General features: G+C 35.1%; 3 protein-coding genes across 3 annotated transcripts; 1 reads left to right on the forward strand and 2 right to left on the reverse strand.

Annotated features, from left to right (window-relative positions):
* Positions 1-5,094: 5,094 nt before the first annotated feature.
* Positions 5,095-6,027, reverse strand: LOC149232713 (uncharacterized). Its single transcript, XM_089381983.1, has one exon. The coding sequence runs from the start codon at positions 6,025-6,027 to the stop codon at positions 5,095-5,097; it is 933 nt and encodes a 310-aa protein (XP_089238109.1).
* Positions 6,028-21,772: 15,745 nt separating this feature from the next.
* LOC149232714 (uncharacterized) lies at positions 21,773-22,925 on the reverse strand. The gene is made up of 2 exons (XM_089381984.1): positions 22,443-22,925; positions 21,773-22,336 (listed from the first exon to the last, which is right to left on the reverse strand). Exons 1-2 carry the CDS (start codon positions 22,923-22,925, stop codon positions 21,773-21,775), a joined length of 1,047 nt encoding a protein of 348 aa, XP_089238110.1.
* A 3,235-nt stretch (positions 22,926-26,160) lies between these two features.
* Positions 26,161-31,717, forward strand: LOC149232715 (uncharacterized). Its single transcript, XM_089381985.1, has 3 exons — positions 26,161-27,454; positions 27,645-27,763; positions 27,986-31,717. The coding sequence occupies exons 1-3, from the start codon at positions 26,161-26,163 to the stop codon at positions 31,715-31,717; spliced, it is 5,145 nt and encodes a 1,714-aa protein (XP_089238111.1).
* The last annotated feature ends 40,372 nt before the right edge of the window (positions 31,718-72,089 follow it).

A 72,089-nucleotide genomic window follows, 5' to 3' on the forward strand; every position in this document is an offset into this window, starting at 1 on the left:
CTCACATGAACTTCCAATGAACCTCGAGAAATAGTTTAAGCATTCAAAAGGAAATATTTTGAACACATAATCACACCAAAGTTGATATTTATATTATATCTAGAAATAAGGTTCCAAATCATAATACAGACACATAAAATTAACTCTTCCTAGGAGTCCCACCACTTTTGGTTCACACATGCACTCTCATGCACATGCATAGACTTGACAAACTCTTTATCTACTCTGACTTTGAGTCTATTTAAGTTTCATACATATCTCTCGAGGTGCAGTTGCAAGGAAAAAAAAAACTCAGGACTGACTCCGACTCCAAATGAGGAGAATGAACCTCTCCTCTTTTATTTATAGATCTATGAGTGGGTAGGAGGAATCTCCTCAGATCACGAGATACTGACATAGTACAAATGGAATCATCCTACAAGTAGGTGGTTTCAACAGAATATATTGAATTTTTGGATTAGCTTTTTGTAGATTCCTTAAGATGTGGGCTAATCCTCACCTTCAGTCAGAAAAGTCCTCTCAGTCCTAGAGGAATTGTGTGGAAAGTAAACATGGAGAGATTCGAAATGATACTTTTTGGAGAGGTCAGACCCTTCTCCCTAGTCAAAATGCATGTTATAATATGAAAATATTTGATCATATTACAATGTATCCCAAGCTTTCGAATAGAATTTTTGGATTATGATTGGTCTTCCTTGTATATTTTGTATAGACAATTTCATCTTGACAAGCCATTGATGACGATTATAAAGAAAAGTGTTAATTGCATGTCTTTCATCCATGGCTTCCCGTTCATGCAAATGTTTAATTTCTGAGATTGGGACTTCAATAGATTCATATTCAACTTCAATTATATAAGGGTCCACTGTGCTCTGATTAAGGCCAAATGTCTTCCACCAACCTAACAACCATTGAGGACACTGTCGAGAAAGTAAAGTGTTTACTAACCCAAATTTTACCAATGTAGTATAACATTTTCTTGGATTATCTTTGTATAACAGATCCCAGCATAAAATTTTGTTCTAGTTATAATCATAATTAGTTCTTGGAAATTTGAGATTAGGATTCCGTCTTGGCCACTCATTATGAGTCTTGGGCCTTTCGAGGCTAAAATATTGATGTACTAGGCCACTTCTATTATTCATTTGCTGCCAAGCAAGAATAATATCCCCAATAAAGTTTGTGAATGATTTCATGCTTGGACTAATTCTTGGATAGATCTTTCATAGATCAAGTCTAATATTTTTGTTGTGGATGTGGGCCTTCTGTGAATTTCAGGTACTAGATGGACCAGTGCATTACTAGGTTGAATATTTAGATCTGAGAATTGTGTATTGCAGAGTTGCTATGTAGGTTTCCACTCCATCTTGTATCTTTTCTAAGCCTTGTTGTTAGGAATTTGTATGACTTGTTCCTGGCCATTAGTCCATTATGTAACGATTACCATACACTAGTCATGCTCGCTTGATTCTGAACTTCTTCGACCACACTCACTTTTTCTTGCCCACTCTCTTGATTTTAAATTTTCCCGCTCACTTGATTTTAATTTTTCTCGCTCGCTTACATTTTTCCAATGCTTTCGCAAATGTTCTTGGCTTAGGAAATCAAGAATTGAACTTTTTGCTCCTTTAATGTGCTCAATATAAAAACAAAAATTTGGAAATAATGTTTACCATCTTGCAAATTTTTCTTCACTATCTTTCTTCACCTATTTTGTTAAAACATTCTTCATTGATATGGCATCAGTTCCGAATAGGAATCTCTTATTGATTATAATCTCTTATTGATTATAAATATTTCAAACTTGTCTAATGCATTCAATGCATCTTTAATTTCTTTATCAATGGATGCATAATTTATTTCTGATTCCATCCAAGTCCTAGATGCAAATTGGATGATTTCTTCAATTTTTTATTGGTGTTTGTGGTTCTTATTTTCTTAAGAACAACTCCCCATCCAATATTTCTTGTATATGTTTCTACAATTTTTGGTAAATCGTCATCTATGACATGAAGTATAGGCAATTTTTTTACCTTAGCTTTGGTTTTCCTCAAACCTTTAGTATGCCTTTATGTCCATAGCGTTGAATCGTTTTTTAGTCTCTCATTTAGAATCTTTTTGTCTACAACACACTTTTTATAGAAGTGACTTACATAGTTAATGCTGCCCAAGAATCTCTTCAACTGAGTCCTATCATTGATCTTCTCTAGAAATTTGGCTAGAAAGTCAATTGCATGTTTGCTGCAGCACAATCTGGCCATTTGAAACAATATGACCAAGAAATTTGATAGATGTTTGGAATAATTTCATCTTTTTCTTGGAGATTACTAGGCCAACATCCTTGATTACCTGTAAAAAAAAATTAGATACTTTATGTGTTCTTTAATAGAATTAGAAAGAAATAAACTATCATCTATATATACAATCAACCAATGAAAATATTGCTTCAAAACTTTATCTATCACCCTTAAATCCAAATGACATGAAATTCCACTCATAGTGGCCAAAGATAACACTAAATGTTGTCTTAAATTTATCTTCTTGGTCTACAACAACCTACTAAAATCCATATTTCAAGTCAAACTTTGAAAATATCTTTGCTCCATCAATTATTTTTACAAGCTTGGATTTATGTGGTAACAAATTTGGTAGAAAAGTTTTCTTTTAAGGTTCATTGATACATATATCAGAAATTGTATGACTGAAAACCATCACATGGCTAGCCCATCACATCTATGCTTTATGTAGTGACATTTAAATGTAGATTTATATTTAGAGAATATTTTGGAATTTTATGGGGTATTCAATTAAATTTATTTTGAATATAGATTTAAAAGATATTTTGAAAATGAATAAATAATGGATAAAAATGAAGTCAATATGCTTTAATTTCTGCGAGTTGAATTTAATTGGATTATAAATTTTAATGAATAATGGGTAAAAATGAATCAATTATTGACTTTTTTAAAATTCAAAATATTGTTTTACTATCTTTAAATATAATAAAGCATATGTGCAATAAAATTTTATATTTCCTTTAGTTGTTGTTTTCTTTTATATGATTCAGATTTAATCAAAAAATTTAAAATATTAGTAGAATTTTAAATTTAAATTATAAAATTTGTATAATCTAAATACAATAAATTTTCATCACATCAAACTTATTTATACATTTTTTTTACAAACTAAGTTTTCATCACATTAAATTTATTATACAATGTTTAACAAGAGAAATAAAGAACTAGGTTAGTTTTATAGAAGTGACACATAGTGAACGAGATCAGTTTTGTACAAGTGACACTTTGGGGCTTACTACAATATACTTTTGGGCTTATTACTTGTATTCTATCTTCTGCGATCACCAATTGAGCTGGATCACCAATTGATCTCCAGAGACAAATTTATTATACATTTAGAAACAAATTAAAAAATAAAAAAAAAAATTGCGCCTTTTCTTTCTCTCATGTGTTTAACATGATCTCTGCCTCTGTTAACCCATTCAACTGGATCACCAATTGAGCTCCAGAGACAAATTTATTATACATTTAGAAACAAATTAAAAAATAAAAATAAAAATTGCACCTTTTCTTTCTCTCGTGTGTTTAACATGATCTCTGCCTCTGTTAACCCATTCAACTGGATCACCAATTGAGCTCCAGAGATAAATTTATTATACATTTAGAAACAAATTAAAAAATAAAAATAAAAATTGCGCCTTTTCTTTCTCTCATGTGTTTAACATGATCTCTGACTCTGTTAACCCATTCAAATGTTATTGTTGACGGTTAGTTGTTTTTTTCCTATTTCTTTACCTTACCTCCAAGCTCTTACCCAAAAAAAACAATTATATGTATAGATATGAAATTGTCATCTTTATTCAATTGAAATAAATAATAGAGTTTACATAAAATATAGTCATCATGTTTTCTGAGCCTAGAAGTAATCTCAAGGCTAGAGCATCAAAATAGTATTCATTAAGTGACTTTGTGCAAAAACAGAAACAACAAAACTCTTCCTTAACGCACAACATTATAGTAGTAGGGTGATATCGATTAAAAAAAAAGTAGTGTGTATGCATCATAATAACTCAAAAACAATTAATGACTTCAGATAATCAATATCCTAACCAAAAAAAAATTGTTCCTTAAAAAGTTGATTATGTCCATCCAACCCTTAAGAGAAAAAGTCCTAATCATTCAACGAGTCTATAACAATCTACGAATTTTCATAAAATTATAAGAGAAAAAACACTAAAAATGACAGCATTCCGTTCAAGAACCTAACACAAAATGAGTTTCTCTTTAATATTTAATCCCTTAATCCCTTGCCCTGTTGAGTCAAAAGTTAAAGATATATTATCCAATAAAACCAAATATGCACCTCCTTCACAAACATTTTCCCCTGACGAGCTCTATCAAAAAAATCCCACATTTTCAGCTAGTGGAGCGTGAAGAAGAGGAGGGCATAGAGATTTAATATTTATTTATTTTTTATATATGGATGAATCTATAGACTTATTCAGTGCTCTTGAGGACGTTTACCCAGAAAGTCGGTTACCACAAAATGATGCAAAAGGCCAGATGAATAGCAAATATGGACGTATTCGTTTGTAATGTCCATGATGGAGATAGCCATATTTTTCCTCGTTCGCGAATCCCGATTACCATTTCAGAAGATGTAATAAATCCTTAATACTTAATAATATAAATTGATTGTAGTTTTGAAATTTAATGAGTAATAGATAAAAGCGAAGTTAATTATTTGATTTTATTAAATTTTAAAATATTATTATATCATGTTTACCTATATTATTTCTAAATTACTTATTAAAATTTAAAATATTATTTTATTATATTTAACTAATAAATTATATTGGTTTTAATAGAGGTTATGAATATAGTAAATTTTCATTTTTTTTCAAATTAATATTTGAATAATCAAATTTTTTTACTAAAATTATAAAATTTAGATACATAAACACTGAATTTTTCAATCAAATTAAAATTGATTATATATTTAGAAACACATACCGCATTTTCTATCTAATGCGTTTTAACATCTAATGTGATCTGCCTCTGTTAACGCGTGCAACTGCTACTGCTGACGGTTTGTTCTTATTTTTTTTTCCAGCAAGGTGGGAAGTAAATACCACCCTATGGAAGTACATAAAACGGCTAAAAGCCTGTTTGACAACACTACCAAGCATGCCATAATTATAATTAAGATACATAAATTTATAGCCATACTATATCCTACACCCTCTTTCCTGGCGTCACGTGTAACAGTTCCCTTTCTTTCTGCCCCGCTATTAATCTTCTTAGGCTGGAAATTTCCTGTAGTTCTATTCACGCCTGGGCGCAGAAGCTGTGAGAGGGTAGTGGATTTGATCCCCTGACGTTTGGTAGCATGAGAACTCACTTTCCTGGGAAAATTAACAAATTTCGACAGTTTACTTCTCTTAGAATCCACTGTAACGGAGGTGCCACTGGACTTAGATAAGTGCTCTATTGGTACCGGAATCGAGTCTGCTACTTCCTTTTTCTGCAGGATCCGATCTTGTGCTTTCGTCTGCTCGATTACTGGCATTTTGGTATCTTTTGTATGACTTCTTTGGAGAGGGTCTTGTGAAACCTTGGGTCCATTGCTTGACTTCACTGAAATATTGGGATCCCGTGACTTGGCCTCAATCTCTGCTACATCGAATCTCAATTGAGTCTTCTGCTTGGTGGGCTGCCTCTCATTGGACATTGCTTTCCCGACTGGTGACAGAATTACAGGAACGAATTCTCCGTCTCGAGAAATCGACACAATATTCACCAAAGCATTCGATTTCCCGCTGATAAGGCAAACAGGAGAAATCTGGACAGCGTAATTTGAAAAAGCGACTGGCTTGGAAGACTGGTTTTCGTTTTTCTGTTTTAAACGCCCTTTGAACCTCGACCACACAGATTCCGACTTACATCCCATTTCGCTCGTCTCGGCTTCCATGGCAGACCCGAAGCAACTAGAACTGCACTTAGCACCCATGGTACAGAAGAATTCGAAGCCTTTTGGGATATGGCTGCCTAACTCGTTGATTCGATTTGTTTGTGAATCTGTGTTCAATGAATGTCAATGCAGAATTTGCAAAGATGGGAATCCCGACTATTTGTTTGTGTGTGGACAGTGCAAAGGTGAGGGAAGTGAATTTAAGATTTATAGCGGTAGCACAGGCCACTAACTTGCGCCGTTGATCACGCGAGGGAATACGGGAAAACAAACCGCGTGGATTTGAGATAATATGTGCAAGCAAATAAATCAAATTGATGTCCCAACTCTTTATCGTATCATTAGAAGCACGTTTTGTTTAAAAAACATGTGCCTACTCTCTAAAAATTCAACACGTATTAAAAAGCGTTGGCTCACTAGCTTGATCCAGAGATGAGTTTTTGTGAATACATGTATGTCTGTCTTAAAACCTAACCTCAGTTATGGTCGGTCAAATGATTGATTATGAGTTTTTGTTAATACGTAACCTGAATTATTTGTGTCACAGGATTTGAGATTGTGAGCTAATTTATTTTTAAAAAGTCAAAATAAATATATCATTCAAAAAATATTATAATTTCTATACATTTGATAGAATTGATCTTAAATTCCCATAAAGTGTCTAACACGGAAGTTAGACTTTTATAAATTAATTTTGTTTTAAAATAAAATTTTAACATTTCGTAAAACAATTTTTTGGTTTACATGTCATAGTTTTAAATTCTAGTTAAATTTACGTAAGACTTAAATGAGATTGGTATAAAAACAGAGAGCCTAGTTAAATTAATGGGAGATGGACAAGAATGTTGCATTGCAAAACATTAATAACATTAAAAATATTGTTACTTCTAAGTTCAAAGAAAAATGTGGTGTGAAAAATATTTAGGAGTTAAAAGAAAATTAAGATATTATAAGGAGGTCATCAACGCCACTCTAGAAGATCAAAAGTATCTCTCTGTTTTAACTAGCTCAAAGAAGAAAATTAATATAGCCAAAATTAGAACGAACTCTCATGAGCTCCATAGTGAAAAACCTAGTTGGGCAGTTCCTAAAATACCATGAATGGAAAGGATCTACCATCTGTGTGAGAATATGAACATCGAGGATGAAAATCACTTCCTCTTAGAGTGCCCCGCATACAACCACATTAGATCCCAATTTTGCAACACTGACCTTCCTAGCCTTTTACGATGTCAAAATTATAGTGAGCTCGGGAGGCTTCTCTCCAAGCTTTTTGAGCATAGGAATAAAATCATAAATCAAACTAAATAATTCGTTTCTTTAGGTCCATAAACCAAAGTTTGGGGTCAGTGGACGTTAACCATCATAAAAAAATGTGGTTCATTGATATTAAAATTAGCTATTTTTATCACCATCATAAAAAAATGTGGTTCATTGATATTAAAATTAGCTATTTTTATGGAAAATCATGTATAAATGAGTTGGTTAATTTTCATGTAAAAATTATTTTAAAAAATAAATATGTCAATTTTTCATGAAGAAATTACTCTAAAAAACAAACATTTCAATCTAGATTAAAATTGTAAAGAATAAAAACTAATATATATATATATATATATATATATATATATATATATATATATATATTTCCAAAAAACAAAAATGTCAATCTTTCATATAAAAATTATTTCAAAAAAAAAAAATCAATCTCAGTGAAATTGTAAGAAGAATAAAAACAACTCTATATATAAATAATATCACTCAACTTTTGAAATTATTCCTAAGAAACAAACATTTCACTCTCAGTAAAATTGTAGGGAAAATAAAAACAAATATATATAATATGATATTGTTTATTTTTTTGATGGTATATATAATACGAGTTGTTTTTAGTGTGATTTTTTGAAAGACTTTTTCTGTTTAATTTCTGTAAAATCTGACAAGAATTTCATTAAATTCACAAGTTTCATGGGTAACACCTACAAAATAGATTTTTCGTCTAGCCTCTAGGAGGTGGGTGGTGGTTTGAGCTCGGATCTGCAATGGCACCTCTCACTAGGGTTTTCAACGCAGCTGCATACGCAGGGGCTGGATCACCCCAGAATTCGCTGGAAGCTGAGGCTCCAAGTTTCCAAAACAAGCATGTGCAAACTTTCTATGGAATTTATCAGCAATGCGGCACACAGAAGGTTTTCTTCGCTGCGAAATCCGCTTTTGCTCCTGCGACTGACCTCTTGGACAGGGCAGCGACACTCTGTATGCCGATCCCCCTGAGCAAGATCCATGGCAAGAATGAAAACCCCTGCCACTGTTCGGCAGGTTGGATGCAAAGTGCCCAGAGTAGGGATCTCGCAGTAGGTCCAAAATATGACCGCATGGGCATACGGGAAGATGAGAACTACCAAGCGGATGTCCAGATCTGAGGCCTCCCCACGGATACCAGACATACCATTTTGGCCGTCTGCGAGTACCGAAAGATAGTTGAGGAAAACTGTCAAGACCCGATTCTTCATATCTTCAGGGCGGTTGGTCAACAAAAGGGGCAACGGTGTGTTACTGGGTCTGGATCAAACAGATCGCATGACATCACTGTTGAATGCTTTGGATCTGCCGGACTACACATCAGATCTTCCAAGGCAGCACCTGGAAAATTGCTGGTTGGAGGCGGACATTTCTCTTCCACAATGGGAAGATATATAAACCCTAGATCTGCCATCTTTTCGCCAGATCTGGCTTATAAACCAATGAATTGGGGCCTACTCCGCATGGGCGCAGATCTGATCCAAATTTTCATCAAATCGATTAGGGGCAAACACTCTTGCATGCGGCTCGGTAAGGGGATCATCATCCATGCGTTAAAAAAGAAGATCCAGGGTCACCTTGGAACCCCAGCTCAATATCAAAACCTTATATATTCTGGATACAGTATGCAGGAAGACCAAACACTCCAGCACTACGGCATTGCCAACGATTCAACCATTATTCTTAATCTCTGATTGTGTGGAGGAAGCACTGATACTAGCTCTAAAAATACAGGTTCCTTTCGAGATGCAGTGAAAGGAAAGGAAAAATTGAAAAATAAAGCAACACCATCACCAGAGCTACCGGGACCCTACATTGTTGAACAAAAGCCATAATCACCAACGCTATTAGTATCTGAGCCAGAGGTAACTAGTCTACACACAGATCTATCCAAAAATGCAGTTATTTATAGATTTAATGGTTTCTGGCGAAAATCAGATGCCCTGCACCAATGGATATTTTCAACATGGACAACTAACTATGAAATTTACCCATGCCCTAAAGGATTTTTCATAGTTAGATTTAACACAGAACAAGAATGTGACAGCATTATCAATCAGGGGCCTTGGTTCTGGGGTAGTGTTGGCCTCTTCATTATCCCCTGGTATTCTGATTTCGACGCCAATACTATGAAAGTCTCAACTATGCCGGTATGGGTAAGGCTACATGGTCTCCCTCTACATTTTTGGCATCACAAAGTACTAATTGCCATTGGGAACTCTCTGGGGAAATTCCTAAAAATGGACGAAGACAGAGCTATCAGGGGAATATTTACATTTGCCAGAATATGTGTAGAAGTGGATCTGAGTCAGGGGCTACCTGATCATATCACTCTAAACTTCAATAATTCTCAATGGATACAGCCGCTCGACTATGAGAACACAGTGTTCTGGTGCAGGGGCTGCATGCAAACAGGGCACCTACAATATGACTGCCCATTTACTCGAAGGGACCCCAGGAGAACCAAGAAACAACAAAAAAATCCTAGAGGGTGGCAGCATACAGACCCTTTGGAAGAAGAAGACATAAACGTGAATCCTACAGAGAATCAAACAGAACCTGATATTCAAATGAGACAGAAATACAAACAGGAAGAGAACGCCCCAATTACTCACTTGGGGCCACACATTTCAGATCTGCAACAAGAGACACAAATAGAAGTAAGTGGCATCAAACGAACTCATGGATCAGAGGGCTCAGAATCCGACAAAGAACTTCCATTGATCCCAATGGAAAATCAGCTAGCAATTATTACACGCACCCCTGACACTGGCGGTTGGTGACGGGTGGAGAAGAAGAAGGGCAGAAAAGTTTAGGCTTGTTGGAACTTATTTTTTTCTATATTGTTATTTTTGTTGCTTTCCTGTCATTACAAGAACAACCATCTGCTATTTTGTGTTTTTCTCTCTGTTTGCTGCCTGTCATTATAGGAACAACCATCTGCATATGCTTCAAGCATCTACAAAATGTAATTTGATCAATATGAATAAAATTACGACTTTTTTCTACGGGAAAACACCTACAAGTGACTTAAGGGTTTTTCAGGGTGTTGAATCTATATATACAATAAAAAAAACCTATTTTAAATAAAACAAATCAAAATTTCATCACAAAATTTTCCCCTTAATTCCAACACCAGAAATTAAATTGCATTAAAAACAACTCCTATAACTCCCTATAATATAGGTACAAACTCAATTCTAACAACCCACACCAAAAAATTCAAAAATAAAAAGCAAATGCAGCTTTAATATCCCAAAATGGTGGTAAGTCAATAAAAGCGAAGGTACTTCGAAATTGTAAGATCCCCATTTTACAAACCTTATTTTGCGCATGGGCTATGACGTGCTATGACGTGCTATGGACCGAATACGTCATTAGGATCTTTTAAAAACAAGTTCATGGTAGTGCAAATGTGGTGCATAATTAGTTCCGTTACAAGATACACATCTCCGGACCGATAAAATAATTCTATATTTCTAGAATAAATATAATTTTATTAATTTTCAAAGTTATTAAAAAATATATTCATTATAAATTTAATTTATCATAGTTAAAAATTGAATGATAACAATATTTTTCTAACTTTCTAAAATATATATATTTAACAACATAATTTTATATTAAAAAAATATTAAATTTAACGATTACTTTAATATATTTAACAACATAATTTTATATTAAAAAATATTAAATTTAACGATTACTTTTGAACTTTGGTTCGAGTGTGCTGTAAATATTACATCTCATTACACTTTTTCTTCTTTCAATTTTGACTATTCAGGCCACAAAAATGATGCTGCATCTTAGTTGACTATTCAGGCCACAAAAATGATGCCGCATGTTAGAGTTGGACACGTGATTCATGGGTATGTGAAAGTAAGATTAATGATTTTAATAATAATGGAAAAATTGTTGTGTGTATTTATATTGTTAAATTTAAATTAGAATTGTTTCTTGTTATTGTTTGCTGTATTTGCTTTTATTTTTGAATATTCTAGTTTGCATAATTGTAGATATCAAATCAAGTTATAATGGGTGTATTGTTTGCGAAGATGATTCTAGTAAAATGGATTTTTGGGAAAATAGTTAAAGAGAATGTACTTGCATTATAGGAGAAAGATGAAAGCCGAGGAAAATTGATTTTTTTTTTTTTTTTTTGAATATGTTTAAAGGAAAAAGTCTAGAAATTTGATGGAAAAGGATTTCCATAATTTGGATAACACAAAGAATGAAGGATAGTTAGATAAACATAAGAATTGTGAGAAGAAAAATACAGGCATAAACAACTCATGTTAGAGAAAATATTGATGGGTAGAAGTTGTGAGAGATTGTAATAGTGTGGTGTTGAGAAGCATGTAAAAAGGAGATTGCAAAGATTGTATTATTGGTTCAAGGAGAAACTCACAGATTGGAAAACATTGCACTAATAATGACAATGTGAGAAGAGAAATGTATAAGATGTTTACACAAATGGCATCCTTAGATAAATCTCAACACAATAGGAATCCAAAGAGAATGGCTAGAGATAATGAAAAGAGTGGGAAATGGTGCTTACTCAAGATATATAAATTTTTATTAGAACTTGGGAAGAAATTATTAAGTGGAACTCAAAAGAGAAGAGAAGCAACAAAAATTAAAGCAATGAAGAACCCAAAAGAGTTGAATTAATAGGGTGATGAGAGACATCAATGACAAATGAATCAAATAGAGGATGAGGAATATCTACATATTCAAGTAGACATATGAAGAATGTACAACATGTGGTGGAATGCAAGCCTAAAGAGGAGAGAAAACTTGGACCTTTAGCAAGATGTGTGCAAGCGAGATTGGAAATCCAAGCATACTGATGTGAGAACCACTATTGTCGAAGGTCCCTTTTGTGATATATGAATTTAAAAATTTGAATTTGAATTGTGTTGTAGTTATGGATCATGTATTGATGATTGTACAATGAAACAAGAGGAGAATGTAAAAGAAGCTGTTGAAATTAATAATGACAACAAAAATAAAGAACAAGGTGCAATAGTTGGTTTGAATATTGGCAACAAAATTGTAGAAGAAAATTTAGCAATGAGCTATATAATACACTAGAAGATGAGGATATAAAAGATGAACACAAAGTTGATGTGTTCATAAAAATGAGTAGTTATTGAAGGTGTGACCTAAACTAATGCAAATGTTGGACTAGTTAGGAAAGGAGCAAAGAAGACGGAAATGTCTAAACTAATTCAATCATGGACTAGTTAGGAAAATTTGAAGAAGATTGCAAAGTGAATATTTTGGAAAAGAAGGTTGAGGTGGAGATGGTTCAGAAGTAGATCTAAGAAGAAATAAGTAGTATACCAAAGGATATGAATGAAAAAAATATATAAAAATTAGTTTTGGAAAACATTTTGCAATTGTAGAAGAGGGGAGAATACAACCATGAAGGAAGATGAAGAAAAAATGGAGTAGTAAGCACCAATAATAGTGCAGAGATAAGTGATGTACTATGAGTTGGAATTGTAGCAGGTTGCAAGAGTAATTTTTTAGATAAGTACAAAGAAAACATGACAACATTTCAGATGGTCTTTGCTTGGATTTGTGTTTGGCTAGATAGTTGGCACCAAGCTCATGTTTATTTTTCCTTTGCATATCTGATAAGCTCTACAAAACCACTGAATTCACTTGTGCTTGCTTTTCTTGTGATCAGACAATATTTTAAATGTCCTCCTTACAAATTCTTAGTTCAACTAGGCTCAATCTCTTAAGAGTATCTATCCAACCAGGAGAATTTTCCTTTGACCTCTTCCCAAATGATTGCTCTTCCTGATTATGATGAGATCTATTTGTACTATATTGTACAATTCTATCGCTCATTCCTCTATTTCTTGTTGGAATTTGTGTCTTCTTATCTCTCTCTCTTTGTTGTCACACACACACAATTGTTAGTTAAAATTGACATGAATATAGTAGTTTATTACCTTGGCCTATCAACACTAAGCATGTTGATCTAAAGTTGTTCACATAATGAAAACCCAATTCAATTATGACATATCAACATTCTATCAAGGTGAGCAACCACATCAACTATAAATCCAAAGAAAATTATCATATGCAATAATTAAATTATTGTATTAAATTTTGTACATGATCCTCTTCATTTCTAGTGTTAAACCTAAGCTCTCATACCACTCTCTAACATACCTTCCCACCTCATTGTCTTATCTTGGGTTGTGGGAGGTGTTACCTATTTTCTTTGACATAATCTCCAAGGTCTACTATGAAGATGAAGTCACACAACCTCTTTTTCTCAAAGACCTTAATCTCAAAAAACACACCACCATTACCTTCATCTCGTTAAGAGATTTCCGGTAATATAAATTTCACCTCAATCTAACTCCTAGATTGAAATGTATACCCATAAGAAGTTTACCCATTTAAATTAGGCCGCATCATCATTATTCTTCCATGTGGAATCACATGGTCCCTATCAACCCCCTATGGCATTACCACATCAACACAACATGAGGTCCACTAATGCTTCACTACTCTGCAAGTGTATTCGGCCTTAACCAGACCTAGGCTTGCACTTTTATGGAATCATCTATCATATCAGGATCCCCAATGGTCCTAAAGTGAATGTGAGGTTAATCTAAGGTAGGGCCCAATGTTAAAAAATGTAGCAAGAAAGGCTCAATTTGACCTTAGCCTTAATCAAATTGAGTAAATCGAATTTCCACATCGGCAAGAGAACTTGGAGGAAGTTAACTAGTGTGAGATGGCTCTTGTCACTCAGTTAGCTCTGTAAATTCGAGTTAGTGGGTTTGCAGCTTTCATGCATGTGTGATTGTTAAATTTTAGCAATATAGTTCAATTATTTTCAATTGTATTTAGTTAACTAACCTCTAACTATTTATAGAGTCAGTTGAAGGCCAGTTGTGCTGTCAGTTAACTGATCAATTAGTTCAAAAGAGCTCATACATGCATAGAATTCGAATTGCTCAGCTAAAGTGAAGGAGACAAAGGCTAGTGTAACATGGGTTGTATACTAGTTGAGTGTGCAGTTGTTGCATGCAGTTAGGAGATCAATCCCTTGGGAATTGAACAAGGAAATAGGGACTTCCATATTGTTTAGAGCTCAAATTTGCTCAGATTTACGCAAGGAAATAGGAGGCCTCGTGAGAAAATAATTGGCTAAGTGTTGGCCAAAGTTTCTCATTGAACAAAGAGAACAATTATTCTTTTGCAGGTTGAGCTCAGACCTGGAGCTAGTAATTGTAATAGTTTCTCTATTCAAATTATTAATGAAAAGAGGCTTGAGGACTTTTTTTCCTATTTGGGTCCTCTAGAAATCACTATGTATTTGTGGTTTTGCTTATTCCATGTTTATGCATTTTGTTCTAAATTGTGATTTCCATTTCGGAGATTAGTAGAGTAGAATTAGGTCTCTTGTTTTTTAGTTTGAAATCTTGGGTAGTTGCAATATCTGTCAAATTTCTACACTCACCATTTGACATATGAACTAGGGCATATCCGGGTTTGGACCTAGGTGTACACCCTTTCCATACCTAGATCCTTCGAGATGTAGGTTATTACAAATAATTTGAAGGTAGCACATGACATGAAGAAGATTTATGCAGATAAACATAGAGAATTCAAGGAGTTTCTGGTTGGGGAGCATGTGTACTTGTGAATCAAGCCCAAGAACATCTCCTTGAGGATTGGGTCATGTGCAAAGTTGGCACCTCGATATTGCGGGCCTTTTGAGATCCTTGAGATGATTGGACCAGTGGCCTATATAATTTATTTTCCGCAATTGGTCAAAGTCCATGATGTTTTCCATGTTTCATTACTTAAGAGATATGTACAAGATGTTGATCATGTGATTGATTGGTATTTATTGCAGGTGGAACCAGAGGAAGAGTTCCAACCATAGCCACAATGCATATTGAAACATAAACAAATCATTCTCCCGAACATAGAAATAGAGCAAGTTAAAATGCAATGGAAGCACTTTGGGCACAATGAAGCTACATGGAAGATGGTCGATCAAATGTGAGCATTATATCCTTCTTTACTTGTTGGTTGAAGAAAATGATTTTTTGGTACATGTGTGTGTGTGATTGTAATTACTACGTTTAGCTTTGTTTATAAATCTCCAATAAGTAGTATGTTTTGTTTTCAACGTTTTGGATGGTCATAAGTGTCATAGAACACTAAGGACGATGTTCCCCCCAAGGGGCAGGGGTTTGTAATAGCCTTGGGTTAAGTTTATATGTAAATAAAATAAGACCAAGGTCATGGGAAACGTATTCGAAGCTGAATGGAGCGGGGAAGCATTACATTGGGAATCACTTATGGTTTATTATTAACTATGGAAATTGGCATTGAGTTTGGAAAAGGACAAAGGAAAGAACTCAAACAGTGATGTACGTTTATCCGTGGTAAAGAAGAAGTGGAATAATCTTAGGGGGAGCTTCTCATGCTTCCATAAGTACCTTTTTGACATGTTGGTCTTACATTGGTTTATTGCAGACTGTTGATGTTGTATATCTAATGTTTATATGTGTTGATTCATGATCTTATATTATTGTTGTTGTTGATCTAGTTCTTTGATGCATGTTTTGCTAACATCTTCAATGGTGAAGAGGATATATATGTGTGTGTGTGCACGCGTACGTGCTATGGTGATAAAAATATGGCACATGTTCAAGGGGAGCATCTTCTATACTTATAATGGCTCATTGTTGGTATTATGGGCACTCCCTATTGCATGATGTTGACTATGATGACTTCATATTATTGTTGCTGATATATATTCTTGCATTAGTCACTGTTGATCAACATTTTTACTGATTAGAAGGATATCCATATGATTTTGTCAATATGCCTTGGTTTATATATGTTGAAGCTATTGATGATGCCACATTATTGTTGTTATTGATGAAGGGAATAAATGATATGAAATTATTGTTGTTGATGATCATAGACACTCTTATGATTACTAACCAATTCTATGCATTTTCATATGTTACTGCTTAGTCTTTATTAGTGTTGTAAATAGTCTTCATATATATATCCATTGTTGTTATAGAGAGTATCTATGGATACCATGGTTTAATCTCATGTATGTATTTTGATATACGGGTCATGAAAAGCCCCATATTGCAAGCATTGTAAAATTCAGTCATAGATGGGTTATTGGGATCAAGTCATATCATGTATGTAACACCATTTTGGGTGATTGATGTAAACATGGGGTCATAGAGTCATTGGTTATAAAATAGGTCATATGTGCAAATATGTCCTTAATGCAAACCTGGTTATAATATGATGATTATGAAACTACTGCAAATGACATGAGTATTGGTACATGTATTGCAAAGATGAGGAACTGTATTGACAATCTTGCCACATGTTTACTTTGAGAAAACATGAAAGTGTGAAGTTTGAAAAGTATACATGACCAGCATAAACAAGAGTCAAGTACATATGCAGTTTTAATGAAAGAAAGTCACATACATAATCCTAACCATGGAAAATAGAAAACCAGGAGTTATTCCCATGGTAATCACCCATAGTATTGTGTCGGAAACGTTTATTTGATCCTCTCAATAATTATAGACAACATTACCAAGGGATTTTCCTGTTGTATTGGAAAGGAAAATAACTATATAAGGAGAAGGAGATCAAGGAGTAAAGTGTGAAATGAAATGGAACATTCATGTGTGATTTGATCTAAAACATGTGTGCACCAAGGAGCAAGAAGAAGGCTTAGATCTGAGAGATCCGAAGACGTGTTGAATTATATGCTTGATTAATCTACTTGTTTCAGAATGTTTGAATTGCTAAAAATGCAAGATTTGTGGTTATAATAGAACTCTGATGTGGATGTATGTGCAAAGATATATGATTTTGACAGAGTCTAAATGCAAGACAAAAATAATGCTTATGAAGAGGGTTTGATGTGTGTTAAGATATGTACATTGTTTGTTTTGTGGAATGTTGCATACATATGTGGATATGCTTTAGAATAACCATGCATACTCTCTAAGTAAATGTGGTTTGATTAATGATGCTGTTTGTTGATAAGTATGGTCCTATTTGTTATTGGTAATGATTAACAAAGCTTGACAAAGTTTCAGTGATATATGGTTTGTTGTCAAAGACTAGTGAAATATATGTTTTGAGATATGTACATAGGTTTTATGCATAAGAAGTGTGTATATGTGTGAATCTATTTAATGATAGTCATGTATATGTTCTAGGTTCGAAATGTTGCTTGGTGATAAAAAATAATTAGTTATGTATTACTCACTGCTAATTGTCAAGGATGTCTTGATCAGAATGATTGTTGTCTGATAATGTAGATTGATGATTGGTTATTGAATTTGAGTTTATTCAGTGGATTGATTTAGTTATGGCTTGGTATATTGGTATGGTATAGTTGTAGTGATTCAATATTGGTATTCAGTAGTTTAGTATTCAATATTTGGTTTCAGAATGGTTAATTGGTATTGAGCATAATGTTGGGTGTGGGTCTAGTTTGAAAATTTGATGAAAATGGCCTACATGGTTTGATGGTTGATTGAGATGGGTGGATCCAGTATCAAATATTATGAAATGTGGTCCATGAGGTGTTGAGGATCGTAACCTTCAGTGAGGGAGTTGGAGCTTCCTTCCAGTAGGAGCTGATAAACTTGATTAGGGGTTGTAGCTCCCTTCCAATAGGAGCTAGAGAACAAGTGGAGGTTGTATCCTCCTACAAGTAGGAGCTTGCATGCTAGCAAGATTCTGTGCGAGTACAGAATTGTAAAATTACTCTCTTTATAATAAAAGAAGAATACTAAGATGACAACAACAATTGTTTTCTCCCACATTGGGTTTCCAACTAAAATCCCAATGTCCTTATATGTTGATGTGTTGCTTATATGTTATGGTTTTTTTACTCTTTACTACTCATGGTATTGCATCATGAATGAATAAAGAAATAATTATGCAATGGTTAGGTTAAATCACTAATGAAATTTATGAAAAATTAGAAATTTGCACATACACATTTTTAATTCACTGATGGTGTGTACACATGAATACAATAGCCTACACTTCTTTGAATTTGAAATTGAAGTCTAAGTGAAATAAAAATACTCATTCAGCCACCTCCTCCCTCGCTCTCAGTATTTTTCCCAATACTCGAGAGTGATGGTAGGAGGGAAGGCATGTGAGTTTCCCAACTTGGGTTTTAAGAATTCCCCTAAGTCAATTTAAAGGAGAGTTTGTTAGGTAAACTTGAACTAGTCATATAGTCAAAGTTGTTTGGTCTACAATACATGGTTTTTGGGTAGATGGTATTAGTGACCCATTGTATTGATCCATGATATTTCATGCAATGAAGCCTATAAATAGGCTTACAATACTCCATTGCAAGCTCCCAAGACGAGAGAATTTATTGGGATCACTCAGCTAGTAATGTGGCTATATTTGGCCAAGATGTAATTTAAGCTTCATGGTTGGATTTTCTCTAGTTTAGATTTTCCTAGATAAATCCTATATGTGATTTATATGTTTCTAGTTTATGCTTATTAATTTTTATCTCTAGCATATCATTTATCTCTCACATTTTAGTGGTATCATAACTAGGGTTAATCTAAACTCTTTTAGGGGAGTGGTCTAATGTTGGCATTCAAGCATATGGAGTGCCGACACAAATACCAGAGGATAAATTTTAAGTGTGAGAGGGAGATTCTCTCGTAGGAAATTTCGTGTACACAAATAACAACTAACAGAGCTACAAATGGAGATCGAGGTTGAGCTAGAGTTGTCTATGACTAAAGATTTTGGTGGCATGCAGAGAGCACCTAGTGTGAGAAGCTGATAATGTGAGAATGGAAGCATAAGTGCAGACGTAATAACAAATACACATGCACATGCACCTGCGAACACACACACACACAGACTTTGAAGATCGAACATTTTTAACTTCGTATAAATGAGCATATGATTGTAAAACCAAGTTAGATATGCTTACCCATGGTAATGTCTAGAGTGATGGGGGGCCATGCACGTTTTTCAAATTCAATTCAAAGAATTTCCCAATTCAAGCTTTTCAAGCTTAAAATGGGGATAAAGTCAAATGAGTATAGTCTACAATCTTGATTTTTGGACACATGGCATTGGTGACCATGGTATTTTTTCCATAGTATTGCATGTAATTGACCCTATTAATACGTTTTGGATAATCCATTTTAAGGTTCCTTTTGTCCAAGAGTAATAGATCTAATACTTTTTGGTTTTTTGATTTAAGGTTTCCAATATGAGTATGTGTCATGATTTATGCGGCTTCCATATATGTTCTATTATTACTAATTTATTATTTACCTCTTGTATTTTATTCTTATGTATTGACATGTTTCTTTTTATATAAATAAAATGTGCTCTTAGCGGATAACACATAGTATTAGGTTTTAATATATGGTGCTTAAAAAAAAATTAATATTGTAGAGTGTCATGATTGACATTACAACAATAAAATTAGATGATTTCAAGTAATATTTTAATATATCAAAATGATTATGTTCTTTTAAATAATCTTTACCTTTAACCCAAATATTATCTTGATTACAATTTAATCTCCTATCTTAAAATTCAACTAAATTAAAATAAATCTTTACCATTAATAATAGTAGATATATAATATAAATGCTTTTGGATAATCAAATTTATAAGAAATTTTCATTATTTAAATAAAAATAATAATGTTATTATATTTATTGTTTTATAATATAACATAAATTTTATTAAAATATATTTAAATTTAAATTTTATTAATTAATAATAAAATTGTAAAGAGATTTTTAGGTTTAATAAAATTAAATATATAATTTTAGAAAGGTATAATTTGAATGAATGTTATAACTAACATAATTATATAAATTAAATGGTTTGTATATTTTGATAGGCATCAATTCATAATAAGCATTGAAACATGCATTTCATGATACATATTATTTTCTCAAAAATTTAAAAAATCATAAAACCATTTAAATTATAATTTTCTTTTAAATTATTATTAATTAAAAAAATTAATATATAAGTTAAACATGTCTATAAACATGGACCAAGATTCTTAATCATGGAGATTCTTAATTCTTAAATAAGCTTTTTAATGATATAATGGACCAATACATTGACTTATCAATACCACTTGTCCAAAAAACCATAACTCAATTCCAAAAAAACATAGCTCAATTCAAATGACATTTTTTTTTAATTAATCATTTTAATTAAAGGGGAAAAAAAACATAACTACTTTGAATATAACTTTCAACCTTTTCTCACAATGTTTATTAAGCCACTCCTTATTTTGACAACTTAAATGCTAGCAAACAAAAAAAAAACTTTCAACCTTTGATTTATGTGTATTATTGATTATTAAATTAAAATTCTAGATTCCATACTCCAAAATACACATATATATTGGTGAAATTAAAAATATTTGTTTACTATTAAACAATTATATATTTAAATAAGATAAGAGATACAAAAAAAAATATTAATTAAAAAAGTAGTCTAACTTATAGATGAAATGACCATTTTCATGACATTTTTTCAAAAATTTAAAAAACTTGAATTTAAGTTGTTTAATCTATAGAATGAGAGTGTCCTAGTGGTTTTTTAGGGTGTTGAATCCATTTATGCATTCAAAAATGTATTTTAAGCAACAGAAAATCACATTCTTTCTTGAAATTGTATTGTTGAGTTCCTTTAAAAAATATTGTATAAAACATGATACTATCTTATAATTTAATGTCTTACTTAATCATAACTTTTAAATTTGACATTAATTTTTTTTTTCAATTTAAAATTACTTTAAATTTTATGTCTAGTTTATATATATATATATATATATATATCCTGCTTGAAATCCAATAAGAGTTTGTGGGTATTACAAGATTGAGTTGTGATAGTTTATACTACCTAAATGCCTATAGATTTTTTAAGATATCAAATATATATATCTATATATATATATATATATATATATGTGTGTGTGTGTGTGTGTGTGTGTGGGGAAAATCTATCATAACTTTGTTGTCAAATCATTAGTGAGACAATCATCACTAGGATAAATCTAAATAGATTAATCTAAAGAGATCTATGGAAAATCTAGGCTAAAAAAAAGACCCAACTCCAAAAACTTCAAAGAAACTTGACCCTTGACTTCCCAATTAGCAAAGTATTTAACAACCAGAATTCGAACAAGTAAACTAACCAAAAACATAAATTTGATTAATATATTAATTATAAAAAGAATATTAAAATTTAAAACAGTTTTATAAATTTAACCAATAAATTATATTGGTGTTAATAGATGATCATAATAATCATTATAAATTTAAACTATAAAAATTATATATGCTTAACACTAAATTTTCCATTCACATTAAATTTGTTTATACATAGCATTTTCTCTCTCATGTGTTTTAACATGAGAGGTCTAATCTGCCTCTGTTAACGCGTCCCCCCGCTGCAGGATGGGGAGAAAATACCACCATATGGAAGTACAGAGAACGGCCAAGAGCTTGTTTGAGAACACTACCAAGCATGTCATAATTATAATCAAAATCCATAAATTTATAAGCATACTGTATCCTACACTCTCTCTCGTGGCGTCCAGTGCAATGGTTCCCTTTCTTTCTACCGATATATTAATCTTCTTCGGCTGGAAATTTCCTGTAGTTCTATTCATGCCTCCGCGCAGAAGCTGTGAGAGGGTAGTGGATTTGATCCCCTGACGTTTGGTGGCATGAGAACTCACTTTCCTGTGAAAATTAAGAAATTTCGACAGTTTACTGCTCTTAGAATCCACTGCAACGGAGGTGCCCCTGGACTTAGATAAGTGCTCGATTGGTCCCGGAATCGAGTCTGCTACTTCCTTTTTCTGCAAGATCTGATCTTGCCCTTTGGTCTGCTCGATTACTGGCGTTTTGGTATCTTTTGTATGAGTTCTGTGGATAGGGTCTCGTGAAACCTTCGGTCCATTTCGGTGAAAAGCAACTTCCTGGCAACCAAAAATAGCAGCGGGACAATGTCAGCCACACATTACTCCCAGTTAAATAAATCCGATACTAGTAACCGCTGATATGTGCTAAAAATACAAGGTTTACCTTTGGGAACCTAAAGGCCTTGAGGACTCGAATCCACGACCGGTGATCGGGCCTTTTCACGGCAGCCTCGTCTTGTTTTTCAGTACAAACTTCGAGTTTACGTGACTTCACTGAAATGTTGGGATCCTGTGACTTGACCTTAATCTCTGCTGCGTCGAATCTCAATTGCGTCTTCTCCTTAGTGGGCTGCCTCTCATTGGATATTGCTTTCCCAACTGGTGACAGAATTATCGGAACGAATTCTCCGTCTCGAGAAATCGACACAATACTTACCAAAGCATTTGATTTCCTACTGATAAGGCAAGTAGGAGATATCTCGACACCGTAATTTGAGAAAGCCACTGGCTTGGAAGAGTGCTTTTCGCTTTTCTGTTTTATGCGCCTTTTGAACCTCCGCAACAAAGATTCCGACTTACATCCCACATCGCTCGCCTCGGCTTCCATGGCAGAGCCGAAGCAACTAGAACTACACTTGGCACCCATGATACAGAATAATTCGAAGCTTTTTGGGTATTGGCTTCCTCCCTAGTTCACTCGATTTGTCCGTGGATCTGTGTTCAAGGAATGTCGATGCAGAATTTGCAAAGATGAGAATTGTGACTATTTTTTGGTGTGGACACTGCAAAGATGAGGGAAGTGAAATTAAGCTTTATAGTGGTAGCAGAGCCCACTAACTTGGCGTCGTTGATCACGCGAGGCAATATAGAAAAGTAAACCACCGCGTGGATTTGAGATAATACGCGCAAATAAATCAAATTTATGTTGTGAAACCTGTCTAACTCCTTATCGTGCCATTGCAATCACGTTATGTTTATAAAACATGCACCTACCCTCCCAAAATTCAAGACATAGTAGAGCGCTCACTATCTTGATCCAGAAATGAGTTTTTGTTAACACATGGATGTCTTAACACCTAACCTCCATTATGCGCGGTCAATGACTGATTCTGAGATTTTGTTTATTTTTTTATTTATGTGTTAATGCTTAACTTGAATCATTCGTCGTCAAATGATTGATTATGAAGTTTTTAGGTAATTTACTTTAAAAAAGTCAAAATATCTATATATATATATATATATATATATATATATATATATATAATATTCCTACAAATTTTATAGAATTGATATTAAATTCGACTGATTATGAAGTTTTTAGGTAATTTACTTTAAAAAAGTCAAAATATCTATATATATATATATATATATATATATATATATATATATATATTATATTCCTACAAATTTTATAGAATTGATATTAAATTCTAATAAACTGTCTAACTCAAATTTATTCTTTAATAAATTAATTTTGTTTTAATATAAAATTCAACATTTCATAAATAACTTTTTTTCCATATAAATATTTTTTTACATTTATTAAAAAATAAAAATAAAACATTTAAATATAATAATAAATTGTAAAAACATCTTTAACTTTTAAAATGTAATCGTTAAAAATAATATACCAACTTAGTTCCAACAACCGAAACAAAAAATTCAAAAATAAAGAGCGAAGGGAAGGATTCAAATATATCAAAGATTACCATTGTGGTCGGAAGTCAAGAGAAGGGAAGGTACCTTGAAATTGTAAGATCCCCATTTTAAGACCAAATTCTGCGCATCATATGGACAGAATGTATCTGCGTCATGTGGATCTTTAATAAGTGAAGTTACCATATACATGCAAATGTGGTGTATAATAAGTTAGGTTACCATATACATTTCTCAAGGATATATTAAACCAGTGTTGTACGGAAGCTTAATTTCTGTAAATTGTTTTTGGGAAAATTGTATACGATCACTGCTAAATTAATAATAGTTAATATGAGAAATTAAATTTTGTAGTTTATAAATTTATCTAATTTACTATAATTTAATTTGATATAATTTTAAATATTTAATTTTATTTTTAAAATAAATTTTATATGATAAAAAATTTAGATATAATTTATTATTTATATATATATATATATATATATATATATATATATATATATATATATAATCAGTATATTTTATATAAAGAATAGGAGTTGGTAGATGTCGAGGAATTGCTCTGACGGTTAAAAGTGGCTGGAATCCGGGAAAACAAATTCAAAAAATCTTGTAGAGGCACTGTTCAAATCGTGTTTTTGATGGTGCAAATGGATTCAGCACTATCAAAAACATCTAGGGTACTTAAAATTATGAATTTAGACAGCTTTTACTTGGATTTACAAAAGTCTCTGCCAGATTTTTGTAAAATATGACCAGAATTTCCATAACTTTCAAGACAAAGAAACATAATTGTTACGGCTAAAGAATAGATATGTTTTGTTTTTTCCAAAAATATATCTATTTATCATAAATAAAAATTAAACTTTAATTGCTTATAACAATATTTTTTTTCCTAATTTTTAAACTACATTTAATTAACAAAATTATATTTTCAACCAACATTATACTTAATGATTAATATTGAACTTTGGTTTGACTTTGCATCTTAGAGTTGGACACACAATCCATAACTATGTAAAAGCAAGATTAATAAAATAAATGTTTCATATATTTGAAGATTAATGAAATAAATGTTTGAGTCTTTTAAAAATTAAGTGAATTATAACTCAATTATCATGATGAAATTTCATGAATTAGAATTCAATTATCATGACTAAATAGTTTAAAATTCTAAATTAATTAGAACCATAGTTACCAAATTCGAAAAATTTGGCAATGTAAAATTCAATACGAGAAAAATTCGACAATATACATCTTATAAAGACTAATAATTTTTTATTTTTTTCAAAAAAAAAAAAAAAAATGAAATGAATCTTTCCTCACTTGATACGTTGAATAATGTGGTACTTATTTCCAATATTAATCTTTTATGAATATTTAAAATTACCCAATAATGAAAGAAAAATGCATCAAACAAAATTTATTAGTATTGCAAATTTGGAAAACGTATAAGTCAAATATAATAATATAAGTAACAAAAATTCAAACCTGATATTTAATATAAAAAATTAGATATTGAATATTAAAATTAAGTTTCAAGTTATCAACACAGATCCAGAAACTTATATCTCAATCTCTTTCTTCTTCAAATCCAAATTTATTCAATAATAAATGTGTATAAATTAATCTTTATAGTAATCACAAAAAATGAACCCTTTAAATTGAATTTGAATTCCATACCAATAATTGCAATGAACCACTATTATCCAATTTACTAATAACTATCATCTAAATAAGAATGAGAAAAACCATTTTAAAATTTTTTAAATATATAACTTACCCTTCTCTTTTAACTTTTTAATACTAAAAATTTCTATCACATTATTTAATATAAAAATTATTATTTTTCAACCTAGAAAGGGCCGTGCCCTCTTCTCAGCGTCTTTGCTAATAACCACAACGACAACAGGTTGGAAGATAATAAGAACCTGCAAACTTTGACCATTGTTAACATAAATTTAATCCATAAACTAAAAACTCCGTACCGTATTAAAACGCGAACCTCTTCTCAGCGTCTTTGCTAATAACCACAACGACAACATGTTGGAAGATAATAAGAACCTGCAAACTTTCACCATTGTTAACATAAATTTAATCCATAAACTAAAAACTCTGTACCGTATTAAAAAGCGAACCGAATCGGTGCTTTTTTCGATAACCGAGCGATCCCGCGAGCCGCGCTGCATCCCTTCTGAGCGTCCCTGCAAGCGCCCTCCCTCATGGAGCCCGGAGGCGGCCCTGCGGCCCCTCCCCCCTTCCCTCCAGAGATCGAAGCCTTCAAGGCTCTGGTAAATGCATCAGGAAAACGTCAGGCCTCAGGCCCGCAGCAGAAATTTGTCAAAAAACTGGACAGTATTCCCAAGGTGGCCCTTCCAGAGGCGGAAATCTGCAGATCTGCACTGAATCTAGCAAAAAAAGGTCTGATCGGCCAGTTCACGGGTTTGTGGCCATCCCCTAGAGCTGTTGAAGAATGGGTCAAAAGGAACTGGCTACCTCTGGTAAATGAAGGAATCAAGATCTATTTTGTAGGCAAAGGATTCTTTGTTTTCCTGTTTGAAAGTTCAGAGGACAGAGGCCTGATTTTCAGAAATGGGCCATACTTCATGGGGCCCCAAGGACTATACCTGAACAAATGGTCTACAGATTTTGACCCAGCACAAGATGTGCCCAAGGCGGTTCCTGTTTGGGTGCGCCTCCCGCATCTTCCCCTGCATTGCTGGAATCAAAGCTCACTCCAGTCCATCGGAAATGCTCTTGGAAAATACATTGACCAAGCCCCAAGGAAGGACCAGTATTCCTGTGCCCGGATCTGCGTGGAGGTCGATTTGGAAACAGGATTACCCGAAGCGATTCAGCTATCGGTGGCAAACTGGACACACATACAAGAGCTTGATTATGAACAGTTGCCCTTCAAGTGTCGTTTCTGTCACGAGTATGGGCATTTTGCTAGATACTGCAAAAAAAGAAGCGACGAGACAACAGAGAAGGAAAAAGAAGAACAATGGAAACAGGCAAAGAAGACAACATTCAACAGGCAGAGCAACAAAAACAAGGCTAAAGGGACAGAGAACACAGTAGAAAAGGGAAGCACAAGCAACCAAAACGCTGGAAGCAGTGAAGCAAAAGGCAAAGAGGGGGATAAAAACCCCTTTGAAATCCTCACGCCTCCTTCGGATCCTCCAGAAGCAGGGGAAGAAGAACCACCACAGCAGGAGAATATCGAAACTCTAGAACCAGGTAACACCCCAATCTCCTTCCCAAGCAACATTTCATCTCCATCATACGCAGATATAATCAAAAAAAAGAAGAAAACAATGGAGAATATGGGATCATCGGATGATGAAACACTAGAAAGATCAACAAAAAGGGCAGGACGAAGATCAAACAAGGAAACTAGAGAAGAGGAGTCAGAAAGACAAAAAACCCTCGGCAGTCAAGCTACCATCGAAATGACACTAGGGAGGAATATCAGGCCTAGGGCCTCCAAAGGAGGAGGGCCAACCCCTTCAAGTGGTAAATGATGCAGTTGATCTCTTGGAACTGTAGGGGTCTGGGTAATCCCAACAAGGCAGAGGCTATCAAAGACTTATTGAAGATGGAGACCGCGGACATCCTTATGCTCCAAGAGACCAAAGTAGAAGGGGAAACCCTTCTAAACACCAGTGCTAAGAAATGGAAATTTGATTCAGGAAATTTGATTCAGGAAAGGCTGTTAGTGCAAGGGGCACAGCTGGAGGATTAGGCACTTTATGGACAAAAGACTTCTCACTAGAACGATTCCTAGAGACTCAACATTGGATTTTTACAGAGCTGCGTCACACCGTAAGTAATCTTACCCTCGCTTTGTTTAACCTGTATGTTCCTGTGCATTATGAAGAAAAGAGAGAGTGCTGGAGGTCACTTATAGAATATATAGCGCAAATCAGTCCCACAAATTTAGTCATAGGTGGAGATCTGAATATAACTCTAGATCCCAAAGAAAAAAAAGGAGGGATACTGTCTAGAGATCCTTTCATCAATACAGTGGGCAATTTGATTCTGCAGTGGGATCTGGTAGACTTCAAACCAGTGAAAGGCAAATATACCTGGTCAAACAATCGAACCGGTGAAAATCATATCTCAGCCAGATTGGATAGGTTTCTTATAAGCAGCTCTTTAATGATGGACAACAGAATAGTTTTTACCAAGATTCTTCCAAAGCTAACATCGGATCATAAACCTATCCTCTTATGTCTAAAAGAGGAAGAGGATTTAGGCCCCCTTCCATTTCGTTTCAACCCTCTTTGGGCAGGCAAAGATGGGTTTTTAGAAATAGTTCAAGCAGCATGGAGGATAGAAGTTCTCGGTTCCCCTAGTTATGTGTGGGAGCAAAAAATGAAAAATACCAAAAAAGAACTTAAAGATTGGATAAAGAAATCCATGCAATCTCCCAATAGGCAGAGGAAGGAGGCAGTAATTCATTTGGAAGGAATACAACTGGAAATGGAGGAGAAAGAACCCTCTTCCACAGATTTAGCCAATGAAAAAACTGCTCAAAGGATGGTATACTGTTCTTTCAGAAATGAAGAGGAATATTGGCGTTTAAAATCTCGAAGTCTGTGGCTCAAATCCGGGGACAGAAATACCTCTTATTTTCATAGACAGTGCAGGGCCCGACTCTCACGCAATCACATAACAGAAATTACCAGCTCTAGTGGACAGATATATAAAGGTTTCACTCAAATCAAAGAAGCAGCTGTAAATCATTTCCAAAACCTTCTTAGAGCAGAAAGAAATGGGAATGAGGAGGATGAAGCAGAGTTCCTCACAACCATCCCAAATCTAGTCAGTGAGGAAGATAATGTCTCTCTGATGAGCCCAGTAACGGAAGAAGAAATAACCAGTATTGTATGGTCCATGGAACCAGATAAAGCCCCAGGCCCCGACGGTTTCACAATACACTTTTACAGAATTTGTTGGGAGATTATCAAAATTGATCTCTTCAGAATGATAAGAGGAGTCATGAGGAAAGCAAAAATGGGAGGTGGAATAAAATCCACATTTCTAGCTTTAATCCCTAAGGAAACAAATCCAAAATCCTTCGACAGATACAGGCCGATTTCTCTGTGTAATTCATCATACAAGATCGTGGCCAAACTGCTGGCAAACAGAATCAAGCCACTTCTTCAAAAACTCATCTCTCCAGCTCAAGGAGGATTTGTTAAAGGCAGACAAATCTTAGATAATGTCATTCAAATCCAAGAGGCTCTTCATTCCAGCCACACACGGAAAGAACAAGGTATGATTATCAAACTAGATATGAGTAATGCTTTTGATCGTGTTAATCGTTCTTTCTTGCTCAGGGTTCTTGCAGCCTTTGGGTTCAGACAGGAATTCATAAACCTTATCAAAGCCTGCATCGAAAATATCTGGATCGCTCCAATGGTCAATGGGAGACCAACAGAGTTTTTTTCAGCCACCAGGGGACTGAGGCAAGGCTGCCCATTGTCTCCCTTCCTCTATATTTTGATGGCGGACTCACTAAGCAGAAAGTTGACACATGAGCAACAAAGGGGCACCATTCCTGGGATTAGAATCGTGCAAGGCGTCGCCCCAGTGAATCATGCGCTCTTTGCCGATGATTCACTCCTGCTCGGGGGCGCATCCATGAGAATCGCTAATTCCTTCAAGACAATCCTCCAAAAGTATTGTAGTGTTACGGGAGCTCTAATTAGTGAGCGGAAAAGCGCAGTTTACGGATGGAATACCGATCAACAAACAATTGAAAGGATAGCCAGTGGACTCGGGTTCAAAGGTTATGCAGAGTGGGATAAAATAAAGTATCTCGGTCTTCCGCTGACGATGGGGTCCAATCGTAATAATATGTGGGAGGAGGTGATCTCCAAGTTCAATAAGAAGATAGCAGCATGGGGCGGAGTCTGGCTAACCACAGGAGGCAAGCTCACTCTCATCCGCTCTGTACTTTCAGCTCTGCCTACTTTCCAAGCCTCCTTGCTGTTGGCTCCAAGGCAAATCGCAGATCAGATCTCCAGTTTAATGCGGAACTTTTTGTGGAATGGTGGAAAGGGGAACAGTAGCCGTTTCCATTTAGTTAATTGGGAAATGGTGAAGCGACCAATTGCTGAGGGAGGACTTCAAATTAGAGACCCCCAACAAGCAAATCTAGCCCTGGGTTGTAAACTTCTGTGGCAGCTAATAACTGAGCCCAGACACCCAATCAGCCAGCTCTTAAATCTCAAATATCTCAGAAATCGGTCGATTATCTCCTTCAATCCAGCGTCTTCTCCTAAAGGAACACAGGCTTGGAGGCTTTGTTGTAAAGGGATAGATTTTTTCAGAACACATTTGTACAAAATTCCAGGGAATGGCAAAAAAACATTGCTGTGGAGAGACCGAATCATGGGCCATCCACCACTCTCGGACATGAATGAAATCGCAGATATAAGAGTTTGGTTGAGATCAAAAGGAGTCAGGAAAATCGAGGACATTGCAGAGTGGGATAATGAAGGCAATTGGCAGTGCTGGACTTTGCCCAACACACCAGCGCACTTAAAAAATCAGTTAAATTATTTCATAGAAGAAATCACAGACTTTACTCCAGTGCATAAGGACGAGGAAGATTCATGGGGTTGGGGACCAACAGGGGTATACACAGCCAAACAAGGGTACATACAGATGCAAAGCAAAAAGGACTCTTTGCATCCGGAAGCAGTGTGGAAGCAGATCTGGGAAAGCTTCAGCATTCCGAAGATCAATTTCTTCTTCTGGACTTTGTTTCATAACAAAATCCTAACTGGAGACAATCTATGTAGAAGGAATATAGCTGGTCCACATCGCTGCGTGTTTTGTAAAAAAGCCTTGGAGACCTCAGCGCATATTTTTATTGAATGTGAGTACGCACAGAAGGCCTGGACTAGCTTCTTGGCTGGACTGAATGTAAGACCCCCAGAGCAATGTTCGATATCAGACATGTTTTTATCTTGGAAAGATAGGTATCCCTACAGCATCGCAGCCAAATCCCTTTGGTACAAGGTGTGGATAGCAGCTCCAAAATATGTGTGCTGGAAGTTGTGGCTCTCCCGGAACGAAACTGTTTTTAATCAAAAAGAAACGCCAGCTGGAAATGTCGCAGAAAAGGCCAAGAAACTTCTTATAGAAACTCTAAGACAATCCAATGTCAGAGAAAATTCCCTAAGAGATGAAGAGAGAGCATGGTTGGGTGACTTCACTTCTACAGCGAGTCTTTCATCAATCATTCGACCAAAGCATAAGGAAAACTGGCAGATTCGAGACAATTTGGAAAGCTTTCAGAAGTGGTGGAAATCTCAAGGAAAATGCACAATCTTTTTTGACGGAGCCTCGAAAGGTAATCCAGGCAGGTCAGGAGCAGGGGGGGTCATTTATCTCCCGAATGGAAGAAAAGAGGAATTCAGCTGGGGACTCGGAATCAAAACCAACAACCAGGCTGAAGCTCTTAGTCTTCTAAAAGCTGGCCAGCTGGCCAGAAAAGAAAACCCAAGGGAAATCTTAGTGTTTGGAGACTCAGAATTGCTGATAAAAGCTCTTCTAAAAATGAAAGGGCTTAAGGATCCAGTTCTGAACAAACAGATTATAAGAGTGAACAGACTCTTGAAGGACTTCTCTTCAGTTCAAATTTTTCATATCCTCAGAGAATTAAACTCAGAAGCAGACAGTCTGGCAAATATTGGATGCAATCTAGAAAAGAACATGATAAGTATAAATGCAGGAGAACCGAGCATGGCAGCCATCCCTTAAAAGGGCAAGTCGATCTAGTAAAAGCAGAAATCATTCTGTTAGAAACAGAAAATGTAAAACTTGATATGGCTTAGGCCACTCTTAATTAAAATATCCGTTTCGGTTAAAAAAAAAAAAAAAAGCGAACCGAATCGTACTGACGAATTTGCGAATTTTTTGGGCTGATACGGCCGAACTTGGTAACTATGATTAGAACCCAATTATTATGATTAAATAATTTAAAATTCTAAGTTAATTAAAACTCAATTGTCATGATTAAATAATTTAAAATTTATATATGTAGTAGTTTTATAGATTAGAACTCAATTATCATGACCAAATGGTTTAAAATTTAAATATATAGAAATTTCAAAGTCCATATTTTTGGTTTCTTATGGTTGTAAACTGTGTTATAACAGCCATCTTGGCCATGTGGGTTAGTTTCTCATTGTTGTATATATTGTGTTTTAGGATTATGGTCATTTAAAAGTGTGCGTTAGAATGTAGTGTGAGATTTTTTTATTATTATATTGATTTAGTATTTTATTTTTTTTATGATTTTAATAATATGGAAAATTTATTACTATGTATGATTTTAATAATGATGGAAAAATTGCTATGAAATATATTTATTAGGTTAATTTTTTTTGTTTTTTCGTTATGGTTTGTTACATTTATGTTATGGTTTAGTACATTTATTTTATTTGAACATCTTGATCTATATAATTATATGTATTAAAGTGAGTTATAATGGATGCATTGTTGGTCAAAATGATTTCAGTAAAGGAATTACTTGGGAAATTAGTTGAAGTGTTTCCATTATAGGAGAAAGTTGAGAAAAATCATGTTTATCTGTTTTTGTAGAAGATCTATGAAGGAAGAAGTCAAGAACTCTCTTGGAAAAGGATTTTAGTTATTTGGATAACACACAAAAAATAAAGATAGTTAGATAAACATAAGAATTGCGAGAAAAAGAAGAAGGTGTGAACCATTCTTGCTAGAAAGCAAATTGATGGGTAAAAATTGTGAGAAATTGAGAGATTGTAATAGTATGGCATTGAGAAGCATGTAAGAAAAGATTGTAAAAGAGAAATTATAAATATTGTAGTATGTATTCGAGGTTCCTTTTGTACAAGAGTAATAAATGGGTTTTCAAGATAACTTTGTCATGATTTATGTGGTGTAGATGCAAATTTTTTTATTACTAATTTATTGTTTGTCTTTTTCATTTTATTCTCAGACATTGACATGTTTCTTTTTATGTGAATAAAATGAACTCTTAATCAATATTATACAACTAATATACAGTATTTTGAAAAAAACTAATATAGTATAATGTCATGATTGACATTACATCAACAAAATTATGTGATTTTAAATAATATATAAACTTGGTTGACATTATATAATACGGTTATATTATTTTAAATAATCTTTACTTTTAATCTGAATATTACCTCGATTACTTAAAATTCAATTAAATGAATTTTAAATTAAAATAAATTTTTAGGTAAAATTTAAAATATATATGATATAGCTTAATGCTTTTGGATAGTCAAATTTATAGAAAATTTAATTATTTTTATTAAAATAATAATATTATTATATTTATTGTTGGGGTAGATATAACAAATTTTAATTTCAAAATATAATTATATTTAATTTAATAAATTAATTAATAATGAAATTATAACGGGAGTTTGTATTTTGATAGGCATCAATCTATAACAAGTGCTGCAGGGCAATTTAGTCCTTGCCACTTAAGTGGGTGCTATGCCACTTAAGTGGGTGTTATGCTTTCAAAAAAATTGCAAATTGATATATGAAGTAGACAAGTTAATTGCCTAATAATATATGAAGTAGAAAATTTAATTGCCTACTAAGTGGGTGCTATGTCACTTAAGTGGGTGTTATGCTTTCAGAAAAAATGCAAATTGATATATGAAGTAGAAAAGTTAATTGCCTACTAAGAGATCTAACCTTGCATAAATTTTGGTGGGTAATAACCACTACTAAGTTAACACATTTAAACTTTTATTCCTACATGTTAAAGCATTGAATAAAACATAAATAATGGTAGGTAGTAACTCTGATAGGTATATTTATTTCTATTCATTTTCTATGAAAATACTTGTTTAAATTATGGTGGGCTGTAACTGGTGGTAAATAGGTTATTTATGTGACTATGATCTATTTTCAAGGATTTTAATTGTGAAGAATAACAATTTTTTTCAATAATCAATTTTTCAAAGTTAAAGAATATGACTTGAATTGGTCAATGCTAAACTAATAGTGGTCAACATGAAAGTCTATTGCAAGTCTATTTCTATAGTCCTGCCATGGTAGGGACTAATAAGCATCAAAACACTTACTCCATGAAAAAAACAAAACAAAAAAACAAAAAAAAAACAAAATAACAAAAACAAAAACAAAACCACCTAAATTGTAACTTTATTTTAAATTATTATTATTAATTATAAAAAAAAAATAATGTATAAGTTAAACATATGTATAAACATAGAACAAGATTCTTAACCATGGAGATTCTTAATTTGTAAATAACATTTCTAACAATACCATGGACCAATACCATGATTTATCAATACCTCTATCTCAAAAAACCATAAATCAATTCACAGGATTTTTTTTTTTTAATTAATCAATTTAATTAAAAAGGAAACTACTTTGAAGATAAGTTTCAACCTTTGCATAGAATACACAGTGGGAGGGTGTTCTATTAAGGCACTAGACAACTTAGATGCCCCTAGGTTGATTATTCAAGTCACTAGCAAACAAGAAAAAAAACTTTCAACCTTTGATTTGTGTATATTACTATAAATTTTGTAGAATATTTCATGGATGTTAAATCTCTACCTTCCAACTAATAATAGTTGATAATTAAACTACATTCTAGATTACCTATTCCAAAATAAACATATTTATAGGTGTAATTAAAAATATATGTTTATAAGTAAATAATTATATATTTAAATAAGATAACATATACATATGGTATAAAACACAAGATTATATTGTACTTTAATGTCTTTCTTAATCATAACTTTTAAATTTGCCATTAAAATTTTCTATTTCAATTTAAAATTACTTTGAATTCTGAGTATAGTTTAACTATTTTACCTGATTTTTTCCCTTTTTATTTGTTTGAGTGATGAATTTTTTGATTAATTTGATTTGAAATCCCATAAGAATTTGTAGATATTACAAACTTGAATTGTGTAGTTTACACTATCTGAATGCCTATAAATTTATTAAGATATCTATACATTAAGAACATATTTTAAATAATAAAAAACTATAATCTTACCCCAAAAAAAATTATATCATTAAACTAAAAAAAATAAAAAAAATATGTGCAAATAAATAGATTTATGTTGTTAAACTTGTTAAACCTGTCCAACTCTTTATCGTGTCATTTCAAGCACGTTACGTTTAAAAAACACGCGCCTACCCTACCAAAATTCCACACACATTAAAGCGCTCACTACCTTGATCCAGAAATGAGTTTTTGTTAATAAATGTATGTGTTAATACCTAACCTCAATCATGCGCGGTCGAGTTTTTGTTACTTCATTTACGCGTTAATGCCTAACCTGAATTATTCGTGGTCAAATGATTGATTATGAGCTTTTGTTACTTCATTTACGTGTTAATGCCTAACCTGAATTATTTGTGGTCAAATGATTGATTATGAGGTCATTTAGTTTTTAAAATGTCAAAATAAATATATTAAAAAAAACTATTATAATCCTACATTTTATAGAATTGATTTTAAATTCCAATCAAGTCTCTCACTCAAATTTATTATTTTATGAATTTATTTTATTTTAAAATAAATTCGAACATTTCATAAATAATTTTTCTTTTTGCATTTTATAAAAACAAATATTTAAATATAATAATAATTTATAAAAGCATACAAATAATTTTTAAAATATAATTTGTTATTAAAAAAATATAGCAACTTAAATCCAACAACCCATACTAAATAATTCAAAAATAAAGAGCAAATGCATCTATGATAGCCAGAAAAGGGAAGTACAAAATTCCAAGATCTTATTTTTGAGATGATATTTTGGGCATGGGTTGTGACATCATATGGGCCAAATACACCTACATCATTTGAATATTTCAAAACAAGTTCATGCTACTAAAAGTGTGGTGCATAATAAGTTATCATCCACAGAAGGGAAAGGAAACCATCACAAGAAAATAAACATTTTGAGTTCTAAATCCTTAATTTTCAGTGGAGATAAGGATTTATGCAATATTCCCATTGCTGATTTTGTTTCTTCACGAGCCCTTAAAGACCTTGTGCATGCCTCCATTAATATTATTTCCCTAAATATGTAGGGGCTAGGGGATGCCTCCAAGAAATTATCCCTACGCCATCTTATTTATTCTATGAGGTTGGAGATTATATTTATACAAGAATGGATGGCTTTTACGGTATGTGTTAAACATTACTTTTTGTCTATATGCCTTAGATAGTGCTTATCCGCTATTAATTTTTTAATATAGTTTATCCAACATGTTGGTTGCTTTATGGGATTATGTTTGTGTAAATTTAAAGGTTTACAATTTTTTTTGGCAGGCGATGTGTGCCCGGATACCCTTGTTGTATCCATATTCTCAATATATATGTTCCATATGAAATAAACGTGATTTCTAAAAATAGGATGGATGAATGTGGAATTTTGAAAGTTGGTTCGTTGATCGTGGCAGATCATTATAATATTGTTATATTTGGAGAAGAATGTGGGGGCTCAAAATGTCATTTAGATCCAATGGGGACTTATTTTCAGGATATTTTCAATGAAAATCACTTGGTGGATGTCAAACCTATGTCTCTTTCTCCTACTTGGTGCAATGGTCATGTGGAGTCATAGTGAATTAGAAAACAACTAGATAGATTCATGTTGCATGAAAATACTTTAGAATTTTTTTCTTGTGTTCATTCATGGGTTTCACCAACAAGATTGTCCGACCACACACGTATCATTCTATAATGGGGACACATGCATCATTTTATAATGGATGGGGGGAAGCCATCGAAAGGTCTTCCATTCAAATTCAATCAGACATGGCCAGAAGATCCAAAATTCTGCAATCTTGTTCGTGATACTCGGAAGTCGTATCACCATCACCATGAGAGACAAATAGTTCCCTACCACCATGACATACTTCCAATTTGATGAAGTAGTGAATGAGGCCCATGTACTTCATATCAAAGTCTCTTTCAAGGTCCTCCTTGAAAGATCTGATTAGCTGCTCATCACCAGTCAAAATCAAGTCATCAACATATAAAACAATAATCAACAATTTACCTTCTACTAAAATATGATAGAGGTTTGCATCTGCTTCGCTTTTTGTGAAGCCAAAACCGGTGAGAAAGCTATCGATCTTAGTGTACCAAGCATAGGGTGCTTGCTTGAGACCATACAATGCTCGCTTGAGTCTGCACACATGAGAATCTTGATCGAAGTATCGAAGCCTTCTAGTTGCTCAATATACACCTCCTCCTCAATAACTCCATTGAGGAATCTTGTTTTCATATCCATTTAGTGGATCTTCCACCCCATCTGTGCAGATAGAGAAAGGATTGATCTAATGGATGAGTACCTTGCTACATGAGCAAATGTCTCCTCATAGTCAATCCCCTCAACCCGAGAGTAGCCCTTGGCCAAAAATCGGGCCTTGTACTTTTCTATTCTTCCATTTGTTGCTTGCTTCACCTTGAATATCCATCTCGAACCCACAACTGATTTGTCTGTTAGTCTTGGGACTACTTCCCAAACACTATTCTTTAAAATGGATTCATACTCCTCCACCATTGCATCAACCCATACTAGTTTCTCTACTACTTCCTCGAAATAAGATGGCTCAGTCTCTATTAGCTTAGTCATTAGAGCCATGTAGCCAAGGTACCAATATGGTTACCTTCTCTATCTATGTCGATTTGAAGGACCACCCACATTCTCCCTCGCATCCTGTGCAAGTCTCTCATCTTCCCTGGTTCTTTTCCTTCCTTCTCTGGATGGTTATGCTTGAGTGGTTGTCTCCACTCTTTGCTCCTCAAATTTTAGTTGCTCCACAACATCCTGAAGCTCCTCCCTTGGAGCTAAAAGATCCTCCTTCGGTGGGATTCGAAGCTCCCTCTCAAGAGAGCACTGCATATATTTGCCTTCATCAAATTTTAATCCCCTTCACGCAAATTTCATTACGATGGATGGCAAGTACACATATTAGTTGTGGGGAGTTTTTGTGCAACCCATAAATACCCCCAATTTTGTTGTTGGCTATAGATTCTTCCTTGATTATTGGGAGACATGGTAGTAAACAAAGGCTCCAAAAATCCTGAAGTGCAACACATTTATCTTCCTCCCCAAGAAATCCTCCTTTAGTGTGATCATGCCAAGAATCCATTAAGGACTCATGTTCTTCAAATAGACCTCTATGTTGCACGCTTCAACCCATAAGTGTAGAGGTAGGATTTGGTCATGCAACATCGCCCTCGTTGCTCCCACAACGTTGTGTTTCTTCCTCTCATCCACCCCATTCTGCTATGGGTTGTGGGTTGTTGTCAACTCCCGTCAAATATCATCTTTTGCATGAAAATTTTTAAACTCATTCGACACATTCTCACCTCCATTATCTCTCTTAAGAGCCTTCACCTTCTTTCTCATTTCTTTCTCCAATAGTTCCTTCAACTCTAAGAACTTGGAGAAAGTCTCATCCTTCTTACGCATGAAGAAGATCCAACACTTCCACGAGAAGTCAACATTAAATATGACAAAATACTTGTGCCTAGTAGTGGAGGTTGTTGAGAAAGGTCCACAAACATCAGAGTGGATCCTTTCAAGGACTGCATATGCTTTGTTGTCCCAATCATGGAAAGTTGCTTTTGTGTACTTCCCCAAGGTACACCCTCTTCATGTATCCTACTGCTCTAGTGCTCCTTTGGGGAGGCCTGTGGTAATTTGTTGCATGATGTTCAAAGCACCATTATGAAAATGGCCAAGTCTTTTATGCCAAAGTTCACCGATATCACAACTTTGCACCTTCTCCGCCTTTGTGCCCAATGCAACACAATCCTCCACATCTAGCTTATAGAGGTTGTTCACACAAACCTTGATCTTCTTCACTCGTCCCGTGGCTATGTGTCTCAATAATTCCTTTCCTTTTTTGAAGATCACATCATAAACACGATCTTCCAAAAAAGCAACAGAGACAAGATTCTTCTTTAGATTCAGAACAAACATCGCATCCTTGAGTCTTAGAGGGGAGCCCGACTCCCTTTGAAACGTGATTGTACCAATCCAAATCACATTGTACCTTCCATCATATCCCATCTTGATGTGCATATGGAGATCCTTCTCCTTCAAATAACTGAAAAAATCTCTATTCCCCGTCATATGGAACAAGGCGCCTGACTGTTCAGGTACCACATGCTTCCCATCACTGGCTGGCCATGCATGTAATGAGAGTAAATTCAAGCTCGGACTATGAAGCCAAGGCTTCACCTGTTTCTCCTCTTGAGGTCTTCTTTCTTATCTTCTTGTGTGGATACTTCGTGACACAATGCCCGAAATCATGACAGTGAAATCACTTGATTCTGGAGAAGTATTTCTTCTTGCCCCCTGACTAGATTATGTTTTGGATTGGGATTTCTTCCCTACATTCCATTTCTTTACCTTTCCATCCAAGGCATATTTCTCCTCATCCTCGCCCTTGGATGAAGTCTCGTCTCTAGTATTCCACCTTATTTCCTCCAGTACCAGGTCAGAACATAAGCACTCCCAACTTGGTAGTTTCTCCCTACCATTTACCGAATCTTGATAGCTATGTCAGCTCTTGGGAAGTCCCAAAAGGGGTAGAGCTACCATGTCTTCTTCAGAGACATTAACAATGAACCCGCTAAGTTCATTATGACACTGTGTAAACTTGCTCAGATACTGCAGAATTATGTCATGCTTTCGCATCTTGATACTTGAAAGCTTGTCCTTGAGTGCCAACTTCTTATGGTCACTACTATTCTCTAACAATTCTGTTAGTGTTTTCCATATCGTAAACAAAGTTTCTTTTCCATGGATATTCAAGACAATATGATCATGTACTCCCTCCAATATGATTCTCCTCTCCTTTCCCACATATTTATTCCATTGAGCAAGATTCTGAGCATGAGATGCTTGAGGCTTTGCAACATCTGTATTGATGTATTATAGTAGCTCATTTTCATCCAATACTTCCTCCATGCGGTCATTCCATGCAACAAATTCTGAGGTGACTTCCAAGGCATACTCTAGCCTGAGTCCATTGAAATCCATTTTCTTAGTCCTGAAGAAAACCTGCAACGTTGATATTCAAATTCGAGCCTCGTACAATGAAAACTTCAAATTCTCTTCTCTAGAGTGGTTCCAGCTCTGATACCATGTATAAATTAACGTGTAGATTCAAAACTTCTCATGAAATTTACTAAATCACAACACTTGAAGCTACTCTACTAATCTGTGGAAGTTAATTCACCATCTAGAGCACAAATCATAGACATGCAAAAGGAAACATCACACATGCAAAGATATTTATCTTGGGGAAAGAAACTACTCAAAATCCCTTACTATCTATATTTCATTAATCAGAGAATAGAGATGAAATACATATGCTTGCTCAAGCTTGAGCACATGTTGCAAGTGTATAGTCTATCCCTCTTCTTGATTGACTGACTCCTATTCCTTGTGTCGTTCCTCTAGGAAATTGGCACCTATTATTTAGGAATTTCCCACTATTGAATTGCACAATTCCTCTAGGTCCTTCTTATGACTGCATGCACCACTTGTACACAATGGAATATGCTACAACTGATAGTACACTACCTTGGAATCTCCATCTCAAATGGGTAACTCGAATTCTATGCATGCAACAATTATTTTGGGTTGATTGATCAGTTAATAGGTTTACCACTGAGTGTGGTTGAAGTTCCACTTCCACGACTTGACCTCCACTAGTTCTTCTCACAATTAGAACTAGTTTAACTAATAATAACTCAAATTAACTGAAATAGATTGCTACAAATTAGAAATCAAACATATTGAACTAAACTCAAGCTTCCCTAACTCGAATTAACTGATTTAAATGAGTGACAAGTGCCATGTCACCTCAGTTAACTACCTCCAAGATTTCTGATGAAATAGAAATTCGAATTTTCTCTAGTTTGAGCAAGGAAAAGTCAAACTGAGATCTTCTTGCTACATTTTCAACAGTGGAAGTCCCTGACTTGGTTGGACTTATGCATAGGTTATTATGTGTTATTTCTTATTGAGATCAATGAAAACATGTATTGGTTATTTTGCTGTTTTTATGACTGGTTTGTCATGGCTTCATTATGATTAAATGTTGGTTATAGGCATAATCAAATGATGTGTTATTGTTATGGATCTTGTTCATGATTCGATAAGTGATTGAATGGTTATATGAATGTATGAGGTAACAATTTTTGTTGTAGCTAGCTTAAGAGGTCAATGAGTCTTATTTATGATTCTATGATAAAATTAATGAGACAATGAACATATATGCATTCTTGACCTATAACTACTATGTTTACCATATGTTTTTCTAAATGTTTTTCATGTATTTTGCTTTTTTGGGTAAGATATAAGCCTAAGTATAGATTATGTAGGCTTATGATCATCTTAGACTTGATTTTGGAAAGTTTTGGACAGTGGCTTGTAGGCTAGCCCTAAAATTCAGGCACTGAATCTGCAACCATAGGCACAAAACTGAGGAATTTTAATTATAGTTGCATGGAGGATGACTTGTGTGTGTGGCTGGAGCCTTCTGGCCGCATGTACCGTTTGGAATGCCTGTGGCTAGGCTGTAAATCTTGGTAAAAAATAAAGATGCATCTCAGGGAAAGATCACCAGTGGAGGTTATCTGACATCTGGGTGATAAGGTGTCCCTGGGAGGTTGTAGTAAATTTTCACGACATTGGAACCCACTTCCATAACTGGAACTTAGATGTTGGGTCATGCATAGTAACTCTTGTCTCATGTTTACCTTGGTGAGCTTGTAAAAGTGAGTAAGTATGGGTGGGGTGTTACAATTAATCCCTTCAAGATATGATATGTGGAACATATTGATGTTGGGATTTTCTCCCATGTTAGATACATCCTCTAAAGGAGGATGTTGTAGAATAGCTACTTGATCCCTTAATGCCCTAATCTCTTGTCTTTCCCACTGATCTATCTTATAGGCATCCTCCTCATCTCTTTGTTCTTCTAACCTTTTCAATTTCTGTTTAATCTCACTCACCTCTTTTTTTAAATTGTTAATCTCCTTATCTCAATCATTCATATTCAAGGGCTGCAATTTTTCATTCTTGTGATATCTCATGAATGATTTAGTATTTATTTAAAAGAGTCATCAATGAATAAAGGTTTTTTATCTGATGATTCTAGCATCTTGTGAGCTTTTTCCATAGTATTAAGAAATGGTTCTAGTAGGGATGCCTTCATGTCTCCTTCTGGTAATGCTTTAATTTGTGCCAACATCTGTGTATCTCCATCTTCTCTAACCTAGGCCATGAAAACTTTTGATTTTTCTCATGAGCTATGTCCTTCATATTAATCTTCACTGCTTGCATCACTATCTTCTTCAATACCGCAATTTCACATTTTAGGATCTTTGCAGATGTAAGAATCTACAATCATTAGTGCTTCTTCTTCCAACTCAAACAATTCATCAGTATTATAATCAAAATCAAAAGTTTTTGAACTGGAAGAGCAACATCCTTCTTGTAGTATATGGACTTATTCTCTTTTAATGAAAGGAGGTCATGGATAATGATTTGTATCATGTTCGTTTGAGCCACATCTATTACAATGTAGGATTATTCTTCGTTGTTTCCTCTTCTTTTATGCTCTTTGTGCTAAAAATTTTCCCTTGTTTCTCTTTGATGCTTCACCTTGTGGGAATTTGTTAGAAAGATAGCCTAATTGTCCATAGAGCCAACATACTATTGTTTGTGCCACCTACATCTTGTGAGTCTTGAGTTTAATATCCTCTCAGGAATAATAGTGGGTTCTTTCTCTTCTATTGTACTCTTTACTTGTAGAACTATATTTCCTTGAATATGATTTTGGTTTAGTTCTATATCTTTGTATTTTCATTAGGATCTTTTTGTCCTTTTTCTTTATTCTTAGAATATCATCTATAATTAACCCATATTTTCCACAAATGGATTTATTGTCAGGTAGCCTAGACATCTTCTATATTGATTTGCTAACTTTCATATTAGCCCATAAACCTACTAATGCACTGATAATCAAAGAATAAATTTGACCCCATGCATACAACTGATAAGGTTGCTTGAATGCTTCTTGTGTTTTCAGATATTCTACAAACTTGCTTGGTATAACATCCAAAAAAACTTGTTTCCACAAAACATTATTACTATATTTGACCTCTTTGACTCTCTGGGTCCATTCTTTGTGAAATTCATCATAATGGGACATTTTCTTACTTTTCATATTCATGAGAATTAGAGCATGTTTATCATCAATTTTTTTCAATACCATACCAATGCTCTAAAATAAAGGTAGTAAGATCACCTATCATATTGTTCATAGAAAGACCCTCATCATGGTAAATTATATCACCATTTTCATCTTTCATAACTTCTTCTTCCATTTTCTCTACCAAAGTAGGAGAAGATTTTGCTTCCCAACACTTGAACAAAGATCCAGTAAAGCATTGAATAATTGATTTTCATGCCTCTATTTCACTTTTTCCTTTCATGCACATAATTTTATAAGAGACAAGCATTTTACCCTACACTTGTCTAATCTGACCAACAGACACGTCATCAATGTTTCATTCTAGATACCAATATTTAGCAAAGGTTTGAGATTATGGAATTTTACCTCTGCCTTGGAGGTCAGGTGCTAATTCTTTAATAGGTAGAACTTGGTTTACCAAGAAGTGTTTTTCTTCCTTCAAAGAAGATTCAGGCTGTTCTTTAAGAAATAAGTTTGGAAATTTTTTTGTGGATTTCTGTGGGGCTACAATTGTGATATGAGGATTAGTATGAGAGATAATATGAGAAATGGTGATTTTCTCTATTTTCTTCTTTGCCAGTCTCCTCTTTATGTATTCAGTTTTCTCATCCACGTTTACTAAAATTTCTCCCATCATTTCAAAAGTAGATTCCAAATTTTTATGCGACTCCTTGTAGTTTTCTTATGATTTGTTTTTCACATTAAAAACAACCTTTTTAGTATCATTCACCCCATCGTTAATTTCTAAAACCAAAAGACTCATTTCATTTGTAGAAGAATAAATCTAATTTATCAACACTTCAAGGCTATTGGTATGCATTTTGCAGGCATAATCATTTGTAACAAAAGTATTTTCTTCCATACCCCTCAAGGCACTATTAATCCAATTCAACTATTCACTAATAGTATGAATTGTGCTTTCTACTCAACTCAAAGGGGCTTTGCTTTTGACTGTTTATTTTCTTCTTCAAGAATGATTCCTTTGAAAGGGGGTAAAATGAATTTATATTCTGTTTTTCTCCCATCTAGAGTCTTCCATTGATGTTTTGGAGAAATAGCTTCAATTTATTGTTTTTCTTCCCCACCATCCATCATATGAATAGAATCATTCATTTTGTTTCTTCCATTCATAGAAAGACATCCAACATTTTTTGTTCTAACATATAACTTTTCCATTTTTCTGTTAGGATTCTCTTCTGATTATCAGAAACTTAGGCATTAAATTCTTTTGTATGTGGATGGGTATACAAATCCCAGTTTATCATCTTTTTAATCCATTTTGGGATCAACTTGCCACTTATAACAACCTCTCATAAGAGAAAATAACTTTTTCATTTATGGGGTTACAGGTTTTTGCATTCCCGGAGGGAGCAGATTTTCAAATCTACATTTTGGAATTTCATCGTCTTGTAGGTCTTTGTATCATAGGCCATATCTATGAGTACCGAGTTTCCTTAATTTTTTGAACATTTCTGTAAGCCTGGGATCTTCCTTTTCAAAACAATGCATCAATAAGATATGATCATCATGAGGAAAGATTATATCTCCACATTGGGGGTGTGTACATGGTTCCTGTGTAGTTGAACTAGGAGGAGGAAGATTTGTTCTTGGATTGTGGTTTTTGCATCGAAAGGAAATGGAATTCTCACCACTTTTGGATGCGAAATTCGATAAAGAAGCTAGTGTAGAACAACGAGACAAATAATAAAGTAAGGAGAGTAGTTTAGTGATTAGGCTAAGATAGCTAGTTGGTTATGAGAATAAGATAGTTTGATATTATGAGGGAATGAATAAATGGTGGAAGAAGTGGATTCTTTGATAAGTGCAAAAGTAATAGAGTGTTTCTTTGGGATTTTTGGGACATCAACAATCCAGGTTTTCGGAAAAGAAATATCCTCCCACTTGATAACCTGATGTTCAATCTTCTTATCTGACAGATATGTTAAAACTAGAGTATTGGATTGCGAATCTTGACTTGGAGTGTGTATCACTATAGGATACATGGTATTTTTATGTCTAAAAACATTCATGGGTTTGGATGGCGATATTGGTCTGTTTCAATTCATATCAAAACCAATAGATTTGATTCCCAACATAAGAATGTCTCCTAAATGTTCATCGAAAGTATAAACTCAGAAGTTTGGATAACAATCAAACCAAATAGGACCATTAGACAACTGAGCCACTATTCCTCCAACTAAAGAACCAATAAACTCATGATGTGTTAGGTATCTTACAGTGCATAGGACATAGACATTTATACCTTTATTAATCGAAGAAGGAAACCCAATTCTTATGCATCCTATATGTAGATAAAGTGTTCCATGTTTCTGAGCCTCTTTCTATATTTGTTTGGGATCTATGAGTGATATGGTTTGAGTAATGCTAAGATTTTGTTTCACTTGAGAGACTAACTCTTCCACTATGACTCTATTGATAAATTTAATATCAAAACTATTTAATCAACATAAATGCTAGAGGGAGAAATGGTTGGTAATTTCCATGTAGCTTGTGGTTTAATTCAACTACTTCTATAAATTCAACGTCATTCACAGAGGATTTTCGGAAACTATCAAACAAACTATCAAGCCCTGAGCTTGACGACTCTTCAATGTTTTTAAAATTTCTAAAAGACACTGATCTAAAATTTTGCTCCATGATTTCAGAATAAAGTGTACCCAAATTCTGTGGCTTTGATACCAATTTGTTTGCTAGAGACTTCATTTGATAAAGACTGAAGCTTGAATGAAACTCAATTTATTTGTCATAGGATTCCTTCGAGGAAGACAAAATCTTGACTAAAACTCTTATTCTTTCTTTACATGAACTTGTACGTGAGCTCGTACACAAACCTTCAGACAAGTTCCTTAATTCCTCAAATAATTTGCTTGCCATGACTTCTCTGACCTCAATGCAACGAGCAACAAGGAATTCTCACACAAATCTTGGTGAACCTCAAATGGAATTTCAATGAACCTCAAGAAATAATGTAAGCATTCAAAAGGAAATACTTTGAACACATACTGACACCAAAGTTGATATTTATAATATATCTAGAAATAAGGTTACAAAGCATAATACAGACACATAGAATTAACTCTTCCTAGGAGTTCGACCACGTTAGGTTCACACATGCACAAGCTTGCCAAACTCTTTACCTAGTCTGAATTCGAGTCTGTTTAAATTGCATACATATCTCTCGACACACAGTTGCAAGGAAAAAATAAACTTAGGACAAACTCTAACTACAAATGAGGAGAATAAACCTCTCCTCTTTTATTTATAGATCTACGAGGGGGTAGGAGGAATCTCCTAAGATCATGAGTTACTGACATAGTACAAAGGGAATCATCCTAAAAGTAGGTGGTTTCGACAGAATATACCGACTCTTTGGATTAATTTTTCATAGATTCCTTAGGATGTGGGCCAATCCTCACCTTTAGTCAGAGAATTCCTCTCAGTCCTAGAGGAATCATGTGGAAATTAAACATGGACAGACTCGAAATGATACCTTTTGGAGAGGTCACACCCTTCTCCCTAGTCAAAATGCATGTTATAATCTGAAAATATTTGATCATATTACAATGTATCCCAAGATTTTGAGTGGATTTTTTGGATTATGATAGGTCTTCCTTGTAGATTTTGTATAGGAAATTTCTTCTTGACAAGCCATTGATGATGATTATAAAGAAAAGTGTTAATTGCATGTCTTTCATCCATGACTTCTCGTTCATGCAAATGTTTAATTTTTGATATTGGGACTTCAAGAGATTCATATTCAACTTCAATTATATAAGGGTCCACCATGCTCTAATTAAGGCCAAATGCCTTCCACCAACCTAACAACCATTCAGGATATTGTCAGGAAAGTAAAGTGTTTACTAACCCAAAATTTACCAATGTAGTATAACTTTTTCTTGGATTATCTTTGTATAACAGATCTCACCATAAACTTTTGTACTAGTTATAATCATAATTAGTTCTTGGAAATTTGAGATTAGGATTCCGTCCTCGCCACTCATTATGAGTCTTGGGTCTTTCGAGGCTAAAATATTGATGTACTATGCCACTTCTATTATTCATTTGCTTCCAAACAAGAACAATATCCCCAAATAAAGTCCATAAATGATTTTATTCTTGGACTACTTTTTGAATAGATCTTCGAAAGATAAAGTCTAATATTTTTGTTGTGGATGTGGACCTTTTGTGAATTTCAGGTACTAGATGGACCAATGCAGTGCTAGTTGAATATTTAGATCTAAGACTTGTGTATTGCAAAGTTGTCATGTAGGTTTCCACTCCATCTTGTATCTTTTCTAAGCCATGTTGTCAAGAATCAGTCTGACTTGTTCTTGGCCATTACCATACACTGGTCACGTTCACTTGATTCTGAACTTATTCAACCACACTCACCTGTTCTTGCCTGCTCTCTTGATTTTAAGTTTTCTCACTCACTTGATTTTATTTTTTCCCGCTCGCTTACATTTTGCCAATTCTTTCGCAAATGTTCTTGGCTCAAGAAATCTAGAATTGAGTTTTCTACTCCTTTAATGTATTCAATATCAAAATCAAAATTTGCAAATAATGTCTACCATCTTGCAAATTTTGCTTCACTAGCATTCTTCACCTATTTTGTTAAAACTTTCTTCATTGCTGTGGCATCAGTTCTTAATAGGAATCTCTTATTGATTAGAAATATTTCAAACTTTTCTAATGCATTATGCAACTTTAATTTCCTTATCAATTGCTGCATAATTTATTTATGATTCCATCCAAGTCCCAGATGCAAATTGGATGATTTCTTCAATTTTATTGGTGTCTGTGGTTCTTATTTGCTTAAGAACAACTCCCCATCCAATATTTCTTGTATCTATTCTACATTTTTTGGTAAATTATCATCTACAACATGAAGTGTAGACAATGTTTTTACCTTGGCTTTGATTTTCCTTACAACTTCAGTATGCCTTTAAGTCCACAATGTTGAATCCGTTTTTAGTCTTTCATTCAAAATCTTTTTATCTGCAACACACTCTTTATAGAAGTGACTTACATAGTTAATGCTGCCCAAGAATCTCTTCAACTGAGTCCTATCATTAATCTTGTCTAAAAAAAATTCTGCAAAGACAATTGCATGTTGCTGCAGTACAATTTGGCCATTTGAAACCGTATGACCAAGAAATTTGATAGATGTTTGGAATAATTTCATCTTTTTCTTATATTTCGAGTCAAACTTTGAAAATATATTTGCTCCATCAATTATTTTTACAAGATTGGATTTATGTGGTAAAAAATTTGGCAGAAAGTTTTTTTTAGGTCCCTTGAGAAGTACGTAAAAACCATCACATGGCGAGCCCATCACTGTTGGCATTATGACATAGGTTTGGCGCTATGACACGGGTGTTGTCCTTGATGGAAACTCACTTAGATGACAGATCAAGTTTAGGCTCACATAATGAAAGAAAAAGAAGTATACATAGGTTCCCCTTGACCAAGCCACGTATACACGCAGGCTAGCTGACCAAAAGGCGCATATGCGTATACACACACTTTCATGCAAGGAAAAGCACGTACATGTTTGAAAACTTGGTTTTGGTCCATGGTATTTGGTCCCTGGTATTTTGACCTGTGGTATTGATCCAAGGTATCCTGACTAAAGTGTTGACCCCAGGTATTTGGTCCTAGGTATTACTTCTAAGTGATTTTGGACCATGGTATTGAGTAAGGCCTAAGACTATGAAAGGAGAAGGAGATCATTAGGCAAAGGTACTCAAGTATTGAATATCTAATGAAGAGCAAGATCTAGATTACTGGTCATTGGGTTATGCTGGATTTGAATCAAGGAGGAACCTGAGCGATTGAAGAAGGATAAATTTCTATTGATGGGACAAGATCTTTAGGCTTGAATAGAAATATCTTTGTTTGGTTTTTATCTTTTATTGGTGCATGTCATAATCTGTAAATCTGAAGATCTAGGTATAACTGATGTCTGAATAGTTGTAAAGGTTAAATCATCTTTTACAGATCTGTACGCAGGTTCAGTATAGCAAAGGTGCGTATACACATTGGTTTGACATTTCAAATAGCGTATATGTAGGTCTGCCTTCAGATAACAGTGTATGAACGTAGGTTCAACACATTGAAGCAGCGTACGTCTCATAAAATATGTTTTAGCTACTTCTATTTGCTGTTGCAGTGTTCTGGGTTCTGCATTGGGTTCTAGTTACTGTTACTGTGTTCTGGTTACAACTTTCAGAAAAGTGATTGTTTGATTCAGTTTTGGTTGGTGCAAAGGAGATTGATTGATGCAGATATATTTGATGTTTGATTGATGTTATTGATGGATCCAGTCTGAAAATTTATGAAACGTGGTCCCTGGAAGAAAAGAGAAGGTTGTAGCCTTCTGTAGGTCAGCGCCTACGTACTAGTACATCAGCTAGTACAAGAGCTAAGGGGGTTGTAGCTCCCTTCCAGGAGAAGCTGGAGAACGAGAGAAGGTTGTACCCTTCTGCAAGTAGAAGCCTGCGTGCTGGTATAAGATTGCACCAGTATAAAAATATTGTAAAAGGAAGTTTCTTATTAAAATAAGATAGAGACAAATTGCAACAGGTGGTTTTCACTGTGATTGTCTGCTATGTTTTTACTATGCCTATTACTGCTTATATGGTTTTGATACACAGATTAAAAATCAACTGACTAAATAATAAGTTACCAAGGTATACGCTGGTTGCTCTAAACACAGTTGCGTATATACGCAAGTTGCATTACTAGAAGTAGGGTATACAAATCTATTTATGGAAATGAAATATTATTAAGCTGCTAATACTGATTAACCCACCTCCCGCCCCTCCCCCCCAAAGTCCCCCAAAGTTTCTTATTAAAAGAAGATAGAGACAAATTGCAACAGGTGGTTTTCACCCACATTGGGTTTCCACCTTATATCTTGTGTTCTTGTGGTTGATTGTCTGCTCTGTTTTTGCTATACCTGTTACTGCTTATATGGTTCCGATACACAGATTAAAAATCAACTGACTAAATAATAAGTTTACAAGGTATACACTGGTTGCTCTAAACACAGTTGCATATATATGCAAGTTGCATTAACATAAGTAGCATATACAAATCTATTTAAGGAAATGAAATATTGTTAAGTTGCTAATACTGATTAACCCCCCCGCTCTCAGTATTATTTCCAATAATCACATCCCACTTCATCTTGACATCATATATGCCTTATGCAATGACATTTAAATGTAGATTTATATTTAGAGAATATTTTGGAATTTTATGGGTATTCAATTCAATTTATTTTGAACGTACATTTAAAATATATTTTGAAAATTAATAAACAATGAATAAAAATAGAGTCAATATGCTTTAATTACAGTGAGTTGAATTTAATTTGATTATAAATTTTAAAAGTATTTTAAATTTTGATGAATAATGGGTAAAAATAAATCAATTATTGACTTTGTTAAAATTCAAAATATTGTTTTGCCATCTTTAAATATGATAAGTCATATGAGCAATAAAATTTTATATTTCCTTTAGTTGTTGTTTAATTTTATTTTTTATATGATTTAGATTTAATAATATATATATATATATATATATATATATATATATATATATATATATATAAGGGTAAAAATAAATCAATTATTGACTTTGTTAAAATTCAAAATATTGTTTTACTATCTTTAAATATGATAAATCATATGAGCAATAAAATTTTATATTTCCTTTAGTTGTTGTTTAATTTTATTTTTTATATGATATATATATATATATATATATATATATATATATATATATATTAGAATTTTAAATTTAAATTATAAAATTTATATAATCTAAATATAATAAGTTTTCATCGCATCAAACTTATTTATACAATTTTTTTACATAGTAAGTTTTCATGGCATTAAATTCATTATACAATTTTTAACAAGAGACACAGAACTAGGTCAGTTTTATACAAGTGACACATAGTGAACTAGATCAGTGTTGTACAAGTACCGCTTGGGGCTTACTAAAGTATACTTAGGGGTTTATTACTTGTATTCTATCTTTGGTGATCGCCAATTGAGTTCCAAAGACAAATTTATTATACATTTAAAAACAAATTAAAAAAAAAATATTGCGCCTTTTCTTTCTCTCATGTATTTATCATGATCGACCTGTGTTAATGCATCTAATTGCTTGTTGTTTTTTCCTATTTCTTTACTTTACATCCAAGCTCTTAGCCAAACAAAAACAATTATATATATATATATATATATATATATATATATATATATATATATATATATGAAAATGTCATCTTTATTCAATTGAAATAAAGAGTAGAGTTTACATAAAATATAGCTAGCATGTTTCCTGAGCCTAAAAGTAATCTCAAGGCTAGAGCATCAAAATAGTATGCATTAAGTGGCATTGTGCAAAAAAAGAAACAAAGGAACTCTTTCTTAACGCACAACATTTGTAGGTTTTAACCCTGTACATAAATTACTTGCATGCGAATTCTAAAACACAGAAAATAAACAATGTGAGAGCATAACACATAAAACACATATACACAAAGATTTTCCCCTGGATCGCAAAACCGGGACTACCAGCTTGATTTTATCATTATGTTCCTTTCAATGTTACAATACATATTTATACATGCCGAAGCATCCAATGCCATGGACCGAAAACCATCGCATCCAAAAAACATGTGCGAAAATCATGCACAAAACCATAGGTGGGTCCGCCCAACCTAACATAGGGTCCAAAACCAAAATTTTCCAGGGCGCTACCTCAAAGCCCATAAATTGGGGTTATGGGAACACCTCAAACCCCCTGTGACCCCCCCCCTGCTGCGCAATCGGCGCAACGAAGGGGGTGCTCTGTCCCCCCCTCTAACCCCCTGATTAACTATGTGGGCTAGTTGTGGAAAGAATATAACACAAGCCAACATTCTCCCACTTGTTTTTTTCTTTCCACAGGGGGCCAAAAGAGAGCTTAGTCATTTTTCCAGCCCTGAAACGCCCATTGTTTCTCTACACTAAGAGAACTTCTCAGAGCTCATAGATTTTAACAATGCATCCGCAGTATTCTTCAAAGTGTCCACCTTTACCAACAACACCTTTTTGTCTTCTATCATATCCCCCACAACGTGATACTGAACATCAATGTGCTTCATCTTTGAATGATATGCAGGGTTCTTTGCCAAGAAAATTGCACTTTGGCTGTCACAATCTATCCCTATAGCTTCATGTACTAACCCCATACTTGAACACAATCTCTGCAACCAAACTACTTCCTTGCTTGCATGAGTGGCTGCCAGGTATTCTGCCTCTATAGTTGATAGTGCCACTACAGATTGTTTCTTACTCATCCAGCTGACTACACCTCCAAATAGGTTAAACACATACCCACTTGTAGATCTTCTCTGATTCAGATCCCCAGCCCAGTCTGCATCAACAAAGCCATGAATATCCAACACTCTGTCCAATCCTAGTCTTCCTTGGTAGCACAAACCATAATCACTAGTGCCACACAAATATCTGAAAACCCACTTCACTGTTGTCCAATTCTCCTTCCCTGGTTTTGACATAAACCTACTCAATACTCCCACTGCATGTGCAATGTCTCGTTTAGTAGAGATCGTTGCATACATCAGGCTACCGACTACACTTGCATATGGAACATGGGACATGTCCTCTTCCTCTTCTTGTGTCTTGGGACATTGTTCAGCAGATAACCTCACACCTACAGGAATAGGAACCTTCACCGGTTTACTATCCTTCATATTAGACCTCTGCAGTATTGTCTCGACATACTTCCTCTGGTTTAACCAGAGCTTCCTCTTTGCCCGATCTCTTTTAATTTCCATGCCCAAAATATAGTTTGCAGCACCAAGATCTTTCATTTCGAATTTGGAGGACAATTGGGTCTTCAAATCTTGGATAATTTTTTTGTCATTTCCAACCAGCAACATATCATCCACATACAAGACCAGATAAATAACACGATCACCAATTAATTTAAAATACACACAGTGATCTGCTTTGCTTCTGGTGAAGCCAAGTCCCCGTATAAATGTATCAAATTTCTGATACCACATCCTTGGTAACTGTTTTAGCCCATACAGAGACTTCTTTAATTTGCATACCCGTTCTTTCTTACCCTTCACCACAAAGCCTTCAGGTTGCTTCATGTATATCTCCTCTTCCAAATCCCCGTGAAGAAATGTTGTCTTCACATCCATCTGTTCTACCTCAAAATCAAAAGCAACAGCAACAGATAAAAGTAATCTAATAGAAGTTACCTTGGCAACAGGGGGAAAAATATCACCAAAATCAATTCCCGGCACCTGGGAATAACCTTTTGCTACCAATCTAGCTTTGTATTTCTCCACACTTCCTTCTACATTTGTCTTCTTCTTGAACACCCATTTGCTACCAATGGGTTTCCTTCGAGCTAGCAACTCCACCAGATCCCAAGCCTCATTTTTGTGCAAAGATGCCATTTCATCAACCATGGCCTCTTTCCAGAGTTTTCCATCCTCTGTATCTACTGCTTCCTTCACAGTTCTGGGATCATCATCAGTAACAGAAAAAGAAAAATTTGAACAGAAAGCATATGGACTATACCTTTCTGGCTACCTTCTTTCTCGAACTGACCTTCTCACAGCCGGATTTTGTGGCTCTTCATTTTCTGATTCCTCCTCTGTTGTAGAGTCTGATTGTTCCTCCTTTAGCTCAAACTCTATCTTCTCAGGTTCCTTTGGTTGAACATCATGTTTAATAACATATTTCACCTCTCTGAACACCACATCTCAGCTGTACACAACCTTCCTTGTTACTGGGTTCCAAAGTTTATAACCCTTTAAACCATCTTTATACCCAATAAAGATGCACTTTTCAGATTTACTATCCAACTTGGTTCGTTTCTCCTTTGGAACATGTACATATGCATCACATTCAAATACCCTTAGATGTGAAAGAGAGGGTTTCTTACCAGTCCATACCTCTTGTGGAGTCTTATCCTTCAATGTTGATGAAGGTGACCTGTTTACCAGGTAACATACAGTATCCACCGCCTCTGCCCAGAATTCCTGTCCTAACCCGACACCACTGAGCATGCTTCTTGCCCTTTACATCAATGCCTTGTTCATTCTTTCTCCAACTCCATTTTTTTGAGGTGTATATGGAGTAGTCTTTTGTCATGCTATACCACACTTCTTACAGAATTCTTCAAATTCCTTGTTGCAAAACTCTTCACCATTATCTGTCCTCAACACCTTTATCTTCTTCTCTATTTGATTTTTCACGAGAGCCTTAAATTCTTTAAACTTGTCAAAGGCTTCAGATTTCTTCTTAAGGAAATATATCCCTATATTCCTTGAGAAGTCATCTATAAATGATACATAGTACATAGACTTACCCAGTTATGGAACCTTCAGAGGTCCAAACACATCACTGTGCACAAGCTCTAATATCTGTTTCGCCCTCTTACTACCAGAGGGGAAACTCACTCGATTCTGCTTCCCATATACACAATTTTCACAGAAATAAAAATCCAGTGAGCTATTAATCATACCTTCTACCATACTTTTACTATGAAGTATACAAAGGCCCTTCTCTCCAATATGTCCAAGCCTTTGATGCCACAACATGGTCTTCTCTCCAGAGACCACTATATTTTCTGATCCACTTTCAGGAACCACAGAACTGTTGCACCCATCAATAACAGTGCTACCTTGCAACTTTTACAGAGTTCCAATTCGAAATCCCCGTATCAATACCAGTGCTCGCCGAACCATTTTGCAGGTATCCTTCTCGAACATTGTTTTTACATCTGCATCATCTAGCTTGCTTACAGAAATCAGAGTTCTGGCCAATGCAGGAATATGCAGAACACCCAGAAGTGTTCTAACCCTTCCACCTTGGAACTTCAACTTTACTTTTCCGCGACCAATGATTCAAGCCTTCCTATCATCCCCTAAGAAGACATCACCACCATCGTATTTCTCATACTTGCAGAACCACTCTCTATGGGGAGTGAAGTGAAAGGATGCACCTGAGTCAATCAACCATGCCTCATGATCTACATGTGTACTTGAAGAAGCGAAGTACACATCCCCACCTTTATCTGAGGTGGTTTTCACCTCTGCAGAAGGAGCATCATCAAATCCCTTTCCTTTATCAGGAGCTTTAGATTTACAGTCCCTTTTGTAGTGCCCTTCCTTTCCGCATTTTCAGCACACCACCTTTACATGTTTTCCTAGAGATTTAGATCTCCCACTCGATGACTTATTTTTGTTTTTGTTCTGGGACCTATTAGGACCTCATATTGTCCCTTTTTGACCATATATTTTTCCATGATATCGTCCTTTTCACCTTATATTTAAAAGTCCTTGTTAGTGTTTTAACCCAATTATCTCAAAGGCATGCAATGATTCTTCTCATCACTATACGTTTAATTATTTAGCATATAGTCACGATATCTTCATAGTTAATCTTTAAATTGTTAAGTTGCTAAACAGTTAAAGCATGATGTGCAGTTCACGTTGCTGAAATTGCCTGAAGTTTGCAAGACTATTTTTGCAGTTGCTGAAACAGTAAGAATGACACGTAAATCTCGAAGCTGAAGCAGTTGAGATTTGCGTTCTAAATTTGACAAGCAACAGAGGAACCAGAATGATCACTGAGGAAGCTGTTGCACTGGATGCAGGGAAAATTTTAAGAACCCCCCCTAAATTTATAAATATAATAAATGGGCGAATCTCTATGGTATATAGGAAAAATGGAAGGCGATTTTATCAATAATATAATATGTATATATAATTTTTTGGCAAATCTCTCACCAGGCATGGCGAATATTTTACTCAATTATAAAATCTTGTAAGATCTTGGCGAGTTTTTCACTAAATAATAAAACTTTGTAAAGTCCTAGTGAATCTTAGCATAGGCTACATGCTGGATTAATTCCCCCATTTAAATAGGCTACATTCCATGGGTGAATACCATGGGTGAATACCATGGGTCAATACCATGTGCCATTTTTATTTTTATTAATTCTAATATTAGGGTTAATAATGGTTTTTTGCATGGTATTAATAACAATCTAGTCCATGGTATTTGCCCCATAGTATTTTGGCCATAGGTTTCACCTAAATATAACCCATTTTTTGAGTGTTTGTAAATATAAGGTGACTTATGGAGTAAATATAAAAAATGTTTTATTTGTTTACCATACCTCTCGTTTATTTATATTTTTATTAATTTACCATACCTCTTTTACAAATATGGTATTTGGCCCATAGGATTCACTTAAATAAAACCTCTTTCTTGAGCCTTCATAAATAGAACGAGGGCTATGGACTAAATATAAAAAGAGGTTTTATTTATTTAAGATACGTCTAGTTTATTTATATTTTTATTTATTTACCATACCTTTTAAGTATAAAAAGACATTTTATTTATTTACCATACCTCCACTTTACTTATATTTTTATTTGTTTACACCCTTACATGTATATAAGGTGACTTATGGAGTAAATATAAAAAATGTTATATTTATTTACCATACCTCTCATTTATTTATATTTTTATTAATTTACCATACCTCTTTTATAAATATGGTATTTGGCCCATAGGATTCACTTAAATAAAACCTATTCTTGAAAATGGGCGAATGGATTCACTTAAATAAAACCTATTCTTGAAAATGGGCGAATGGATTCACTTAAATAAAACCTATTCTTGAAAATGGGCGAATAGAAGGTTGTAAGTCCTAATTTCAAGGGCTAAATTTACCTTTTTTACCCTCTCCCTTAAAATAAGGTGGGCTATTTGAGGTGATTTGTAAAAATGTACTATGATACAAAATATTTGCCCACTAAAAATTTAAAACCCCTTAATTTTGCCAAAGGGCGAACATTCGCCCCTAAAATTATCCTTGACTGGATGTAACACCCATAATCTAAAGACAGTATTACTGTAACAACATTTGGTTGACAGGAAATTGATTTCCCTATTTTTGTATAATGGGTTAAAATAGAATTTATAATGTAAATATTTTGTAATAGATGTCTCTTCTTTATAAAGAGGAGACATCTACAGTAGGGGGGAACAGACTGTGGAAAAGGCTCAGTTGAAGGAACAGGACTAGAATCCTTTTTGTAATATGAAATATTGATGGATGAATAAAATTTTGTTCTGAACATCTTTTTCTAGTTCTTGTCTCCTGGGGAATCTTGTGAGAAGGACAGGGCCCACCTTCATCACAAGATTCACCCATTTTACTTCTGCAGTGTGTTAAGTGTGTCTTTATTCATGCTTTATTAACAGAACTGTTTTCTGAGTATCATTTTGCTGAAATTCTGTTTTCCCTTTTCAATTAATTGCTGCAACGTTTATTTTATCACAGTTAATTCATGTGTGTTGCAATTAGGTTTACAGAGCAAGGTGGCATCTTGATAATCAGGAACAGGTGCTGAAGGTTCCCGCTCCGGGAATAGGGTCCTGTTCTCTGTAATAGCATAGCCAACACTCTCCTGTGCAGATTGATTCTTTAGATTCCTTTCTTTTAAGCATTCTTTGGTAGCTGTCTGCAATAGGTTGTTGTTTCTATAACACAGAGTGGAGCTTCAGTTTGCTTAAAGCAAAGTGTGACTAATCTTTACTAAAACTTTTGTTGCTTTTAAGATTGAGTACATATAGTACGCAGTTGCCTTTGAAATAACAAGACTTCCTCAGGTTGACAATTTATGTAGCACTTTGTTGTTTAATTCAATAAGCAATTAAAGTGACCAACATTTTGGTGCCATTGTCGGGGAAGGAAATTATAGATTTTAAAAGCACTGATGATTTTCTTGTAGATATGCAAGATGCATGAGAGGACGCAAGAAAACTAATCCTACAGGTGGCAACGGCAAAGGAAGAGGAGGAAGAAAAACTTTCATCGATGAGATTATTTCAAAAGCTGAGACATTCTAAAGGCTAAGCTCTCGGAGGCCACATACTCAGCACTCTCTCCAAATGGACTACCAAACAGAGGAGGTAGTGGGACCTGAAAGGGTTGTAGAAATAGTAGAACATACCGAGGAACCAGTGGAGGAAATTGAAGAACCAATAGAGGATATTGAAGTTGAGGAACCAGTTCAAGACATTGAGAGTCCAACAGAAAACACTGAAGACCGGGCAAGTGCAACAAGAAAGCAACCAATGGATGGAAACAATGAAGGAATCTTTGGTGGAGGACATAGAGGCGAAGGAAGAGGCGAGAATTCTCTCTCTACCTTGGAATTCCCTATTGAGGAACTTCCCAGAGGTACAACTCCTATGAAGAATATTCCACTCTCAACCCTACCTAACTTCCATGGTTTATCCTCTGAAGACCCTGATGAGTTTCTTTTCGAATTTGATATATTGTGTAGAAGTTTTGATTATGTTAATAATGCTCAAAAATTGAAGTTGTTTCCAACAACATTAAAAAAAAATGCACTAAGATGGTTTATGAGCTTGGGAGGTCATGTGATCACAACATGGGATCAGATGAAGGAGAAATTTATGGCCAAATACCAAGACTATTGCCAGACAAGAGAAAAAAGGGAGGAATTATTCAAGATGGTTCAGAAGGAGGATGAAAATCTGGAGGACTTTGTGGAAAGACTCCAGTATAATCTGCAGAGATTTGAGCACCCTGATGTAAGTAAAGATATTCTTAAAACAATATTATTGAAAGGGGTAAGGGATGATTGTTTAGATATGTTAAATATGCTTGGTAAAGGGGATATATCTAAAGAATCATATGATGAAATCGTTAACCTCTGCAAGAGGTGTTCAAGAGGAGCTGCAAATAAATCAAAGAGCAGGGATAGTACTTATTCAAGGGTCCAGAAATCAGCCAGTGGAGGAGCAACAAGAGCTGAAATAGGTAATCTACTTGAGGAATTCAAAACTGAAATGTTAAGTTCTTTTGCTTCATAGATTGATACCTTGTAGGTTAAAAAGAAGCAGGCAGAGACAGAAGCTTCTTTGGCCATTTTCTTCCCTAAATGCAGAGAAAAAGAGCCATTGAGGGAATGCCCACTGGACAGGGTACCAATCTGCACCATTTGTGAGAAGGACCATGAAACTCAACAATTCCCCTCTTTACTAGGGATAAAGGCAACATTACAACCAACTGAGCACGAAGCTGAAGTAGTTTATCTACTGACACAAAGGAGGCAATGGCAACCACGGGGACAAGGTACGAACTCTAGTATGCCATTTAATAGTTGGAATAATTATCCTTCTTTTAATCAAGCAAATTACCTGCCCTTTAATCAAATGCAATACCCACCCTTTAATCAAATGAATTTCCCACCCATGCAGCAAACAAACCCTCCCTTTGTAGACCCTACAATGTGGACTCCCTGGTTTCTACAGCAATCTTATTTTAACCAATGGAACCCAAACTGGAGAGCACAACAAACTCCATTCACAAACAAATTTCCTCAGTTCCAGCAACAACTTTCTCTCCCATCAAGTACTCCACCGAATAATCAGACCATGAAGCCTCAGCTTCCTATACAACCAAACCCTAACCCTAATAATAATAATAAAGCTGTGCAAGTCATCGACATTCAGAACCTACCTGCATCTCCTGTGCAATGTAATGATATTCATTTACGATCCGGGAGAATAGTTGAGCCGATCATTGATGATATTACCTCTTCTGACTTTGATAAGGAAGAGACAGAAAATAATAATTTACCGAATAAGGGTGTTGAAACAGTCAAGCCATCCTCTAATAAAACTGTTGAAACAATAGAGCCACCATTCCCGGAATGTCTAGCTCTTGCTAAGACACCTAAGCAACCGTTTTTAATCTTCTAGAAGAATTGCATAATCTTTACGTTAAAATTCCACTTTTACAAGCACTCAGAGATGTGCCAATCTATGCCAAAACCGTCAGAGACATTTGCATCAAGAAACCTGGTAGGAAGGTTAAAGATCCCCTTAAAGTTCATGTGATGGGTGATCTAGATGCTTTAATGTCAGGAAAAGTTCCTCCTGTAAAATATGGTGATCTTGGTCACCCTACGGTCACAGTACAAGTCGGAAAAACTATTGTTTCACGAGTTCTGGTAGATCTAGGTGCTGCTATAAATATTATGACCCTTGAAACTGCACAGCTGTTACAGTTGAAAAATGTAACTAGAGAGACACCAACTATCCTGGAATTAGCTAATCATTCCACAATCAAACTAGAGGGGGTCATTGAAGACCTGATAATTTCAGTCGAATCTTGGAATTACCTTGCTGACTTTGTTGTACTACAGACTAAAGCAAAGTTGGGGGGGCATCCTCTGATTTTGGGGAGACCCTGGCTGGCTATAGTAGATGCTTTTATCAGCTGTAGATCAGGCTCAATGACAATTTCTAATGGATGTGAAACTAAGCAGCTTACGCTGTACCCTCATGCCACACCTATGATTAACAATGATGATTCTGTATGGTTAGACTATGAGGATAATGATACTCAACACATTTTGACCATTGGACAAACCTTAACTCTTAAAGACACCACAGAAGATGAAGTAATTAGTAATTTTATTTCTGAACCTTCCTTAGTTACTTATGAAACATATAATCAGTTAACTGCAATTCTGGATCCTGAAACACAGGAAAAGTTTAGATTTGAAAATTTACCTCAAACATCAACTGCTATCTCCTCTACAAGCATGACAGTAGAAATCGAACCTAACAAAACATTGAACATAAACCCCAATTTATCAGATGCTGAAACATAATAGCTAATGAAGATGCTCCGTGAAAATAAGGAAGCATTCACATGGGACTACACGGATATGAAGGGGATCTCTCCTGAATTGTCTACTCATCGTATCTATATTAAGGAAGGGGCCCGACCAGTCTGTCAACCCCAGCGGCGGATGAATCCCAATTTGAAGGAAATTGTTAAGGAAGAACTTCAAAAGTTGCTTAATTCAGGGTTTATATACCCCATATCTGATAGTGAATGGGTTTCTCCGTTGGTAATAGTACCTAAGAAAAACGGGAAATGGAGAGTGTGTGTAGATTATAGAGCCTTAAACAAAGCCACTCAAAAATATCATTTCCCCTTGCCATTTATTGATCAGGTGTTGGACAACTTGTCAGGAAAGAAATTCTTTTCCTTTTTAGATGGTTTTAGTGGATATAACCAAATCAAAATTGCACCCCAAGATCAAGACAAGACCACTTTTACTAGTCCTTGGGGGACTTTTGCTTATAGAGTTCTCCCATTTAGACTATGTAATGCTCCAGAAACGTTTCAAAGAGCAGTGATAGGAATCTTTTCTGATATTCTTAATGATTCTTTGGAGATATTTATGGATGATTTCACTCCCTATGGTGTGAATTTTGAAGATGCATTACAAAACCTTGAGAAAGTACTTAAACGATGCATACAAGCTAATCTTTCCTTAAGTACCGAAAAATGTCATATGATGATGAACGAAGGAATTGTACCAGGACACTTCATTTCATTCATTGGGATTCAAGTGGATCTATCCAAAGTACAGGTAATTCAGACCCTTCCTATTCCTAAAACACAAACTGATGTAAGAAGTTTTTTAGGACATGCTGGATATTACAGAAGATTTATCAAAATTTTTCTAAAATAGCTTCTCCTTTGTTTGTGTTACTTATGAAAAATGTTGAATTTAAGTGGACTGATGCCTGTCAGAAAGCATTTGATGAACTTAAGCATCATTTGTCTACAGCTCCCATTCTGAGGGGACCTGATTGGGCACTTCCCTTTCATATATCCTCTGATGCTTCGGATACTGCAATTGGAGCTGTCTTGGGACAAGAAGAGAATAATCTTCCTTATTCTATCTATTTCATTAGTAAGAATATGACCCCTGTTGAGCTTAATTACACAGTTACTGAGAAAGAATTTTTAGTAGTTATTTATGATGTTAATAAATTTCTACATTACATTACTGGTTATCCTACTTTTGTTCATGCTGACCACTCAGCTATAAAGTATTTAATGAATAAATCTGTTACAAATGCTCGAGTTACCATTTAGTTATTTTTACTACAAGAATTTGATATTACAATTGTGGATCGACCAGATAAAGAAAATGTAGTTGTTGATTTCGTTTCTCGGATAAAAACTGATGATAATACTCCAGTAGATGATTCCTTTCCTGATGAATACTTGTTTGCAGTATCTGCTCAATCAGCATGGTATGCAGACATTGCCAATTACCTGGTTGCAGGGAAGCTACCATCACACCTATCACATTGGGAGAAAAGAAAGATCATTCAACAAAGTGCTCGGTATAGCTGGATAAGTGGGTGTCGTTTTCATACGGGACTTGATCAGGAAATGCGAAGATGCATTAGAGAAGATGAGGTTTATGATATATTGAAGGCTTGTCATGATGGCGCTTGTGGTGGGCATTTTGCTGATAAGAGAACATCACATAAAATTCTCAGGATGGGTTATTATTGGCCCTCACTTTTTAAGGATGAAAATAAATATGTCAGGGCCTACGACAGTTGTCAAAGAATGGGCCAACCCAATCATATAGATGAAATGCCACTGAACCCTCAGGTAATACTTGAACCCTTTGAAAGATGGTCTCTAGACTTTGTAGGGCCCATCAATCCTCCATCCAGCCAAAGAGTTTATATATTGGTCTGTACAGATTATATGACTAAATGGGTGGAAGCTAAGGCACTTATTAAAGCTAATGAAGAATTTGTTTTAACCTTTTTATTTGAAGAACTCTTCGTTAGATTTGGAGTACCTAGAGAACTAGTCACAGATGGAGGACCTCCTTTCAATTCTCATGGTTTTAAAGCTACGCTTCAAAACTATCATATCAATCATAAAATGACTACACCTTACCACCCCCAAACTAATGGTCAGGTGGAAAGTACAAATAAAGTCATAGAAGCTATTTTAACAAAAACAGTGAAGGAGAATAGGAAGAATTGGTCTCAAAGACTGCCTGAGGCATTATGGGCTTATAGAACTACCTAGAGAAACACTACAGGTTTTTCACCCTATGAATTGGTTTATGGTAAAAGTGTTGTTTTTCTTGTGGAATTTGAAATCAAAACCTTAAGAACTGCTTTAGCTGTTAACCTTGATTTGACTGATGCACAGACATCTAGGTTGTAGCAACTACAGGAATTGGATGAAAAAAGGTTGGATGCCATCCATCAAACAACTATGATTCAGCAGCAAAGAACCAGGTGTCATGATAAAACTATTAAGCATAAGCAGTTCCAAAAAGGCAATTGGGCTTTATTATATGATTCTAGGTTTGAAAATTTTCAAGGGAAACTACGAACAAGGTGGCTGGGACCTTACGAGATAGATATTGTTTTTCCCAATGCAATAATAAGGCTCCTAACAATTGATGGTTCTAGAACTCCATTGTTAGTAAATGGGTATCGGCTTCATCTGTACCAGCAACCAATTTCTAAGGAGGATTTTAAGGCCACTTGCATGGAAGATTCACATTATATCTTTTTGGGGGAGGCTGCTTCCCCTCATTGCATTTAAAATCTACATTATATATTCTTGTATTATTATTAGATTAGATTGCTTAACTAATAATCCCTATTAAGGGCTGCCATGTTACAATTTATTATTTTGCAGGTCTTAGATTCGGAGGCTGGCTGAAGGAACAATTGCATTGCAAGCAGGATCAGGTTTCAGTTTGGGAAACATTACCATTCCACCTCAATTCATAATCCATCTCCTCATACTACCCTTCAGCAACATTTTCCTATTTTTCTTTAAACAACAACATTTTTTTCCTGTTGCTGAAACACCAATTTCTCCGTTGCTGAAACACCAACTTTTTCCTATTTTCTCCGTTGTTTAAACACCAACTTTTCCCCATTTTCTCCATTGTTGAAACACCAACATTTTCCATCTTTCCAAAAAAGCATCAATTTTCCCATTTTCTGTAATTGAGGCATCAATTCCTCTCAAAAACGACCAATACATATCACTTTCCATTGAGAGAATCAGCCATTCATCCTGATAATTGTGTTCCTTCACTATTACCTCCTATCACTAGAGAAAGCATTTCATATAAATACCCTCATATCTTACAACCCATTTTCGTAACCATTGGTGATCTATTAATGACAAGATTATACTTTCAGCACAACAATCGAAGGTAAAACGTAAGGTATGCATGTTTATGTGTAAATATTAAACTATAGTTAATGAGAAGATTCTGATATGATTGCCGAAATTGCTGTACATTCAAAACTTATCATTTTAGCCGCAGTCGGGGGGAATATCAAAAACTTGCAATCATTACCTGATATGCCAATCACCGTCATTTTTACTACGACCATGTCTCGTCACCCCGTCTCTGTCATATTATGTCATAACCTCATTTGCAATATCTTACTCTGTCTCGGCTGTGGTAACCCGGCTTTGTATTGTGCATTTTACTGAACCAGTAACTATGGGAGGTAACGCTGTTCGAAATGAACTTGGTTCAATGGCTCTATTGGAATTACACCCAGAAGCATATCAAATTTTTCTGCAAGCAGGCTGGGTGGACTATTTCTGAAGGCTCCAGGAGTTTGATTCTCAGCAAGTCCTGGAATTCGCACGTAATTTAAAGGAAGGATACTCTACTGTTCAGGGAGTGCGAATTCCAATAACAGAGGAAGATATAGCGCATGTTTCACGATTACCAGCCGATGGCATTCGTTGGTTCAGTCGTAAACACATCATTCTGAATGCACAGCAAGATTTTCTTCTACCTCGGGAATGGGTCGAACCTAAAGGCAGGGGTGTTGCACTGCATTCGTTACCACCTCCATAGCCAAAGGTTGCAGAGTTTGTCAAGCACTACCTCACCTGGGAAGGACGTTACCAGGTAGTGTACCAGCATGACTTTGTGTTGTTGAATCATTTAAGACATGGTTGTTTATTAAATATGCCATACTATCTGCTTGGGTGTCTAAAGAATATGTCACATTATTCCACGAATGCAAAGTACCCACTCCTCTCCCTCACTCACCATCGTCTGGTTCAACTTCTAATCCAAAGGGGCTTTGCCCTGCAGAATCCTCCTCCCCTTAACAACCCACCCCAGGAAGCTGTTGAAGTTCCTCAACTAGCAGCTGAAAACCCCCATGAAGCTGCTGAAGTTCCTCAACCAGCAGCCGAAAATCCTCAAGAAACTGCCGAAATTTCTCAAGCACAACTGAAACTCCCCAATTAAATGCTGAAATTCCCCAGCCACCCGTGACAGTTAGTCTAATTGACCCCTCCATTGCATTAACCCCACCCCATAATTTACCTAGATCATCCACTCCCACTGTCCATATCCCTAGCGATGATTCAGACGATGACATTCCCCTTGCTAAGCTGAAAAGGAAAAGGCAAGAAAAGACTATGCCCCCATCAAAAAGATGAACAAGGGCCTCAATTAAAGAAGCTATCACTTCTGATGTCCCTCCTACCCTAGAGAAGGCTACCCATAAAAGAAAAACCATTGTTTTTCCTGCCTCCTTACCTCGAAGACGAAGGAGGATGTCTTCTGAAGTAGCAACAGAGACCACCACCCCAAATTCCCCACCCATTATCCTAAAACCCCATACCCCACCAGACCCCGAATCCTTACCTTCCTCACCCTCGAGTACCGAAATGAAAAATGTTTAGGATTTTGTGACATCATTCCTTTCAGAAGATGCAGCTGCTTCACAAGAACCAGTTGCCGATTCATAAAAAGTAGACACCTAAGACGATGTACAGCATGTAGCTGTCCCACAAGAACCAACTACTGACTCAACAGGTGTTACACAAGAACCACCTGTTGAGGAACAAAATATAGACGACCTGGAGGTAGCTATCCCACAAGAACCAGCTACTGACTCAACAGGTGTTACACAAGAACCACCTGCTGAGGAGCAAAAGATAGACGACCTAGAGGTAGCTTCCATAAGAACCATCTACTGGTCCAGCAGGTGCTACAAAAGAACCACTTGCTGATGATCATGATCAGGAAATAGATCAGGACGTAGCAGCTACTGACTCAGCAGGTGTTACACAAGAACCACCTGTTGATAAACAGGAAATAGATAATCAACATGTAGCTGTCCCACAAGAACCAGCTACTGGCTCAACAAGTGTCACACAAGAACCACCTGCTGATGACCATGACCAGAAAACAGACCAAGACTTGGCTGCTACTGACTCAGCGGTTGATACACAAGAACCACCTGCTGATGAGAAAAGTGTAGATAACCAGGGTACTACACGAACTGTAGCTGTTACAGAAGAACCAGCCACTCAGTCGGCTGATATGCAAAATTCGCATGTTCAGGAGGATATAGCTGTTACAGAACTAGCTGATGACCCAACAATTGTCACACAAGAACCACCTGCTGAGGATACAAATAATGAAGCTGCCACCAAACAACTTGAACCAGCTACAGAGACTGCAACTGCTACAGAAGGCCCTGTCACGTTAGCTTCCCTTCAACAAGAAAATGAGTTTCTGAAATCTGAGATTGAGGTTTATAAGCAGGAGTTAAGGATGGCAAGGGAAGCTTATGAAAAAGAACTTAATCTGTATACTTTAGCTCAGGTAGCATCTGCAGCTGAGAAAAGTGCAGAAAAGGATCGATACAATGAATACATGTGCAGCCAATGTGGTGATCTCTATTCTCGAGCTGGTTATAGGATAATCGAAGTCCCATTGCTTGGATCCACTCCTGCATTTACTCCTGTTATAGTTAAAAAGGAATGCCCTGCTGTTACACAAGAACCAGCAGGGCCTTCAAAGATTTCTGAAGAGGAAGTGAAACCGAAAGTATCCCGGCCTACCCTCGTCGTTAAAACTGAACCAAAGTCTGCAAAGACGGTGTTTACCCAGACTGAACCTCAGTGTGCAGCGACTGTCTTCACTCCAGCCTCAGGCATTCAAGAACTCAGGGATATATGGAAGAAAGAGTATGCCTTATCACAAGAAAAGGCATTACAGGAACATCAATCATTATGGTAGAATCATGTATATAGAAATTGGGAAGTTCTGGAACAGTTCCATGCACAACACAAAGAAAATAAGGAGTTGAAAACTAGACTGTCTCTTATCTTTGAGTTAGTTCAAAGACTTCTGGCCACCAGGAAACCATCCTTTAACTATTTTGTGTTTCTAGCAAAACGCCTAGCATTCTTCCAAGTAAAAGCAGTCAGAGATGGACAACCTCATGAGGTGTCTACACCCCAGCAGTTTATTGAAACCTTTGCAACAGCATCAGTCAGTGAACAAAATCTATTATGTGAACTATATCTCCATAATGAAGCCATGCCGGAAGATAGAAAGCTTAATTTGATTCCTGTGGCTGGTGACATTCAGATTAGAGCCTTTAGCTCTTTCATGGCCAATCAACTCACGTGGAAAAACACTTTCCTTTCAGCGAAACATAATGAAGAAAATTGCCTTCTGTGGATCCGAGCTGAACCACAGAATGTTGTTGTTTTCATTGCTAAACATCATCGGGTTATAGGAGAACCATGAATGACTGAGCATATAAGAGAATTACAGGCAACAGTGTTAAAGGAGTGTCAACAGTATGTCAAAAATAAAGGACCTCTTGCCATACAGGCAAACAATCTATTCTGGGAACATTGCCCTAAGGAGAGAAGGGAATACCATCCCTTTAACCCTCTTAATATTCATGTAGCAATTTCACGAATACCTAATTACGTTAAATGTGTTCAACAGTGTGGCGAAAAATGGTTGGGTTATCATTTTCATTTCCCGCTTCTCTCGTTTCCAGTACAACAATATAAGGCCTACTTCAAGGTGTCCAAAAAGGAGGAGCTTGCAGCATGGCAGATATTACAAAGTGTCCAGGGTTTTAGAAATTCGGTTGACAACACTTTCTATACTTATTGTATAAGTAGTTTCCACTGTACATCTCAGTACTCAGACTCAGACTCAGAGTAAATGTTGCATGGGGAAATGCAACTGCTTCAGTTGAGGGGATGTTAGGACCTCATATTGTCCCTTTTTGACCATATATTTTTCCATGATATCATCCTTTTCAACTTATATTTAAAATTCCTTGTTAGTGTTTTAACCCAATTATCTCAAAGGTATGCAATGATTCTTCTCATCACTATACGTTTAATTATTTAACATATAATCACGATATCTTCATAGTTAAGCTTTAAATTGTTAAGTTGCTGAACAGTTAAAGTATGATGTGCAGTCTACATTGCTAAAACTGCCTGAAGTTCGCAAGACTATTTTTGCAGTTGCTGAAACAGTAAGAACGACACGTAAATCTCGAAGCTGAAACAGTTGAGATTTGCGTTCTAAATTTGACAAGCAACAGACGAACCAGACTGATCACTGAGGAAGCTGTTGCACTGGATGGAACACCCATAATCTAAAGACAGTATTATTGTAACAGCATTTCGTTGACGGGAAACTGATTTCCCTAATTTTGTATAATGGGTTAAAATAGAATTTATAATGTAAATCTTTTGTAATAGATGTCTCTTTATAAAGAGGAGACATCTACATTAGGGGGGGGAACAAACTTTGGAAAAGGCTCAATTGAAGGAACATGACTAGAATCCTTTTTGTAATATGACATATTGATGGATGAATAAAATTTTGTTTTGAACATATTTTTATAGTTCTTGTCTCCTGGGGAATCTTGTGAGAAGGACAGGGCCCACCTTCATCACAAGATTCACCCATTTTACTTCTGCAGTGTGTTAAGTGTGTCTTTATTCATGCTTTGTTAACAAAACTATTTTCTGAGTATCATTTTGCTGAAACTCTATTTTCCCTTTTCAATTAATTGCTACAGTGTTTATTTTATCACAGTTAATTCATGTGTGTTGCAATTAGGTTTACAGAGCAAGGTGGCAGCTTGATAATCAGGAACAGGTGCTGAAGGTTCCCGCTCCGGTAATAGGGTCTTGTTCTCTATTAGAGCATAGCCAGCACTCTCCTGAGCATATTGATTCTTTAGATTCCTTTCTTTTAAGCATTCTTTGGTAGCTGTCTGCAATAGGTTGTTGTTGCTATAACACAGAGTGGAGCTTCAGTTTGCTTAAGGCAAAGTGTGACCAGTCTTTACTACAACTTTTGTTGCTTTTAAGATTGAGTACATATAGTACGCAGTTGCCTTTGAAATAACAAGACTTCCTCGGGTTGACAATTTATGTAGCACTTTGTTGTTTAATTCAATAAGCAATTAAAGTGACCAACAGGACTGCCCTTGTACAGACAAGGCATCACCATTCTGGCCCTCCATATTTTTCCATCTCATCTCCTATGTCAGCAAGGCTGAGACTATTTCATCAAACTGCAAGGAAATTGCATTGATACCTATTGCAATAACCAGACTATCCCACGAATTTGGTAGAGAACAAAACAAACTGATGCACTTATCTTCATTTGAAATTTTTAATATCAACAGATGCTAACTGACTTACCAGAGTATTAAATGCATTCAGATGCTCTGTCACCAAGTCTCCATCTTTCATCCTCAGGTTATACAACTTTTTCCGCAGGAACAGTTTATTCACTAGAGACTTAGATTGGTACAAAGTCCCTAACTTGTCCCACAAAGCCTTCATTGTAGCTCCCCCTGATACATTTAGCAATACTGAATCTGAGACACACAATCGTATTGTTCTATTTGCCTTCCGATCCAACTTCTTCCATTCTTCATCAAAAACTCCTGTTGGTTTAGTACCCAGATCTACCACGATCCATTGATCTTTATCCACCAACAGATCCTCCATATTGAGTTTCCACTACTCAAAACTCTGACCATTAAATTTCTCAATCTCTATCTTTCCACTGCTCGCCATCTTCTTTCACCACCAAAATCGATCTCGCAGATATCCCACTGAATAGGGTCTACCATAGGCCCGAGCGAAACCCCTCAACAACAAAGGCATCCCCTTGAAGCCAAAATTGTTCTGATACCAAATGTAGGTTTGAACCCCGTACAGAAATTACCTGCATACGAATTCTAAAACACAGAAAATAAACAATGCGAGAGCATAACACATAAAACACATATACAAAGATATTTTCCCCTGGATCCCAAAACCGGGACTACCAGCTTGATTTTTTCATTATGTTCCTTTTAATGTTACAATACATATTTATACATGCCGAAGCATCCAATACCATGGACCGAAAACCATTGCGTCCAAAAAACATGTGTGAAAATCATGCACAAAACCATAGGTGGGTTCGCCCAACCTAACATAGGGACCAAAACCAAAATTTTCCAGGGCGCTGCCCCGAACCCCGTAAAGTGGGGTTACGGGTACACCTGAAACCCCCTGTGACCCCCTGCCCCCCTCCCCGTTACACAATTGGCGCAACGAAGGGGGTGCTCCGCCCCGCCCCTCTAACCCCCCAGTTAACTACATGGGCTAGTCATGGAAAGAATATAACACAACCCAACAACATTATAGTAGGGTGATATCGATAAAAAAAAATAGTGTATAAATCATAATAATAAAAATAAAAAATTATTGTGTATACATCATAATAATGCAAAGACGATTCATGACTTTAGATAGTCAACATATTAAATAAATAAATTTTTTTTCATTAAGGAGTTGATTATGTCCATCCAACCCTTGAGAGAAAAAGTCTTAATCTTGTTTAAGCCATTCAGCTAGTCTATAACAATCCAAAAATCCTCATAAATATATAAGGAAGAGACATTGAAAGTGATACCACCCCGTTCAAGAGACTAACACAAGATGCGTTCCTCTTTAGTATTTAATCCCAAACCCATGTTGAGTCAAAAGCTAAAGATATATTGTCCAGTAAAACCAAATATGAACCTCCTTCACATACATTTTCCTCTAGGCTAGCTATATCAAAAAAATCCCACATGTTCAACGAGTGGAGCATGAGGAAAAATAGAGCATTGAGATTTAATATCACCTCCTCCACAAACATTTTCCGGTCTAAGTCCATCAAAAAAATTCCACATTTTCAGTTAGTGGAGCATGAAGAAGAAGAGGGCATTGTTGAGTGATAAAAGGTGTCTTTTTAACTCCTAATTATCTTCACATTAATTGTCAACCTAGGGACGATTTTTTATTTCAAGAGTGTACTCAGTCTGAGGCGGTCACTTGCTCAAGAGTAATGTTTTGCAGTATAGTGCTTAAAATGCAAAAGTAAATGAATGCTTGAAATAAAATCTACTTACAATTAAAAGAAACTTAACACTCTGAAACTTAAATCATTCACTCAGAAAACTACAACAATTTATCAGTCAAGGATGTAGTAGTGATAACTCTTTCCTCTGTCAACTGATATAAATGAAATCAAACATAAACATGATCCACAATCTGAGAACTTAGACAGCTATAGTCAATGTTCTTTACAGTTGTTGATCTTTCAATCCACACTAAAGCAAATAACTGGAAATGGCAATTCAATTGGAAATGCTTACTAAAACACACTTGTTGCAATATCAATTAAAATATTAAATCAAATCCTTGCAGAAAAGAACAATGAATAAGTCTATTGAAAAATTGAACAACAAAGCTTAACTTTAGTGGAAATGAATTGAACAACAAAGCTCATCTTACAGAAATGAAATATTAATGGAAAGGAACAGTAATACTAAATTATTGAAGATGAACAACAATGCTAAATGGAAATGAACTGTAGAGCTAAATGAACAACAATACTAAATGGAAATGAACATCACTACGAAATTAATAGAAATAAGTAACAACACTAAATAAGCAGCAACCTGTAATGCACGGCAGAATCTGAAGTGAATAG

This window comes from Pinus tabuliformis, chromosome J, assembly GCF_031772625.1.
Source record: "Pinus tabuliformis cultivar Carrire ecotype Pingquan chromosome J, CPIR1, whole genome shotgun sequence".
Classification (NCBI taxonomy): Eukaryota; Viridiplantae; Streptophyta; class Pinopsida; order Pinales; family Pinaceae; genus Pinus; species Pinus tabuliformis.

Excerpts from the sequence above, each read along its gene's own strand:
- LOC149232713 (XM_089381983.1), bottom strand. The coding sequence starts at position 6,027 with ATGGGTGCTAAGTGCAGTTCTAGTTGCTTCGGGTCTGCCATGGAAGCC.
- LOC149232714 (XM_089381984.1), bottom strand. The coding sequence starts at position 22,925 with ATGGGTGCCAAGTGTAGTTCTAGTTGCTTCGGCTCTGCCATGGAAGCC. Across the intron at positions 22,337-22,442 it reads AGGCCTTTAGGTTCCCAAAG|GAAGTTGCTTTTCACCGAAA; the intron begins GTAAACCTTGTA and ends TTTGGTTGCCAG.
- LOC149232715 (XM_089381985.1), top strand. The coding sequence starts at position 26,161 with ATGGAGCCCGGAGGCGGCCCTGCGGCCCCTCCCCCCTTCCCTCCAGAG. Across the intron at positions 27,455-27,644 it reads AGGGCCAACCCCTTCAAGTG|GAAAGGCTGTTAGTGCAAGG; the intron begins GTAAATGATGCA and ends AATTTGATTCAG. Across the intron at positions 27,764-27,985 it reads TTACAGAGCTGCGTCACACC|TGGGATCTGGTAGACTTCAA; the intron begins GTAAGTAATCTT and ends TTGATTCTGCAG.